We start from the raw sequence: 72,089 nt of genomic DNA, 5'->3' as shown, positions 1-72,089 counted from the left end.
TATTTGTCCCTTGTATGTGATATTATTGGTCATTTTAAAAATTGAAAAATAAATAAAAATATACCTAAATTGTATTGCATATTTTAACAAATATTTAGTAGGTTACAGTAGAGTAGGGCCCAGCCAAGAGTGTCTACAGTGTTATGGTGGCTTAAAAAAATCTTTTGGCCAAAACAAAAGCTGCTGGCTATATGTGTGATCTGGTGATGGGAACTGTTAATGTGTGATTGGGGAGAAGTGGAGTTTTTCCAAGAGAGAGCGGTGGGACTGTGGACAGTTCGAGGAGTAGAGCCTGGAGGCGGGGCTGGGGTGGAGCCTGGGCCGAGTCTCAAGGGGGCCCCCGAAAAATTTGCCAGTATGGGGCCCCGAAATTTCTTGTGGCAGCCCTGTCTATAATACTGCACTGTTACACTGTAACAATACTGCACCAAAATACAGGGCAGTCACACACGTGGTGCTGTGTGGCACCAGGAGGTTTCGGGGGTGTAGCTGCAGTGCCCCAGGGTCCTGGTCATTGCAGTAATGTCATTCTTCCACCAGGGGGAGTGATGTTACATCTGAAGGCAATAAAGGAGATCACTTTACCAGGTATCAGAAACCACACTTCACACTCCAGTCCACCAGGGGGGGCTATGCTCCTATTTAGTAGGGCACTCTTCACAATTAGGTAAAACTGGTGGTGTGGAGAGGAAGTTAGGCAGAAGCGAGCTGGGCTTCACCCAGTGAGCTGCTATCTGGGCTCCGCTCAGGTAGTGGGTCCCTGACAGGGGTGGGATCCTGTCAGAGGCCTAGACAGAAGGCAACGGAGCTGCGTCGGCCCGACGTGTGGCAGCATCCTAAGAAAGAGACATTGACGGAGAATTGTGTTGCAGAGAGTGAGAAACAAAGTCATAGCAAAAGGAGAGGAAATCAGAAGGAGTTCTGCCCTGTAAAAGGCTGCCTCCTTTCTGAGGCGCAGGATCCGGTAGCCAGAACACCGAGGGAGTCATCGTTTCCATGCCTTGCTCCAGAGACCGACAAGACAGCTAATTCCATATTAGTCGCCTGACCTTTACCCAGGAGGCACGGTGGCAACTTGTGGGGGCCAGGGCGTGCTAGAGTCTCTGTAAAAAGCCTCAGGCCACCAGTCATACAGGTTGTTCCTACCCATCTGGGGGACAGAGAGAAAGACATAACATCTAGAAGACCAACAACAGTTGTGAGGACCTTATGAGAGGCTCAGCAGGGAGGTACTACAACACCCAGGTGCTAGAGGAAAGCTACTGATTTCCACCTGGATAAGGGGACTCTGCATTTGTCTTCGGACCGGCCGGACTCTGCCTACCCTGTGATCTGGTGCTCTGGACTGTGGATGCTGAAGCCTTCTGTAAAGGTAAAGAGACTGCAACCTTGTGTCCTCGTTCTTCACTGCGCCTCTCGCCATCTACCATCTACATACTGGGAAGCCCTGGGGACATACTTCACCTGTGGGAAGGTATACCATCCAGCTGCCATAACATCACCCCAGCGGACCTCTAAGCAGCATCTGTCAGCCTGACCAAATACCGCAGGTGGCGTCACGAACATTTCTCCTTTAAAGACTGTAACGGGGTCTAACAAGCTGGGGTACCTCTTTCAGTACCACCCCGTGTTTCAGGAGGTCCACTCTGCTTTTGCTGGATTCTGAATGAAGGACGCTGGTTGGAATTTCTTGGTTACGTGAGAGCATATAAAAGCTGCCTGCTACCCCACGTATTTCCAGTCTAAAAGAACTCACTTTATTTACAGCACACAGAATATATAACACAGATACACAGGGCAGGCCAATAGAAAAAGCAGGCCAGACATACATTACAATAGCCGCAGTTGGCCGGAGCCTGCTGATATTTATTGGGGGAATTACAAAGGTGGGGGAGGACAGAAGGGGGATATCTTGTCCTCTCTGTCCAGGGGCGCAGCCTGTGGACTAATGCATTTCACATGGAAACTATTATACATAATATATACTGCATAAGGCTACGTTCACATTAGCGTTGCGCCGCCCTGCGTCGGCGACGCAACGCGCGACGCATGTTAAAACGCGCGCAAACGCGCGCAAAAACGCGCGCGTTTTGCGACGCGTGCGTCGTTTTTTACAAAAATCGGACGCACAGAAAATGCAACTTGTTGCATTTTCTTGCGTCCGACGCTAGCGTCGGAAACGACGCACGTGGCGAAAAACGCCACCCAAAAAACGCACGCGTCCCCTATGTTAAACATAGGGGCGCGTCGCCGCTGCGTCGCCGCTGCGTCGCCGACGCAACAGCGGCGCAACGCTAATGTGAACGTAGCCTAACATATTCTTGGTGCTGGGGGTTCTGTGACAAAGACCTTTCCCCCCCATTTACAACGGACGTCCCTAGGGCCACGGACCGGGTCAGTCACCGTGACATCCCACTGAGAACCGAAGGACTCGGCTCCGAGTACCCCACTGCCCTTAGGGGGCGCTCCATACTGATGGTGGGACAGTAGGGGGCAGTCACAAACATAGTGATGTGTGGCCGCAGGCACTAAAAGTTGAACAGTAGAGGGCAGTCTTGCACATAGTGCTGTTTGACCGGTGGCACCAGGAGTTCAAAGAAAAAAAACAGCACCACAATGGATGGGGAAAAAATAAAAACTTACATTTATTCTGCCTTCTGTCAACAGACCTTTATCAAGCACAGTATACAGCATTCTAACCACCATTATGTATACATAACCCCTCCCAACAATTAACAAAGCACCAATAGGGTGTCAATACAAAAGTGAAAAAACATTATAACCTAAACACACATACAAAAATACTAAAAACAGTCCCATATAGTTATTACCACAATGCCCGTACATATAATAGACAGTAAAGAGCTATGATTGCCCTTATGACCCGGTCACATCAGATTAGCTCCCTTCACTAAATTATAAACAAAGAAGTAACACCAATCAATGCACAGCATTACAATCCCCATGGCGAGAACCACCCCCACAGACACGCCCTTAAAGTTCCCCAGCCTATCACAGCAGCCGTTACACCTCAGCAGCCAGACCGCTGTGTCAGTCCTCCAGTGATTGCACCGTTAGCCAAACGGCGCATGTCCAAGTTACCTCCGGCCTGCGCTCCTCAGGTAAAACAATGCGGATATCCTCCAAAGTCCTCTCCGGTCGGCGGTGTCTAAGTCCTTACAGACAGTCATTGCGCATGTCCCAATCCGAAGGCTCCTCTGGCCAAGCCGACCGCACACGTCTTCAGGAGTCACAATAGCGGATCTACTCTCCACATACTCAGTACATCACTTATTCCAGCGGTGCAGCTACCGAACCAAAAGTATAAAAATCCAAAATATTATACAAATAGAAAAAAAACAACCTACACATCTCTATACACAATAAAGAAAGACTAAATATAATTCATATAATCAATCAGTACAACACAATAAATACATGTACAAAAACGAACATATCTAAATACAGGTAAAGAACTGAACATAATCCATATAATCAATAAATGCATGTACATGTAAGAACAAACATATGTAACATCAGACACGACCGGGATAAATACCAAATGAACAGTTATTGGGAAAGGTGTCAAGGAGACATAATCCGACCGTATTTATCCCAGTCCTCCATACTAACGTCTGCCCAGCCTCAAGCTGCTGAACATTCACAAACTGACGAGGGAATAAACCTTCTACAAGTTAGCTAACAACAATTCCAGATTCTCACTGCCCTAACAGTAAAGAATCCTCTTCTATGTTGGTGGAAAAACCTTCTCTCCTCCAGACACAAAGAATGCCCCCTTGTGCCCGTCACCTTCCTTGGTGACGGGCACAAGGGGGCATTCTTTGCGTCTGGAGGAGAGAAGGTTTTTCCACCAACATAGAAGAGGATTCATTACTGTTAGGGCAGTGAGAATCTGGAATTGCTTGCCTGAGGAGGTGGTGATGGCGAACTCAGTCGAGGGGTTCAAGAGAGGCCTGGATGTCTTCCTGGAGCAGAACAATATTGTATCATACAATTATTAGGTTCTGTAGAAGGACGTAGATCTGGGGATTTATTATGATGGAATATAGGCTGAACTGGATGGACAAATGTCTTTTTTCGGCCTTACTAACTATGTTACTATGTTACTATGTTACCCGCTGTGTTTGATGCTATACCCGTTGTGTTTGATGCTATACCCGTTGTGTTTGATGCTATACCCGCTGTGTTTGATGCTATACCCGCTGTGTTTGATGCTATACCCGCTGTGTTTGATGCTACACCTGTTGTGTTTGATGCTATACCCGCTGTGTTTGATGCTATACCCCCTGTGTTTGATGCTATACCCGCTGTGTTTGATGCTATACCTGTTGTGTTTGATGCTATATGTTGTGAATTCTGTGGCAGAGCTCCCTCCTGTGGTCACAAGTGGTACTTCGGCTGATTCTATCTATGAGCTTCCGTTGGTGGAGGAAAGTGGTACTGCGGCTTCTGAGTTTCCTTCCTCAGGTGATGTGGTGAAGTCGTTAGGTGCTGCTCTATTTAACTCCACCTAGTGCTTTGATCCTGGCCTCCAGTCAATGTTCTAGTATTGAACTTGCTTCCTCCTGGATCGTTCCTGTGGCCTGCTGCTCTGCATAGCTAAGTTGCTCTTGTGTTATTTTTGTTTGCTGTTTTTTTCTGTCCAGCTTGTTTATTTGGCTTTTCTTGCTTGCTGGAAGCTCTGGGACGCAGAGGGTGTACCTCCGTGCCGTTAGTCGGTATGGAGGGTCTTTTTGCCCCCTTTGCGTGGTTGTTTGTAGGGTTTTGTGTTGACCGCAAAGTCACCTTTCCTATCCTCGCTCTGTTCAGAAAGTCAGGCCTCACTTTGATAAATCTATTTCATCTCTACGTTTGTCTTTTCATCTTAACTCACAGTCATTATATGTGGGGGGCTGTGTTGTGAATTCTGTGGCAGAGCTCCCTCCTGTGGTCACAAGTGGTACTTCTGCTGATTCTCTCTGTGAGCTTCCGTTGGTGGAGGGAAGTGGTACTGCGGCTTCTGAGTTTCCTCCCTCAGGTGATGTGGTGAGGTCGTTAGGTGCTGCTCTACTTAACTCCACCTAGTGCTTTGATCCTGGCTTCCTGTCAATGTTCCAGTATTGGACTTGTTTTCCTCCTGGATCGTTCCTGTGGCCTGCTGCTCTGCATAGCTAAGTTTTCCTTGCTATTTTGTTTGCTTTTTTTTCTGTCCAGCTTATCTATTTGTTTGCTGGAAGCTCTGGGACGCAGAGGGTGTACCTCCATGCCGTTAGTTCGGTACGGAGGGTCTTTTTGCCCCCTTTGCGTGGTTTTTAGGGTTTTGTGTTGACCGCAAAGATACCTTTCCTATCCTCGCTCTGTTCAGAAAGTCGGGCCTCACTTTGCTAAATCTATTTCATCTCTACATTTGTCTTTTCATCTTAACTCACAGTCATTATATGTGGGGGGCTGCCTTTTCCTTTGGGGTATTTCTCTGAGGCAAGGTAGGCTTATTTTCTATCTTCAGGCTAGCTAGTTTCTCAGGCTGTGCCGAGTTGCATAGGGAGCGTTAGGCGCAATCCACGGCTGCCTCTAGTGTTTGTTGGAGAGGATCAGGGATTGCGGTCAGCAGAGTTCCCACGTCTCAGAGCTCGTTCTATGTTTTTGGGTTATTGTCAGATCACTGTATGTGCTCTGACCTCTATGTCCACTGTGGTACTGAATTGCCTAATCATAACAGGGCTGCCTTTTCCTTTGGGGTATTTCTCTGAGGCAAGGTAGGCTTATTTTCTATCTTCAGGCTAGCTAGTTTCTCAGGCTGTGCCGAGTTGCATAGGGAGCGTTAGGCGCAATCCACGGCTGCCTCTAGTGTGGTTCGAGAGGATTAGGGATTGCGGTCAGCAGAGTTCCCACGTCTCAGAGCTCGTTCTATATTTTTGGGTTATTGTCAGGTCACTGTATGTGCTCTGACTTCTTTGTCCATTGTGGTACTGCATTGCCTGATCATAACAGTACTGGAGGCCTAAGTACTAATGATTCTCAATAAAGGGAAAAAAGAAGTTCTGAGACCATTTTTTTTTCTCTGCACTGTGTTTTGCCTTTTTTTCCCCCTAGACATTTGGGTGGTTCAGGACACAGGTGTAGCGATGGACATTAAAGGTCTGTCTTCATGTGTGGATCAGCTCACGGCAAGAGTACAAAATATTCAAGACTTTGTGGTTCAGAATTCTATGTTAGAACCAAGAATTCCTATTCCTGATTTGTTTTTTGGAGATAGAACTAAATTTCTGAGTTTCAAAAATAATTGTAAACTATTTCTGGCTTTGAAACCTCGCTCCTCTGGTGACCCAGTTCAACAAGTCAGGATCATTATTTCTTTTTTACGTGGCGACCCTCAGGACTGGGCATTTTCTCTTGCGCCAGGAGATCCTGCATTATGAAATATTGATGCGTTTTTCCTGGCGCTTGGATTGCTGTACGATGAACCTAATTCAGTGGATCAGGCAGAGAAAAATTTACTGACTCTGTGTCAGGGTCAGGATGAGATAGAGGTATATTGTCAGAAATTTAGGAAGTGGTCTGTGCTCACTCAATGGAATGAAGGTGCGCTCGCAGCTATTTTCAGAAAGGGTCTCTCTGAAGCCCTTAAGGATGTCATGGTGGGATTTCCTATGCCTGCTGGTCTGAATGAGTCTATGTCTTTGGCCATTCAGATCGGTCGACGATTGCGTGAGCGTAAATCTGTGCACCATTTGGCGGTATTATCTGAGCATAAACCTGAGCCTATGCAGTACGATAGGACTTTGACCAGAGTTGAACGGAAAGAACACAGACGTCAGAATGCGTTGTGTTTCTACTGTGGTGATTCCACTCATGCTATCTCTGATTGTCCTAAGCGCACTAAGCGGTTCGCTAGGTCTGCCACCATTGGTACGGTACAGTCAAAATTTCTTTTGTCCGTTACCTTGATCTGCTCTTTGTCATCTTATTCTGTCATGGCATTTGTGGATTCAGGCGCTGCCCTGAATTTGATGGACTTGGAGTATGCCAGGCGCTGTGGGTTTGTCTTGGAGCCCTTGCAGTGTCCTATTCCATTGAGAGGAATTGATGCTACGCCTTTGGCCAAGAATAACCCTCTGTACTGGACCCAGCTGACCATGTGCATGGCTCCTGCACATCAGGAGGTTATTCGCTTTCTGGTGTTGCATAATCTGCATGATGTGGTCGTGTTGGGGTTGCCATGGCTACAAGTCCATAATCCAGTATTAGATTGGAAATCCATGTCGGTGTCCAGCTGGGGTTGTCAGGGGGTACATGGTGATGTTCCATTTCTGTCAATTTCGTCATCCACCCCTTCTGAGGTTCCAGAGTTCTTGTCTGATTACCGGGATGTATTTGATGAGCCCAAGTCCGATGCCCTACCTCCGCATAGGGATTGTGATTGTGCTATCAATTTGATTCCTGGTAGTAAGTTCCCAAAAGGTCGATTGTTTAATTTATCCGTGCCTGAGCACACCGCTATGCGCAGTTATGTGAAGGAGTCTTTGGAGAAGGGGCATATTCGCCCGTCATCGTCGCCATTAGGAGCAGGGTTCTTTTTTGTAGCCAAGAAGGATGGTTCGCTGAGACCTTGTATAGATTACCGCCTTCTAAATAAGATCACGGTTAAATTTCAGTACCCCTTGCCATTGTTATCTGATTTATTTGCTCGGATTAAGGGGGCTAGTTGGTTCACCAAGATAGATCTTCGTGGTGCATATAATCTTGTGCGTATTAAGCGAGGCGATGAATGGAAAACAGCATTTAATACGCCCGAGGGCCATTTTGAGTACCTAGTAATGCCATTCGGACTTGCCAATGCTCCATCGGTGTTTCAGTCCTTTATGCATGACATCTTCCGAGAGTACCTGGATAAATTCCTGATTGTGTACTTGGATGACATTTTGATCTTCTCGGATGATTGGGAGTCTCATGTGAAGCAGGTCAGAACGGTGTTTCAGGTCCTGTGTGCTAATTCTTTGTTTGTGAAGGGATCAAAGTGTCTCTTTGGTGTTCAGAAGGTTTCATTTTTGGGGTTCATTTTTTCCCCTTCTACTATCGAGATGGACCCTGTTAAGGTCCAGGCCATCCATGATTGGACTCAGCCGACATCTCTGAAAAGTCTGCAAAAGTTCCTGGGCTTTGCTAATTTTTATCGTCGCTTCATCTGCAATTTTTCTAGTATTGCTAAACCATTGACCGATTTGACCATGAAGGGTGCTGATGTGGTCAATTGGTCTTCTGCTGCTGTGGAAGCTTTTCAAGAGTTGAAGCGTCGTTTTTCTTCTGCCCCTGTGTTGTGTCAGCCAGATGTTTCGCTTCCGTTCCAGGTCGAGGTTGATGCTTCTGAGATTGGAGCGGAGGCTGTTTTGTCGCAGAGAAGTTCTGATTGCTCGGTGATGAAACCATGCGCCTTCTTTTCCAGGAAGTTTTCGCCTGCTGAGCGAAATTATGATGTTGGCAATCGAGAGTTGCTGGCCATGAAATGGGCATTCGAGGAGTGGCGTCATTGGCTTGAGGGAGCTAAGCATCGCGTGGTGGTCTTCACTGATCATAAGAACTTGACTTATCTCGAGTCTGCCAAGCGGTTGAATTCTAGACAGGCTCGTTGGTCACTGTTTTTCGCCCGTTTTGACTTTGTGATTTCGTACCTTCCGGGCTCTAAAAATGTGAAGGCGGATGCCCTGTCTAGGAGTTTTGTGCCCGACTCTCCGGGTTTGTCTGAGCCGGCGGGTATTCTCAAAGAGGGAGTAATTGTGTCTGCCATCTCCCCTGATTTGCTGCTGGTGCTGCAAAAATTTCAGGGTAATAAATCTGATCGTTGCCCAGCAGAGAAACTGTTTGTCCCTGATAGGTGGACGAATAAAGTTATCTCTGAGGTTCATTGTTCGGTGTTGGCTGGTCATCCTGGAATCTTTGGTACCAGAGAGTTAGTGGCTAGATCCTTTTGGTGGCCATCTCTGTCGCGGGATGTGCGTTCTTTTGTGCAGTCCTGTGGGATTTGTGCTCGGGCTAAGCCCTGCTGTTCTCGTGCCAGTGGGTTGCTTTTGCCCTTGCCGGTCCCGAAGAGGCCTTGGACACATATCTCTATGGATTTTATTTCAGATCTTCCTGTCTCTCAAAAAATGTCAGTCATTTGGGTAGTTTGTGATCGCTTTTCTAAGATGGTCCATTTGGTACCCTTGTCTAAATTACCTTCCTCCTCTGATTTGGTGCCATTGTTCTTCCAGCATGTGGTTCGTTTACATGGCATTCCAGAGAATATCGTTTCTGACAGAGGTTCCCAGTTTGTTTCGAGGTTTTGGCGAGCCTTTTGTGCAAGGATGGGCATTGACTTGTCTTTTTCCTCGGCTTTCCATCCTCAGACTAATGGCCAGACCGAACGAACCAATCAGACCTTGGAAACATATCTGAGATGCTTTGTTTCTGCTGATCAGGATGACTGGGTGTCCTTTTTGCCTTTGGCTGAGTTCGCCCTTAATAATCGGGCCAGCTCGGCTACCTTGGTTTCGCCGTTTTTCTGCAACTCTGGGTTCCATCCTCGTTTCTCTTCAGGGCAGGTTGAGTCTTCGGACTGTCCTGGTGTGGATACTGTGGTGGACAGGTTGCAGCAGATTTGGACTCATGTAGTGGACAATTTGACCTTGTCCCAGGAGAAGGCTCAACGTTTTGCTAATCGCAGACGCTGTGTGGGTCCCCGACTTCGTGTTGGGGATTTGGTTTGGTTGTCTTCTCGTCATATTCCTATGAAGGTTTCCTCTCCTAAGTTTAAACCTCGTTTCATTGGTCCGTATAGGATTTCTGAGGTTCTTAATCCTGTGTCTTTTCGTTTGACCCTTCCAGATTCTTTTTCCATCCATAACGTATTCCATAGGTCATTGTTGCGGATATACGTGGCACCTATGGTTCCATCTGTTGATCCTCCTGCCCCGGTTTTGGTGGAGGGGGAGTTGGAGTATATTGTGGAGAAGATTTTGGATTCTCGTGTTCCAAGACGGAAACTCCAGTATCTGGTTAAGTGGAAGGGTTATGCTCAGGAAGATAATTCCTGGGTCTTTGCCTCTGATGTCCATGCTCCCGATCTTGTTCGTGCCTTTCATGTGGCTCGTCCTGGTCGTCCTGGGGGCTCTGGTGAGGGTTCGGTGACCCCTCCTCAAGGGGGAGGTACTGTTGTGAATTCTGTGGCAGAGCTCCCTCCTGTGGTCACAAGTGGTACTTCGGCTTATTCTCTCTATGAGCTTCCGTTGGTGGAGGAAAGTGGTACTGCAGCTTCTGAGTTTCCTTCCTCAGGTGATGTGGTGAAGTCGTTAGGTGCTGCTCTATTTAACTCCACCTAGTATTGAACTTGCTTCCTCCTGGATCGTTCCTGTGGCCTGCTGCTCTGCATAGCTAAGTTGCTCTTGTGTTATTTTTGTTTGCTGTTTTTTCTGTCCAGCTTGTTTATTTGGTTTTTCTTGCTTGCTGGAAGCTCTGGGACGCAGAGGGTGTACCTCCGTGCCGTTAGTCGGTACGGAGGGTCTTTTTGCCCCCTTTGCGTGGTTGTTTGTAGGGTTTTGTGTTGACCGCAAAGTCACCTTTCCTATCCTCGCTCTGTTCAGAAAGTCGGGCCTCACTTTGCTAAATCTATTTCATCTCTACGTTTGTCTTTTCATCTTAACTCACAGTCATTATATGTGGGGGGCTGCCTTTTCCTTTGGGGTATTTCTCTGAGGCAAGGTAGGCTTATTTTCTATCTTCAGGCTAGCTAGTTTCTCAGGCTGTGCCGTGTTGCATAGGAAGCGTTAGGCGCAATCCACGGCTGCCTCTAGTGTGGTTGGAGAGGATTAGGGATTGCGGTCAGCAGAGTTCCCACGTCTCAGAGCTCGTTCTATATTTTTGGGTTATTGTCAGGTCACTGTATGTGCTCTGACTTCTATGTCCATTGTGGTACTGAATTGCCTGATCATAACAGCTATACCCGCTGTGTTTGATGCTATACCCGCTGTGTTTGATGCTATACCCGCTGTGTTTGATGCTATACCCGCTGTGTTTGATGCTATACCCGCTGTGTTTGATGCAACAACCCATAACCATAGAAAACAATCAGTCACAAAGTAAATATAAAGACAGATTCATAAGTATATAGAGAAACTAACAACTCAGGGGCACTTCCCACTTATACTACAAAGGGCAATAAAAAATATGGGACGAGGTAAGTATACGATAGAAAGTTACAAACAATACACTGATGAGCTATAATAGAACCACGGATTACTAGAGAAAACAATTCTGCTGATATTCGATATTCAGTCCCTTTGGGTAAAGGGTTTCAAGTTGAAATATCCATCTCAATTCCTTCTTCTTCAAAAGTGAAATACGATCACCCTCCCGTCTCAAGGTCGGCACGTCATCTGAATCTCAACTGATTTGTTGAATGACCCAAAAAATTCACTTTTGTGCTCCCAGTATTTTGGTCCACTGTGTCCCCCTTCCGGGTCAATCAGGGAGGATGGAGGCAGGAAGACGTCGCCTCTATTATAAGAGACAGAGGATTGAGACACTTCCTGACTGAGAAAGGAGAAGTAATGAGAAGACGATGGAGACCGCCGTAATCACACTGCTCCTGATACTGGGGCCTTCTCTGACACAAGGTAACATACACAGAGCCGGATAGCCCGGGCTCACTGAACCAGGGACAGGGGGCAACTGAACCGAGGATGGGGGGGGACCACTGAGCCAAGAACAAGGAAGCAACTGAGCTGAGAAACAGGAGGGACCAATGAGCCCAGGACAAGAAGGCCACTGAGCTGTGGATAATGGGGGCCCAATGAGCCCAGGATAAGGGGCCCACAGAGTCCAGCACTGGGGAGGAGGCACTGAACTCAGGAAAGGGGGCAATTGATCTCCGTACCAGGGAAATCCCACTGAACCCAGGGCCATGGGGGTCCACTGAGTCCAGGACCATGGGGGTCCACTGAGTCCAGGACCATGGGGGTCCACTGAGTCCAGCACCATGGGGGTCGACTGAGTCCAGGACCATGGGGGTCCACTGAGTCCAGGACCATGGGGGTCCACTGAGTCCAGGACCATGGGGGTCCACTGGGCTCAGAACCAAGGGGACCTAAAACCAAATGGGGCCCACTGAGCCAATGACAATCAAGCCACTGAGCTAAGGACAATGGGGGCCCACTGAGCCCTGGATAAAGGGCCCACAGAGTCCAGGACTGGGGGGAGGCACTGAACACAGGACAAGGGGGCAATTGAGCCCAGTACCAGGGAAATCCCACTGAACCCAGGGCCATGGGGGTCCATTTATCCCAGGACCATGGGGTTCCACTGAATCCAGGACCAGGGGAGTCCACTCGGCTCAGAACCAAAGGGACCCAAAACCAAAGAGGGCCCAATGAGCGCAAGACCAAGGAATCTAGTGAGGCCAGGTCCAGGGGGTCAACTGACCCCAGGATCAGACCCCAGGATCAGGGGCATACACTAAGCCCAGGTCCAATGGAGTCCCATTGAGCCCAGGACTAAGGGGTTCACTGAGTCCAGGACCAAGAGAGGCAACTAAGCCTAGGACCAGGGAGAGGTCATGCAACCCATAACTAACGACTAACTACAGTAAGGCCAGATTCCATCTATAGCAGACCAGGGGTCAACTAAGAATAAAGCAAGGGTTAGAAAGATTCAGCTGGGAATGACAGTTCAAACCAAGTACAGGCTCTCAACACTCCCTTGGTGTGACCAAACACTTCAGTGCACCTTACTAGATTGGAAGGAACACTTAGATGATTGGCCGCCACGATGCCTCGAACTCTACTTGGGTCGAACAGTCATTCTGTGCTGACAGTCGTCAAAACCTTAATAAAGGGTCAGTCAAAAGTAAAGAGCACATCCAAAGACAGACCAGGAACCAACAGAGGCAAAAGCACATGCCAGGGAATAAAAGTATGTCATGTTTGGTAGAATCAAAAGCTAGAGACCAAACAGACTCTTGACTGTGTGTACACAGGTCATGGTGTAGCAATGTCTGGACAGTGTGTGTATACAGGTCACGGTGTAGTAGTGTCAGGAAGGTGTGTACACAGGTCACGGTGTAGTAGTGTCTGGAAGTTGTGTATACAGGTCGTGGTGTAGTAATGTCTGGACTGTGTGTGTGGAACGCCACCATGGGGCCGTGGGGTACTCGGTACCGGGTCCTTCGGTTCACAGGGGGATGTCACGGTGGCTGACCCCGTCCGTGGCCCTGGGACGTCCGTGTAAAAGGGAAAGGTCTTTAAAGGGGAAATGTTCGTGACGCCATCTGTGGTATTCGGTCAGGGTGACGGACGCTGCTTTAAGGGGTCCGCTGGGGTGATGTTATGGCAGCTAGATCGTATACCTTCCCACAGGTGAAGTATGTCCCCAGGGCTTCCCGGTGTGTAGATGGTGGATGGTGAGAGGTGCAGTGAAGAACGAAGACACAAGGTTGCAGTCTCTTTACCTTTACTGAAGGCTTCAGCATCCACAGTCCAGAGCACCAGATCACAGGGCAGACAGAGTCCGGCCAGTTTGGAGGCGAATCCAGAGTCCCCTTATCCAGGTGAAAATCAGTAGCCTTCCTCTAGCGCCTGGGTGTTGCAGTAATTTACTACTAAGCTTCTCATAAGGTCCTCACAGATGTTCTAGATGTTGTCTCTCTCTCTCTGTCCCCCAGATGGATAGGGCAAACCCGTATGACCGGTGTCTTGAGGCGTTTTACAGGGGCTCTATCATGCCCCAGCCTCTAAGGGGTGCCACCTTGCCTCCTGGGTGTAGGGGCGAACAGGTAACGTGAAATTAGCTGTCCTGCCGGTCTCTGGAGCAAGGCATAAAGGATCGTTGCTCCCTCGGCGTTCCAGCTACCGGGATCCTGCACCTCAAAAGGAGGCAGCCTGTGTAGGGCAGAACCCTTCCTGGTATCCACTCCTTTGCTATGACTTCTTCACCCTCTCTACAATACAATTCTCTTTCAGTGTCCGTTCTTAGAAACTGCCGCACTTAGGGCAGGCACAGGTCCGTGTCCTTCTGTCTCGTTCTCTGACAGGCTCCCACCCCTGTCAGGGACCAACTAGCTGAACAAAGCTCAGCCAGCAACTGCCTAACTTCCTCCCCAGGCAACCAGTTTTACCTAAGTGTGAAGAGTGCCCTAATAAATAGGAGCATAGCTCCCCCTGGTGGCCTGGAGTGCGAAATGTGTTGCATGTTTGTGATACCTGGATTCAGTTGTCCTTCTTTTGCCTCCAAATATAACATCACTCCCCCCTAGAGGAAAATGGCATTACTGCAACGACCAGGACCCTGGGGCGCTGCATATGCAAGTCATGATGTAGTAATGTCTGACTGTGTGTGTGTGTGTGTATACAGGTCATGGTGTAGTAATGTTTGGACAGTGTACATACAGGTCACAGTCTAGCGGTGTCAGGACTGTGTGTATATAGGTCATGGTGTAGCAGTGTCTGGACTGTGTGTATACAAGTCATGATGTAGCGATGTCTGGACTGTGTGTATACAAGTCACGGTGATAGTATATTTCATGTTTGTGTTCTTGACGGTCTCTTTCAGCCTGTACATTGCTGTCTGTTACCCAGAAACCTCCATATTTGGCTTCGAAGGCTGGCGACCTGGTTATCATTAAGTGTGATATTACAATCATGGCTGACACCACACAAAAGTTAACTTCCTTTCTGTATCGGGCCGAACACCCCAAGGAACCTCAGAACACACTGTCACTAGAACCGGTGAATCACACAGTGACCTATAATCACAGCGTCACAGGAAGCCCGGGTGTATACTACTGTAGGGTGAGCTGTGGAGACTGCAGCAAGGACGGAGAAGGGACCTATGTATATACAAGAGGTGAGGAGGGGCGGGGTCACAGCTCCCATCTATCTATATCACCCTGCAAGAGGCGTGGTCACAGCTCCCATTGTCACGGATCCCCACTCCGTGGTGTCACTAATTCGTCACATATCCGCTCTCAGCACGTGACTTGGTTGTTCCTGCAAGGGTTATTCTATCTCCCCACTCTCAGTCCAGCATTCAACCTCTGTCCTATGCTATAATGGGAGTATAAATCACACACCGACCCAGGCCACACACCCGCTCATACACGCTGCCACCACTCACTGAACACACGGGCGATGAGTCCCGGAAATATTAATAATAATAATATTGTCTACCACACCTATGGCTCACACACCTTAGGCTATGGATTTGTTAGAACATTCAAGGTTCAACTTGTTAAAGATTATACTTTAATACAAAAAGGTTCAGTGCTTACAGTACGAAAAAGGTATAAAAATATGATAATAAAAAGACATACAACTTATGCAAAACATTATAACATAAACAGGAGAAAACTTACAGAAATCATCTAACTTGGTAGTCTGATTGGACCACGGCTGCGCTACCAATGAATATATTATTTTCTCTTGAGATCCTTTGTGTAAACGTTCTCACAGAGATACTATCAGGCCGTAATTGATATCTCTCTTCCAAGAGCTAGGAGGTGTCAAGTGTTACCCTTTCTTCTTGGTCCTAGCTAGACCCCCTGGTGAGATTTGGAGACAGAAGTCTGCTTGTCTCAGGAAAATACATATTAACACTTGGGTGAAACATGCAGCCTTTAGGACAGGTGTTACTAGTCACACAATACCTATACATAGGTCACTGCACACATATATATATATATATGTATATACACATATTTCACCACACCCATCTATCTGTATCACCCTGCAAGAGGCGGAGTCACAGCTCCCTCCTTTCTGTATCACCCTGCAGGGGGTGGGGCCACAGCCGTCTCCTATCTGTATCACCCTGCAGGTTTGGGGGGTCACAGCTCCCATCTATCTGTATCACTCTGCAAGGGGCGGGGTCACAGCTCCCTCCCCTCTGTATCACCCTTCAGGGGGCGGAGTCACAGCTCCCTCCTCTCTGTATCACCCTGCAGGCATACTTCTTTTCTGATATTTTAACTTTATGTTTGCAGATTATTTCTATGTGGCTCCCTCCAGTGCTGCTGATAAGCTTTGTTCTGCCCTGGTAGCGCTGTTCATCCTCCTCCTACTCCTGGCTGGATCTGGAAGTTGCTTAACACTGCCAGTTTTCTGGAAGAAAGAGGTAAACACTGCACAGTACCCCTCATCCTGTATACATACACTGCACAGTACCACTCCTCCTGTCCTGTATATATACTCTGCACAGTACCCCTCATCCTGTATACATACACTGCACAGTACCACTCCTCCTGTCCTGTATATATACTCTGCACAGTACCACTCCTCCTGTCCTGTATATATACTCTGCACAGTACCACTCCTCCTGTCCTGTATATATACACTGCACAGTACCGCTCCTCCTGTATATACACTGCACAGTACCACTCCTCCTGTCCTGTATACATACACTGCACAGTACCACTCCTCCTGTCCTGTATATATACACTGCACAGTACCCCTCATCCTGTCCTGTATATATACTCTGCACAGTACCACTCCTCCTGTCCTGTATATATACACTGCACAGTACCGCTCCTCCTGTATATATACACTGCACAGTACCACTCCTCCTGTATATATACACTGCACAGTACCACTCCTCCTGTCCTGTATATATACACTGCACAGTACCACTCCTCCTGTATATATATACCCTGCACAGTACCCCTCATCCTGTATACATACACTGCACAGTACCACTCCTCCTGTCCTGTATATATACACTGCACAGTACCCCTCATCCTGTCCTGTATATATACTCTGCACAGTACCACTCCTCCTGTCCTGTATATATACACTGCACAGTACCGCTCCTCCTGTATATACACTGCACAGTACCACTCCTCCTGTCCTGTATATATACTCTGCACAGTACCACTCCTCCTGTCCTGTATATATACACTGCACAGTACCGCTCCTCCTGTATATACACTGCACAGTACCACTCCTCCTGTCCTGTATATATACACTGCACAGTACCACTCCTCCTGTCCTGTATATATACCCTGCACAGTACCACTCCTCCTGTTCTGTATATATACACTGCACAGTACCGCTCCTCCTGTCCCATATTTATATATACACTGCACAGTACCACTCCTCCTGTCCTGTATATATACCCTGCACAGTACCACTCCTCCTGTCCTGTATATATACACTGCACAGTACCGCTCCTCCTGTCCTGTATATATACACTGCACAGTACCACTCCTCCTGTCCTGTATATATACCCTGCACAGTACCACTCCTCCTGTTCTGTATATATACACTGCACAGTACCGCTCCTCCTGTCCCATATTTATATATACACTGCACAGTACCGCTCCTCCTGTCCTGTATATATACACTGCACAGTACCACTCCTCCTGTCCTGTATATATACCCTGCACAGTACCACTCCTCCTGTCCTGTATATATACACTGCACAGTACCGCTCCTCCTGTCCTGTATATATACACTGCACAGTACCACTCCTCCTGTCCTGTATATATACCCTGCACAGTACCACTCCTCCTGTCCTGTATATATACACTGCACAGTACCACTCCTCCTGTCCTGTATATATACACTGCACAGTACCACTCCTCCTGTCCTGTATATATACACTGCACAGTACCACTCCTCCTGTTCTGTATATATACACTGCACAGTACCACTCCTCCTGTATATACACACTGCACAGCACCACTCCTCCTGTATATATACACTGCACAGTACCACTCCTCCTGTATATATACACTGCACAGTACCACTCCTCATAGTAACATAGTAACATAGTAACATAGTTAGTAAGGCCGAAAAAAGACATTTGTCCATCCAGTTCAGCCTATATTCCATCATAATAAATACCCAGATCTACGTCCTTCTACAGAACCTAATAATTGTATGATACAATATTGTTCTGCTCCAGGAAGACATCCAGGCCTCTCTTGAACCCCTCGACTGAGTTCGCCATCACCACCTCCTCAGGCAAGCAATTCCAGATTCTCACTGCCCTAACAGTAAAGAATCCTCTTCTATGTTGGTGGAAAAACCTTCTCTCCTCCAGACGCAAAGAATGCCCCCTTGTGCCCGTCACCTTCCTTGGTATAAACAGATCCTCAGCGAGATATTTGTATTGTCCCCTTATATACTTATACATGGTTATTAGATCGCCCCTCAGTCGTCTTTTTTCTAGACTAAATAATCCTAATTTCGCTAATCTATCTGGGTATTGTAGTTCTCCCATCCCCTTTATTAATTTTGTTGCCCTCCTTTGTACTCTCTCTAGTTCCATTATATCCTTCCTGAGCACCGGTGCCCAAAACTGGACACAGTACTCCATGTGCGGTCTAACTAGGGATTTGTACAGAGGCAGTATAATGCTCTCATCATGTGTATCCAGACCTCTTTTAATGCACCCCATTATCCTGTTTGCCTTGGCAGCTGCTGCCTGGCACTGGCTGCTCCAGGTAAGTTTATCATTAACTAGGATCCCCAAGTCCTTCTCCCTGTCAGATTTACCCAGAGGTTTCCCGTTCAGTGTGTAATGGTGATATTGATTCCCTCTTCCCATGTGTATAACCTTACATTTATCATTGTTAAACCTCATCTGCCACCTTTCAGCCCAAGTTTCCAACTTATCCAGATCCATCTGTAGCAGAATACTATCTTCTCTTGTATTAACTGCTTTACATAGTTTTGTATCATCTGCAAATATCGATATTTTACTGTGTAAACCTTCTACCAGATCATTAATGAATATGTTGAAGAGAACAGGTCCCAATACTGACCCCTGCGGTACCCCACTGGTCACAGCGACCCAGTTAGAGACTATACCATTTATAACCACCCTCTGCTTTCTATCACTAAGCCAGTTACTAACCCATTTACACACATTTTCCCCCAGACCAAGCATTCTCATTTTGTGTACCAACCTCTTGTGCGGCACGGTATCAAACGCTTTGGAAAAATCGAGATATACCACGTCCAATGACTCACCGTGGTCCAGTCTATAGCTTACCTCTTCATAAAAACTGATTAGATTGGTTTGACAGGAGCGATTTCTCATAAACCCATGCTGATATGGAGTTAAACAGTTATTCTCATTGAGATAATCCAGAATAACATCCCTCAGAAACCCTTCAAATATTTTACCAACAATAGAGGTTAGACTTACTGGCCTATAATTTCCAGGTTCACTTTTAGAGCCCTTTTTGAATATTGGCACCACATTTGCTATGCGCCAATCCTGCGGAACAGACCCCGTCGCTATAGAGTCACTAAAAATAAGAAATAATGGTTTATCTATTACATTACTTAATGTCCCATATTTATATATACACTGCACAGTACCGCTCCTCCTGTCCCATATTTATATATACACTGCACAGTACCACTCCTCCTGTATATATACACTGCACAGTACCTGTCATCAATTACAGGGGGGATATTTTTTTCATGCCCACCGCACCGCTGACACCAATATGTCATAAAACGGGGTTGTTTGGCTGCCCCCAGTTCTTTTCTGAAGAGGATTTATCTATATCCCACTTCCCAGTTCTGATTTGAAACGTGCAGCTCTCTGGCGCCCCCTTTACCCTCAGGTCAGTCAGGGAACTGCACCTAGGATAACTAGTCACCAGAATGGCTGCCTGCTATGTACTGGCTATTGGGCACACACTGCAGTGCGGGTGATGTAATTATTCCCAGCCATAGCCGAGCAATCTACTATATAAAGCTGAATGTGTGTGTGTGTGTGTATATATATGTCCGGGATTGGCATCTGCACCGTCGCAGCTACAGCCACAAAATTTTGCACAGTCACACGTCTGGACCCTGAGAGCATCATAGGCTACGTTGTGAGGTGAAATTTTAACCCCGCGCTTTCCAATTCACCAAACAATTTTGCCCCTATCTAAAAAATGGGGAAAAAGTGAAAGGAAAAGTGTTGGAGGCAAATTGACAGCTGCCAGATGTGAACAAGGGGGACTTAAAGAATGAGAGCGATGGCGCCAAAGAGTATATACCGTACAGTTGCTAAGGTGGGGCCCCGACATGGGATACTCACCACACACGGGGATATGAACACACACAAAATGCGCCACACACTACCACGTGCTTGAACACATATGCCACCCTCAGCACACATTTCACCACACATACACCAACGTCGCCACATAAAAGTCGAAACACAAAAGTCGCCGCTCAAAACTCGCCACGTGCAAAACTCGCCACATGCAAAAACTAGGCTCACGCAAAACTCGCCACAAGTGCAAAACTCACCTCATGGAAAACTCGCCACATGCAAAACTTGCACACGCGGAAAAATTGCCACATGTACAAAAGTTGCAGCACATGCAAAAGTTGCCTCACACACAACTTGCACATACTCAAAAGGCACCACACATAAAACTCGCCATGCGCAAAACTCGCCATGCGCAAAACTTGCTGCACACAACTTGCTACACTAACCTGTCACATGCAACTCGACACACAAAAAGTTGCTACATGCATGTTGCCACACAAAACTCATCTCACAAAAGTCGCTACATGCATGTCGCCACACGCAACTCAACACACACAACTTGACAAACGAAACTCGCCCTAAAACACACACAAGTCTGGTATTATCCTTCAAAAATAAAAATTAGATTAATAAGCAGACAAACTACAAGAGCAACAAATGTACCATATAGGAAATACGGCAGCTGTCAGTCACATGACCTGTCTATTATGTGTATGTGTGAGCTAACATATACTGCCAGGGGGAGGGCTTCCTGTTGGCTGGGGATATATCAGGCTGCCAATTTAGCTTACAAATACTGAGGTAAAAATACTGAGCAAATAATATGTGAACGAGGTCTAATACAGGAGGAGATGACACACAGGTATATACTATATACAGGGGAGATGACACAAAGATATATACTATATACAGGAGAGATGACACACAGGTATATACTATATAGAGGAGATGACATACAGGTACATACTATATACAGGAGGAGATGACACACAGGTATATACTATATACAGGAGCAGATGACCTACACGTATATACTATATACAGGAGGAGATGACATACAGGTATATGCTATATATAGAAGATGACATACAGGTATATACTATATACAGGAGGAGATGACACACAGATATATACTATATACAGGGGAGATGACACACAGGTATATACTATATACAGGAGGAGATGACATACAGGTATATATTATATATAGAAGGAGATGACATACAGGTATATGCTATATATAGGAGGAGATGACATACAGGTATATACTATATACAGGGGAGATGACACACAGCAGGTATATTATATATACAGGGGAGATGACATACAGGTATATACTATATACAGGAGATGACATACAGGTGTATACTATATATAAGGGAGATGACAAACATGTATATACTGAGGTGAAAATGAAAAGGTGTGAGTGCAAAATGAGAGGAGTGAGGGAAAATAGTGGAGTGATCGGAAAATGACAGATGTGGGGTCGAAAGAGGAGTGAGGGAAAATAGTGGAGTGATCGGAAAATGACAGATGTGAGGTCGAAATGACAAGTGTTAGGGGGGAATGAGAGGAGTGAGGGAGAAAATGAGAGATATGAGGGGGAAAATGAAAGATGTGATTGGGAAAATGAGAGGCGTGATGGGAAAATAAGAGAAGTGAGGTGCTATAACTAACCACAGATATTTACTATGCCCAGGCAACGCCGGGCTCTTCAGCTAGTACACTTATAAACCCCGTACTGTCACTGCCAGCTTTACCCAACAAGCTCAGTACGGTCCGCTGCCACCAGCTCCTATTCCTAAATCAATAACAGGTCAGGAGCCAACCCAATTAGTAGCATAATTTACTTCAGAGGACGTGACAGTACGTTATAGAGCAAGGAGAAACGAAGCTACTAATTTTATATATTTTACTCTAAAAGGTAGGCAGTGTTTACAAAAGTGGAGCAAGATATTATAAAATGAGACAATTATATATGTACAGAATGATTACAAATAAAAAGGGATGAAAGTTGAAAAAAAACACAGTTCTTTCATATCATTTCAGATCATTGCAAACCATGTGGTGGGGGAGAGGCGACATCAAAATGCATCAGAGCAGCTTGCAGAGCAGCTGTTAGCTCTTTTCCTGGGCTAAAGACTCACTCATATCTCAGCAGGTTTAAGATATACCCTCTGGTCGTGATATCACTTAGTGGGCTGAGTTATAAAATGCACTCGTCTTTTCTCAGAGGGTCTGAAGCATACTGAAAACTCCTAACCGTCGTAGCTCGGGGATGGCACCCCGTATAGTGACCATGGAACTACCATTCTTCCAGGTATGAGCTGGGCATTAATTTGAGCCCAAACATGAAGTATCTGTATGACCCGGTTAAGCAGAAATCTGTTTCTCCTAGGCGCTGCACTTGGAAAACGCACTGGTGTGTATCCCTATTGTCGTACATCCCAAATATATAACTTTCATATCTTTGTCACCACCTGAGGTCGAATTATTCATCATGAATAATTCTCACACAACTCAGAGGATGCATGGCTGCAAACAAAAGCATTCCTGAGGGAGGGGGGAAGGAGTGTAGGATTACACAGCTGACAGGCAGTGTGAGGAGGGGGGTCAAAAAGCCCACAGCATGTGTCTTGGGCCGCATGTCACTTACACACGCAGTCAGATGCAGCAGAGCACAGTGTGCATTTGAACAATACAACATTACTTGATATTTCCTGACAGATAACCTACTTAGAAACCTGCCTACTGACACTATATACAGAGCTCCTGTGTCACTGGCAAAATGTCACTGGCGATCACTGCATTACCTGTAGACTGACACTATATACAGGGCACCTGTGTATAATTTAACTAGTGATCACTGTATTACCTCTACACTGTACACTATTTACAGAGCTCCTGTGTATAATGTCACTTGTGATAACTGTATTACCTATACACTGATACTATATACAGAGTTCCTGTGTATAATGTCACTGGTGTTTGCTATATTACCTGTACACTATGCACTATATACACAGCTCCTGTGTATAATGGCACCAGTGATCACTGTATTGCCTGTACACTATATACAGAGTTCCAAAGCATAATATCACTGGTGATCACTGTATTACCTGTACACTGTACACTATATACAGAACTCCTGTGTGTAATGTCACTGGTGATCACTGTTGACAGGAAAAATGGTGTAATGCCTTATTGTTCGAATGCACACTGAGCTCTGCTGCATCTGCCTGCATGTGTAAGTGACATGTGGCCCCAGACACACGCTGTGGGCTTTTTGATCCCCCTCCTCCAACTGCCTGTCAGCTCTGTGTAGACCGACGCAAGCTAGTTTGGCCTCGGTGCTGTACTCAGCCTGGTCGACTCGGGGAACCAAGAGCATCCCGTGTTGTACCTGAGCTGGAAGCTTCTGCCAAGGGAAGTGGCCTATTTCACCATCGAGAAGGAGTGCCTGGCCATGGCCTGGGCCCTGCAACGTTTGCATCAATACCTGTATGGTCGCATCTTCACTGTGGTGACCAACCATAACCCTCTGCACTGGCTACTATCCATGTCTGGAACCAACGGAAGGTTGCTGTGCTGGAGCCTTGCCCTCCAGCAGTACAACTTTACAGTCAAACAGAAAACGGACAGCGACCATGGCAATGCAGACAGGTTGTCCCGTCGGGGCGAACCTGCTGAGGTGTGCATGGAGGAGTACCGAGAGGTCTTGCCTCCGTGGCGCAGTCCAAAAGGGGAGGTGTCAGGAAATATGACAACACAGGAGCTCTGTATATAGTGTCAGTAGGCAGGTGTCTAAGTAGGTTATCTATCAGGAAATATCTAGTAATGTCTTATTGTTCGATCGCACACTGAGCTCTACTACACACACTGTGGGCTTTTTGACCCCCCTCCTCACACTGCCTGTCAGCTGTGTAATCCTACACTCCTTCCCCCCTCCCTCAGGAATGCTTTTGTTTGCAGCCATGCGTCCTCTGAGTTGTGTGAGAATTATTCATGATGAATAATTCAACCTCAGGTGGTGACAGAGATCTGAAAGTTATATATTTGGGATGTGCGACAATGGGACTACACACACACAGGGCACTTTCTAAGTGCAGCGCAAAGGAGAAACAGGTTTCTCCTCAACCGGGTCATACAGATACTTCATGTTTGGGCCCAAAATAACGATCAGCTCATGCCCGGAAGAATGGTAGTTCCATGGTCACTATACAGGGTGCCATCCTGAGCTACGATGGTTAGGAGTTTTCAGTATGCTTCAGACCCTCTGAGATAAGAGGAGTGCATTTCATAACTCAGCCCACTCAGTGATGTCACAACCAGAGGGAATATCTTAAACCTGCTGAGTTATGAGTGACATTATACACAGTAGCTCTGTGTATAGTGTCAACATGCAGGTAATACAGTGATCAGCAGTGATATATACTGGAGCTCTGTATATAGTGTCAGTGTACAGATAATACAGTGATCACCAGTGACATTATACACAGAAGCTCTGTATATACAGTAGTATATAGTGTACAGGTAATGCAGGGATCACCAGTGACATTATACACAGGAGCTCTGTATATACTTTCAGTGTACAGATAATACAGTGATCACCAGTGACCTTATACACAGGAGCTCTGTATATAGTATATAGTGTACAGGTAATACAGTGATCACCAGTGACATTATACACAGGAGCTCTGTATATAGTATGTAGTGTACAGGTAATACAGTGATCACCAGTGACCTTATACACAGGAGCTCTGTATATACAGTAGTATATACTGTACAGGTAATACAGTGATCACCAGTGATATTATACACAGGAGCTCTGTATACATTATATAGTGTATATAGTGTCAGTGTACAGGTAACACCCTGACCTACCAGTGACGTCTCTAGTCGAAGTCCTTAATCTTCACTTTTCTTCTCCATCCAGCACACACTGCCATCACTTCTTCCAGCCATGACTTGTCTCTACATTAAGTAAGTTATCTAGAGCACCGTTTCCAGAACAAAATCCCCATTTTTTCCCCAACTTCTACACTACACCAGATGAAGAAAAAAAAAGGGACATAGTGTCGCTCGGAACAGTAACAGGACCTCCCCCTCACTGAAAATAGTATCCTCAAAAATAGAATACAACACAGCAGTAATAATATTTCTAAATTAGCCCCCACAGAAATAATGTCCCACGTCCTGCTCCCATGTTTACTCCATTCTGGATACCACATGTCTCAATCCTTGCACCATGTGACTTCATCCTGCCCCATGTGTCTAAATTCTGCCCCATTTATCTAACTTCTATCCCATTTGTCTAAATTCTGCCCCACTTGTCTCTGTTCTGCCCCAATTTGTCTTCATTCTGCCCCATGTGTCTCCATTCTGTCACATTAGTCTCCATTCTGCCCCGATGTGTCTCCATTCTGCCCCCATGTCTCTATTCTGCCCCCATTTGTCTTCAATCTGACCTATGTGTCACCATTCTGCCCCCTTGTCTCTATTCCGCCCCATATGTCTCCATTCTGCCCCCATGTCTCCATTCTGCCCCGATGTCTCCATTCTGCCCCCATTAGTCTCCATTCTATCCCCATTAGTCTCCATTCTGCACCCATTTGTGTATATTATGCACCCATTTGTGTATATTATGCCCCCATTTGTGAAAATTCTGCCCTCATGTGTCTCCATTCTGCACCCATGTGTATTCATTCTGCCTCCATTTGTCTCTATTTTGCCTCATTTGTCTCCATTTTGCTCCATGTCTCCATTCTGCCCCCATTTGTCTCTATTCTGCCCCCATTTTTCTCTATTCTGCCCCCATTTTTCTCTATTCTGCCCCCATGTTTCTATTCTGCCACATGTCTCTATTCTGCCCCATTTGTCTCTATTCTGCCCTAGTTTTCTGTATTCTGCCCCGTGTCTCTATTCTGCACTAGGGTTGAGCGAAACGGGTCGTTCATTTTCAAAAGTTGCCGACTTTTGGCAAAGTCGGGTTTCATGAAACCCGATCCGACCCCTGTGCGGGGTCGGCCATGCGGTACGCGACTTTCGCGCCAAAGTCGCGTTTCAATGACGTGAAAAGTGCCATTTCTCAGCCAATGAAGGTAAACGCAGAGTGTGGGCAGCGTGATGACATAGGTCCTGGTCCCCACCATCTTAGAGAAGGGCATTGCAGTGATTGGCTTGCTGTCCGCGGCGTCACAGGGGCTATAAAGGGGCGTTCCCGCCGACCGCCATGTTACTGCTGCTGATCTGAGCTTAGGGAGAGGTTGCTGCCGCTTCGTCAGAAGCAGGGATAGCGTTAGGCAGGGTCCATTAACCACCAAACCGCTTGTGCTGTAGCGATTTCCACTGCCCAACACCACCTTCGGTGTGCAGGGACAGTGGAAGCTACATTTTTTTTTTCCTCAGCGCTGTAGCTCATTGGGCTGCCCTAGAAGGCTCCCTGATAGCTGCATTGCTGTGTGTACGCCGCTGTGCAAACCAACTGCTTTTTTCAAAGCACAAATCCTCTTGTTCCTTCCTTTCTGCACAGCTATCTTGTTTGTTTGTCCACACTTTTTATTTAATTTGTGCATCAGTCCACTCCTTATTGCTGCCTGCCATACCTGGCTGAGATTACTGCAGGGAGATAGTAATTGAAGGACAGTTCCTTTTTTTTTTTTTTTTTGTGGGAGATTAAGATTGGCATTTCTGCTAGAGTGCCATCCCTGTGTGTGCCATCTCTCACTCAGTGGGCCATAGAAAGCCTATTTATTTTTTTGCTTGATTTGGGTTCTAAAATCTACCTGGAAAAATCACTACATCAATCAGTGGGAGAAAAATATTGGCCTCAGGGCTTGTGTGCCACTCCTGACTCCTGTGTGCATCATCACTCACTCAGTGGGCCATAGAAAGCCTATTTTTTTTTTTGCTTTATTTGGGTTCTAAATTCTACCTGAAAAAATCAATAAATCAATCAGTGGGAGATTAATATTGGCCTTTGGGCTTGTGTGCCAGTCCTAAGCGTGCCATCTCTCTCTCTCAGATAGTGGGCCATAGAAAGCCTATTTATTATTTATTTTATTGGGTTTATAAATTTTCCCTGAAAAAAAAAAAAAGTGGGAGATTAATATTGGCCTCTGGGCTTGTGTGCCAGTCCTGAGCGTGCCATCTCTCTCACAAATAGTGGGCCATAGAAAGCCTATTTATTTTTATTTTTTTGGTTTTATAAATTCTCCCTGAAAAAAAAAGGGAGATTAATATTGGCCTTTGGGCTTGTGTGCCAGTCCTAAGCGTGCCATCTCTCTCTCTCAGATAGTGGGCCATAGAAAGCCTATTTATTACTTTTTTTATTGGGTTTATAAATTTTCCCTGAAAAAAAAAAAAAAAAAGTGGGAGATTAATATTGGCCTCTGGGCTTGTGTGCCAGTCCTGAGCGTGCCATCTCTCTCACAAATAGTGGGCCATATAAAGCCTATTTATTTTTTTTTTTTTGGGTTTATAATTTCTCCCTGAAAAAAAAAGGGAGATTAATATTGGCCTTTGGGCTTGTGTGCCAGTCCTAAGCGTGCCATCTCTCTCTCTCAGATAGTGGGCCATAGAAAGCCTATTTATTATTTATTTTATTGGGTTTATAAATTTTCCCTGAAAAAAATAAAAAAGTGGGAGATTAATATTGGCCTCTGGGCTTGTGTGCCAGTCCTGAGCGTGCACAAATAGTGGGCCATAGAAAGCCTATTTATTTTTTTGGTTGATTTGGGTTCTAAATTCTACCTGAAAAAATCAATAAATCAATCAGTGGGACATAAATATTGGCCTCTGGGCTTGTGTGCCACTCCTGACTCCTGTGTGCGTCATCTCTCACTCAGTGGGCCATAGAAAGCCTATTTTTTGTTTTATTTGTTTTCTAAATTCTCCCTGAAAAAATAATTTTATTTTATTTGGTTTCTAAATTCTTCCTGAAAAAATCATTTTTTTTTATTATTTTTTTTTTCTAAAGTCTCCCTGAAAAAAAATAAAATCAATAAAATCAGTGGGAGATTAATATTGCCCTTTCTGCTTGTGTGCCAGTCTTGACTCCTGGGTGTGCCATCTCTCTCTCTCTCTCCAATTGTGGGCCATAGAAAGCCTATTATTTTTTTTGCTTGATTTGGGTTCCAAAATCTACCTGAAAAAATCACTAAATCAATCAGTGGGAGATAAATATTGGCCTCTGGGCTTGTGTGCCACTCCTGACTCCTGTGTGCGTCATCTCTCACTCAGTGGGCCATAGAAAGCCTATTTTTTGTTTTATTTGTTTTCTAAATTCTCCCTGAAAAAATCGTTTTATTTTATTTGGTTTCTAAATTCATCCTGAAAAAATCATTTTTTTTTATTATTTTTTTTTTCTAAAGTCTCCCTGAAAAAAAAAAAAAAAAATCAAATCAGTGGGAGATTAATATTGCCCTTTCTGATTGTGTGCCAGTCTTGACTCCTGAGTGTGCCATCTCTCTCTCTCTCTCCAATTGTGGGCCATAGAAAGCCTATTATTTTTTTAGCTTGATTTGGGTTCCAACATCTACCTGAAAAAATCACTACATCAATCATTGGGAGATAAATATTGGCCTCTGGGCTTGTGTGCCACTCCTGACTCCTGTGTGCGTCATCTCTCACTCAGTGGGCCATAGAAAGCCTATTTTTTGTTTTATTTGTTTTCTAAATTCTCCCTGAAGAAATCATTTTATTTTATTTGGTTTCTAAATTCTTCCTTAAAAAATCATTTTATTCTATTATTTTTTTTTCTAAAGTCTCCCTGAAAAAAAACAAAAACAACAAATCAGTGGGAGATTAATATTTACATTTGTGCTTCAGTGACAGTCCTGCGTGTGTGGCATCTCTCTCATTTGTTGCCACCAAAAACAGAGTGTGTAACATTGTGCCTGATTTTCCTTGCGGTCTCACCCACCTGTAAAGGGGTAGCTAAATCATACTGAAGTTATAGCTCACCATGTAATTTGTGTGACAGCAACAAATACCGTTAGTTTGGTTACGTTTTTAAAACAATGAGGAAGTCTGGTGGAAGAGGTCGTGGCCGGGGGCGTTCGTTGTCAGCTGGTAATGAGGGTAGTGGTAGTGGTGGAGCATCAGCTGGTCGTGGGAAAAAAAATATTGCACCTAAGTCTGGAGCTGTGGAGCCAGGTTCGTCGTCTGGCTACACAAGGCCTCGAACGCTCCCTTTTGTGGGAGTAGGAAAACCGCTTTTAAAGCCGGAGCAGCAAGAGCAAGTTTTGGCTTATCTTGCTGACTCAGCCTCTAGCTCTTTTGCCTCCTCTCGTGAAACTGGTAAAAGTAAAAGCAGCGTGTCGTTAGTGGATGTTCACGGTCAGGGACAAGTCGCTTCCTTGTCCTCTTCAGCAAAAACAACAACAGAGAAGAATGCAGCAGGCGACACAACGGGTTACTCCATGGAGCTCTTTACACATACCGTCCCTGGCTTAGAAAGTGAAGCAGTTAACAGTCCATGCCCATTACAAGTTGAATCTGACATGGAGTGCACTGATGCACAGCCACAGCCAGACTACTATGCTGGTCCTTTGACTCAGACCACAACATTGCCCTCGCAGGGTACTGATCCAGAATCAGACCCTGATGAGACTATGTTGCCCCATCACGAACGCTATACCACCGACTTACACGGTGACACAGACGAAGTTGCACACGAGCTACAAGAAGAGGTAATAGATGACCCAGTTCTTGACCCCGATTGGCAGCCATTGGGGGAACAGGGTGCAGGCGGCAGCAGTTCTGAAGCGGAGGAGGAGGGGCCGCAGCAGGCATCAACATCGCAACAGGTTCCATCTGCCGGGCCCGTATCTTGCCCAAAACGCGTGGCAAAGCCAAAACCTGTTGGAGGACAGCGTGGCCATCCGGTTAAAGCTCAGTCTGCAATGCCTGAAAAGGTATCCGATGCTAGAAAGAGTGCAGTCTGGCATTTTTTTAAACAACATCCAATTGATCAGCGCAAAGTCATCTGTCAAAAATGTTCAACTACCTTAAGCAGAGGACAGAATCTGAAAAGTCTCAATACAAGTTGCATGCATAGACATTTAACCACCATGCATTTGCAAGCCTGGACTAACTACCAAACGTCCCTTAAGGTTGTAGCACCCTCGGCCAATGAAGCTAGTCATCAACGCAACATCCCTTCCGGCAGTGTAGGGCCACCATTTTCCGCAACACCTGCAGTATCTGTGCAGGTTTCTTTGCCAGGCCAAAGCAGTCAGGGTCAGGGAATCACCAGTTTCGTAGTAGGAAACACTGCATCTAGGGCACCGGCGGCAACAATACCATCTCCCACCGTCTCTCAGTCTGCCATGTCCACCGGCACCCCCGCTAGTTCCACGATCTCCAGCTCTCCAGTCCAGCTCACCCTACATGAGACTATGGTTAGAAAAAGGAAGTACTTAGCCTCGCATCCGCGTACACAGGGTTTGAACGCCCACATAGCTAGACTAATCTCGTTAGAGATGATGCCCTACCGGTTAGTTGAAAGCAAAGCTTTCAAAGCCCTGATGGACTACGCTGTACCACGCTACGAGCTACCCAGTCGACACTTTTTTCCAGAAAAGCCATCCCAGCCCTCCACCAGCATGTTAAAGAGCGCATCGTCCATGCACTCAGGCAATCTGTGAGCACAAAGGTGCACCTGACAACAGATGCATGGACCAGTAGGCATGGCCAGGGACGTTACGTGTCCATCACGGCACACTGGGTGAATGTTGTGGATGCAGGGTCCACAGGGGACAGCAATTTTGGGACAGTTCTGCCTAGCCCACGGTCTAGGAAACAGTTGGCTGTAGCCGTTCGCACCCCCTCCTCCTCCTCCTCGTCCTCCTGCAGAAGCGAGAGCTCGTCCACAGACCGCAGTCGCACAACCACTCCATCCGCAGCTGCCACTGTTGCACACCAGGTCTCCCATTATGGGGCAGCTACTGGCAAACGTCAGCAGGCTGTATTGGCTATGAAGTGTTTGGGCGACAACAGACACACCGCGGAAGTTCTGTCCGAGTTCTTGCAGAAAGAAACGCAGTCGTGGCTGGGCACTGTAGATCTTGAGGCAGGCAAGGTAGTGAGTGATAACGGAAGGAATTTCATGGCTGCCATCTCCCTTTCCCAACTGAAACACATTCCTTGCCTGGCTCACACCTTAAACCTGGTGGTGCAGTGCTTCCTGAAAAGTTATCCAGGGTTATCCGACCTGCTCCTCAAAGTGCGTGGACTTTGCTCACATATCCGCCGTTCGCCCGTACACTCCAGCCATATGCAGACCTATCAGCGTTCTTTGAACCTTCCCCAGCATCGCCTAATCATAGACGTTGCAACAAGGTGGAACTCAACACTGCACATGCTTCAGAGACTGTGTGAACAGAGGCGGGCTGTTATGTTTTTGTGGGAGGATACACATACACGGGCAGGCAGTAAGATGGCAGACATGGAGTTGTCAGGTGTGCAGTGGTCGAAGATTCAAGACATGTGTTAAGTCCTTCAGTGTTTTGAGGAATGCACACGGCTGGTTAGTGCAGACAACGCCATAATAAGCATGAGCATCCCCCTAATGCGTCTGCTGATGCAAAGTTTGACGCACATAAAGGAGCAGGCGTCTGCAGCTGAGGAAGAGGAAAGCCTTGATGACAGTCAGCCATTGTCTGGCCAGGGCAGTGTACAGGACGAGGTAGCGGGCGAAGAGGAGGAGGAGGACGAGGAGGATGATGGGGATGATTATATTTTTAATGAGGAAGCTTTTCCGGGGCCAGTGGAAATTGGTGGCGTGGCAAGGCCGGGTTCTGGTTTTTGGAGGGACACAAGTGACGTGGATTTGCCTGAAACTGCCCCTCAACCAAGCACAACCGCAGATTTGAGAACTGGAACTTTGGCCCACATGGCGGATTATGCCTTACGTATCCTCAAAAGGGACACACGCATTACTAAAATGATGAACGATGACGATTACTGGTTGGCCTGCTTCCTTGATCCTCGCTATAAAGGCAAATTGCAAAATATAATGCCACATGAGAACTTGGAAATAATATTAGCAACCAAACAATCAACTCTTGTTGACCGTTTGCTTCTGGCATTCCCTGCACACAGCGCCCGTGATGGTTCTCACACGAGCTGCAGGGGCCAGCAGACCAGAGGTGTTAGAGGGGCAGAAATCAGAAGTGGCGTTGGCCAGAGGGGTTTTCTGACCAGGTTGTGGAGTGATTTTGCTATGACCGCAGACAGGACAGGTACTGCAGCATCAATTCAAAGTGACAGGAGACAACATTTGTCCAGTATGGTTACAAACTATTTTTCATCCCTTATCGACGTTCTCCCTCAACCGTCATTCCCATTTGATTACTGGGCATCAAAATTAGACACCTGGCCAGAATTGGCAGAATATGCATTGCAGGAGCTTGCTTGCCCGGCAGCTAGTGTCCTATCAGAAAGAGTATCCAGTGCTGCAGGTTCAATACTAACAGAAAAAAGGACTCGTCTGGCTACCCAAAATGTAGATGATCTAACCTTCATTAAAATGAACCACAACTGGATTTCGAAATCTTTTGCCCCACCTTGCCCGGCTGACACCTAGCTTTCCTATGAAAAGGTCTTGCCTGTGGACTATTATGAATGACTTTTCCAATATCGTAATTTGCTGCACCTGATTGTCCAGCATACGACATGTTTACACCTCCCTAAATGGCCAAACTCCCCACACAGGGCCGTGGTATCGCCACTTGGCGCCAGCACCCGTGAGAGTGCTGTTTTTTTTCTGAAGAGGTGGGTGTGCCCGCTTTTGGTCGACGGCACTGCCACTGGGTCCCTCATAGTACAATAAAGTGTCTCTGGCGGTGGTGGTGCGCACCCAACGTCAGACACACCGTTGTAATATGAGGGGCCCTGGGCCTGTACCGCCGGCCACAAGACAGTTCCACCCCCCCAGCTCAAACAGTGCTCTACCACTTGCAAAATTATCTCACAGCTCCACCAATGTTTAGTCTATGCGCTGACATCCTTCAATGCCTGCCACTGACAATACCATTGTATTGACATTTTTGTTATGTTAGGCCTTCGAAGCCTGTCTGCGGTCCCTCCTTCCACTAGGCCTCCACTGACCATTGTACTGCTGCCCGTGTACCCCTGGAACCAATTTTAAATTGCCAACAGCCCAATTTTGTTATGTTAGGCCTTCGAAGCCTGTCTGCAGTCCCTGCTTTCTACTACTACTACACTGACCAGACCACTGCTGCCCGTGTACCCCTGGAACCAATTTTAAATTGCCAACAGCCCTATTTTTTTATGTTAGGCCTTCGAAGCCTGTCTGCGCTCCCTCCTTCCACTAGGCCTCCACTGACCACACCACTGCTGCCCGTGTACCCACGGAACCAATTTAAAATTGCCTACAGCCATGTGTTATTATGTTAGGCGTTCGATGCCTGTCTGCGGTCCCTTCTTCCACTAGGCCTCCACTGACCATTGTACTGCTGCCCTTGTACCACTGGAACCAATTTTAAATTGCCAACAGCCCTATTTTTTTATGTTAGGCCTTCGAAGCCTGTCTGCGGTCCCTCCTTCCACTAGGCCTCCACTGACCACACCACTGCTGCCCGTGTACCCACGGAACCAATTTAAAATTGCCTACAGCCATGTGTTATTATGTTAGGCGTTCGATGCCTGTCTGCGGTCCCTCCTTCCACTAGGCCTCCACTGACCATTGTACTGCTGCCCTTGTACCACTGGAACCAATTTTAAATTGCCAACAGCCCTATTTTTTTATGTTAGGCCTTCGAAGCCTGTCTGCGCTCCCTCCTTCCACTAGGCCTCCACTGACCACACCACTGCTGCCCGTGTACCCACGGAACCAATTTAAAATTGCCTACAGCCATGTGTTATTATGTTAGGCGTTCGATGCCTGTCTGCGGTCCCTCCTTCCACTAGGCCTCCACTGACCATTGTACTGCTGCCCTTGTACCACTGGAACCAATTTTAAATTGCCAACAGCCCTATTTTTTTATGTTAGGCCTTCGAAGCCTGTCTGCGGTCCCTCCTTCCACTAGGCCTCCACTGACCACACCACTGCTGCCCGTGTACCCACGGAACCAATTTAAAATTGCCTACAGCCATGTGTTATTATGTTAGGCCTTCGATGCCTGTCTGCGGTCCCTCCTTCCACTAGGCCTCCACTGACCATTGTACTGCTGCCCTTGTACCACTGGAACCAATTTTAAATTGCCAACAGCCCTATTTTTTTATGTTAGGCCTTCGAAGCCTGTCTGCGCTCCCTCCTTCCACTAGGCCTCCACTGACCACACCACTGCTGCCCGTGTACCCACGGAACCAATTTAAAATTGCCTACAGCCATGTGTTATTATGTTAGGCCTTCGATGCCTGTCTGCGGTCCCTCCTTCCACTAGGCCTCCACTGACCATTGTACTGCTGCCCTTGTACCACTGGAACCAATTTTAAATTGCCAACAGCCCTATTTTTTTATGTTAGGCCTTCGAAGCCTGTCTGCGGTCCCTCCTTCCACTAGGCCTCCACTGACCACACCACTGCTGCCCGTGTACCCACGGAACCAATTTAAAATTGCCTACAGCCATGTGTTATTATGTTAGGCCTTCGATGCCTGTCTGCGGTCCCTCCTTCCACTAGGCCTCCACTGACCATTGTACTGCTGCCCTAGTACCACTGGAACCAATTTTAAATTGCCAACAGCCCTATTTTTTTATGTTAGGCCTTCGAAGCCTGTCTGAGGTCCCTCCTTCCACTAGGCCTCCACTGACCACACCACTGCTGCCCGTGTACCCACGGAACCAATTTAAAATTGCCTACAGCCATGTGTTATTATGTTAGGCCTTCGATGCCTGTCTGCGGTCACTCCTTCCACTAGGCCTCCACTGACCACACCACTGCTGCCCATGTACCCCTGGAACCAATTTAAAATTGCCTACAGCCAGCCCAATTTTTTTTATTTTAGGCCTTCGATGCCTGTCTGCAGTCCGTTCTTTCTACTACTACTACACTGACCAGGCCACTGCTGCCCGTGTTCCCCTGGAACCAATTTAAAATTGCCAACAGCAATGTGTTATTATGTTAGGCCTTCGATGCCTGTCTGCGGTCACTCCTTCCACTAGGCCTCCACTGACAACACCACTGCTGCCCGTGTACCCACGGAACCAATTTAAAATTGCCTACAGCCATCTGTTATTATGTTAGGCCTTCGAAGCGTGTCTGCGGTCCTTCCTTCCAATAGTTCTCCACTGACCAGACCAATGCTGGCCGTGTACCCCTGGAACCCAGCTGAAAGTGCATGTAGCCTCCTTTTTTTCTTTGTTTTATATTTAGAAAGCCCAGATGAACTACGCTGTGCAACGGTTCAAGCTACCCAGTCGATATTTCTTTTGCGAGAAAAGCCATCCCAGCCCTCCAACGGCATGAAAAAGTCTGCATTGTCATAGCACTCAGGCAATCAAACAGTAGAAAGGTGCACCTGACAAGAGACGCATGGACCAGTAGGCATGTCCACAAAAAGTTACGTGTCCATTACGGCGCACTGGGTTAATGTGTTGGATGCATGGTCCACAGGGGACAGCCTACAAAGTCTGTCTGCAGTCCCTAATTCCAATTTTCCTCCGCTGACCACACCACTGCTGCCCGTGTACCCCTGGAACCAATTTTACAGTGTCTACAGCCTAATTTTGTTATGTTAGGCCTACTACGCCTGTCTGCGGTCCCTCCTTCCAATACTCGTCCACTGACCACACCACTGCTGCCCGTGGACCCCTGGAACCTATTTTTAATTGCATAGAGCATCCTTTTTTTAATAGTAGGCGTACAAAGTCTGTCTGCGGTCCACTATTGAAATTGTCCTCCACTGCCCAGAGCACTGCTGCTTGTGTACCCCTGTAACTTTTTTAAGCTGCAGTGAGCCACATTTTTGGGTTAAGGCCTACTACCTGTGTCTGTCTGCGCCACTCAAATCAGCTGTGTTCCTTTGAAAAAAGCTGAGCGTCAATAGTCTTGTTTTCAGCCTCTAGGAATTTTAAAACTGCATTGGGGGTACAACTTTGGTAGGGCCTACTAACGGTGTCTGCCTCCCCAAGGTGTGCCCCAGGTTTCCTCGCCATTGCTTCGATCTTAATGCTCTCGTTTAGTAGTTGTTGGAAACTACACTGCATTAGGCCTACAAATTGGGTATGGGGTGTAGAGAGATGGTGTGTTCCACTCCAAGGTGTTCTCCAGGTTGCCTTTCCTGAGCTTCGATCTTCCGGCTCTCGTTTAGTAGTTCTTGGAAACTACACTGCATTAGGCCTACAAATTGGGTATGGGGTGTAGAGAGATGGTGTGTTCCACTCCAAGGTGTTCCCCAGGTTTCCTCTCCATTGCTTCGATCTTCATGCTCTCGTTTAGTAGTTGTTGGAAACTACACTGCATTAGGCCTACAAATTGGGTATGGGGTGTAGAGAGATGGTGTGTTCCACTCCAAGGTGTTCTCCAGGTTGCCTTTCCTGAGCTTCGATCTTCATGCTCTCGTTTAGTAGTTCTTGGAAACTACACTGCATTAGGCCTACAAATTGGGTATGGGGTGTAGAGAGATGGTGTGTTCCACTCCAAGGTGTTCTCCAGGTTGCCTTTCCTGAGCTTCAATCTTCCGGCTCTCGTTTAGTAGTTCTTGGAAACTACACTGCATTAGGCCTACAAATTGGGTATGGGGTGTAGAGAGATGGTGTGTTCCACTCCAAGGTGTTCCCCAGGTTTCCTCTCCATTGCTTCGATCTTCATGTTCTCGTTTAGTAGTTGTTGGAAACTACACTGCATTAGGCCTACAAATTGGGTATGGGGTGTAGAGAGATGGTGTGTTCCACTCCAAGGTGTTCTCCAGGTTGCCTTTCCTGAGCTTCGATCTTCCTGCTCTCGTTTAGTAGTTGTTGGAAACTACACTGCATTAGGCCTAAAAATTGGGTATGGGGTGTAGAGAGATGGTGTGTTCCACTCCAAGGTGTTCTCCAGGTTGCCTTTCCTGAGCTTCGATCTTCCGGCTCTCGTTTAGTAGTTCTTGGAAACTACACTGCATTAGGCCTACAAATTGGGTATGGGGTGTGGAGAGATGGTGTGTTCCACTCCAAGTGTTCCCCAGGTTTCCTCTCCATTGCTTCGATCTTCATGCTCTCGTTTAGTAGTTGTTGGAAACTACACTGCATTAGGCCTACAAATTGGGTATGGGGTGTAGAGAGATGGTGTGTTCCACTCCAAGGTGTTCTCCAGGTTGCCTTTCCTGAGCTTCGATCTTCCTGCTCTCGTTTAGTAGTTGTTAGAAACTACACTGCATTAGGCCTACAAATTGGGTATGGCGTGTAGAGAGATGGTGTGTTCCACTCCAAGGTGTTCTCCAGGTTGCCTTTCCTGAGCTTCGATCTTCCGGCTCTCGTTTAGTAGTTCTTGGAAACTACACTGCATTAGGCCTACAAATTGGGTATGGGGTGTGGAGAGATGGTGTGTTCCACTCCAAGGTGTTCCCCAGGTTTCCTCTCCATTGCTTCGATCTTCATGCTCTCGTTTAGTAGTTGTTGGAAACTACACTGCATTAGGCCTACAAATTGGGTATGGGGTGTAGAGAGATGGTGTGTTCCACTCCAAGGTGTTCTCCAGGTTGCCTTTCCTGAGCTTCGATCTTCCTGCTCTCGTTTAGTAGTTGTTGGAAACTACACTGCATTAGGCCTACAAATTGGGTATGGGGTGTAGAGAGATGGTGTGTTCCACTCCAAGGTGTTCTCCAGGTTGCCTTTCCTGAGCTTCGATCTTCCGGCTCTCGTTTAGTAGTTCTTGGAAACTACACTGCATTAGGCCTACAAATTGGGTATGGGGTGTGGAGAGATGGTGTGTTCCACTCCAAGGTGTTCCCCAGGTTTCCTCTTCATTGCTTCGATCTTCATGCTCTCGTTTAGTAGTTGTTGGAAACTACACTGCATTAGGCCTACAAATTGGGTATGGGGTGTAGAGAGATGGTGTGTTCCACTCCAAGGTGTTCTCCAGGTTGCCTTTCCTGAGCTTCGATCTTCCTGCTCTCGTTTAGTAGTTGTTGGAAACTACACTGCATTAGGCCTACAAATTGGGTATGGGGTGTAGAGAGATGGTGTGTTCCACTCCAAGGTGTTCTCCAGGTTGCCTTTCCTGAGCTTCGATCTTCCGGCTCTCGTTTAGTAGTTCTTGGAAACTACACTGCATTAGGCCTACAAATTGGGTATGGGGTGTGGAGAGATGGTGTGTTCCACTCCAAGGTGTTCCCCAGGTTTCCTCTCCATTGCTTCGATCTTCCTGCTCTCGTTTAGTAGTTGTTGGAAACTACACTGCATTAGGCCTACAAATTGGGTATGGGGTGTAGAGAGATGGTGTGTTCCACTCCAAGGTGTTCTCCAGGTTGCCTTTCCTGAGCTTCGATCTTCCGGCTCTCGTTTAGTAGTTGTTGGAAACTACACTGCATTAGGCCTACAAATTGGGTATGGGGTGCAGAGAGATGGTGTGTTCCACTCCAAGGTGTTCTCCAGGTTGCCTTTCCTGAGCTTCGATCTTCCGGCTCTCGTTTAGTAGTTCTTGGAAACTACACTGCATTAGGCCTACAAATTGGGTATGGGGTGTAGAGAGATGGTGTGTTCCACTCCAAGGTGTTCTCCAGGTTGCCTTTCCTGAGCTTCGATCTTCCTGCTCTCGTTTAGTAGTTGTTAGAAACTACACTGCATTAGGCCTACAAATTGGGTATGGGGTGTAGAGAGATGGTGTGTTCCACTCCAAGGTGTTCTCCAGGTTGCCTTTCCTGAGCTTCGATCTTCCGGCTCTCGTTTAGTTGTTCTTGGAAACTACACTGCATTAGGCCTACAAATTGGGTATGGGGTGTGGAGAGATGGTGTGTTCCACTCCAAGGTGTTCCCCAGGTTTCCTCTCCATTGCTTCGATCTTCATGCTCTCGTTTAGTAGTTGTTGGAAACTACACTGCATTAGGCCTACAAATTGGGTATGGGGTGTAGAGAGATGGTGTGTTCCACTCCAAGGTGTTCTCCAGGTTGCCTTTCCTGAGCTTCGATCTTCCTGCTCTCGTTTAGTAGTTGTTGGAAACTACACTGCATTAAGCCTACAAATTGGGTATGGGGTTTAGAGAGATGGTGTGTTCCACTCCAAGGTGTTCTCCAGGTTGCCTTTCCTGAGCTTCGATCTTCCGGCTCTCGTTTAGTAGTTGTTGGAAACTACGCTGCATTAGGCCTACAAATTGGGTATGGGGTGTAGAGAGATGGTGTGTTCCACTCCAAGGTGTTCTCCAGGTTGCCTTTCCTGAGCTTCGATCTTCCGGCTCTCGTTTAGTAGTTGTTGGAAACTACACTGCATTAGGCCTACAAATTGGGTATGGGGTGTAGAGAGATGGTGTGTTCCACTCCAAGGTGTTCTCCAGGTTGCCTTTCCTGAGCTTCGATCTTCCGGCTCTCGTTTAGTAGTTGTTGGAAACTACGCTGCATTAGGCCTACAAATTGGGTATGGGGTGTAGAGAGATGGTGTGTTCCACTCCAAGGTGTTCTCCAGGTTGCCTTTCCTGAGCTTCGATCTTCCGGCTCTCGTTTAGTAGTTGTTGGAAACTACACTGCATTAGGCCTACAAATTGGGTATGGGGTGTAGAGAGATGGTGTGTTCCACTCCAAGGTGTTCCCCAGGTTTCATAGTAACATAGTAACATAGTAACATAATTAGTAAGGCCGAAAAAAGACATTTGTCCATCCAGTTCAGCCTATATTCCATCATAATAAATCCCCAGATTTACGTCCTTCTACAGAACCTAATAATTGTATGATACAATATTGTTCTGCTCCAGGAAGACATCCAGGCCTCTCTTGAACCCCTCGACTGAGTTCGCCATCACCACCTCCTCAGGAAAGCAATTCCAGATTCTCACTGCCCTAACAGTAAAGAATCCTCTTCTATGTTGGTGGAAAAACCTTCTCTCCTCCAGACGCAAAGAATGCCCCCTTGTGCCCGTCACCTTCCTTGGTATAAACAGATCCTCAGCGAGATATTTGTATTGTCCCCTTATATACTTATACATGGTTATTTGATCGCCCCTCAGTCGTCTTTTTTCTAGACTAAATAATCCTAATTTCGCTAATCTATCTGGGTATTGTAGTTCTCCCATCCCCTTTATTAATTTTGTTGCCCTCCTTTGTACTCTCTCTAGTTCCATTATATCCTTCCTGAGCAGCGGTGCCCAATACTGGACACAGTACTCCATGTGCGGTCTAACTAGGGATTTGTACAGAGGCAGTATAATGCTCTCATCATGTGTATCCAGACCTCTTTTAATGCACCCCATGATCCTGTTTGCCTTGGCAGCTGCTGCATGGCACTGGCTGCTCCAGGTAAGTTTATCATTAACTAGGATCCCCAAGTCCTTCTCCCTGTCGTTTCCTCTCCATTGCTTCGATCTTCATGCTCTCGTTTAGTAGTTGTTGGAAACTACGCTGCATTAGGCCTACAAATTGGGTATGGGGTGTAGAGAGATGGTGTGTTCCACTCCAAGGTGTTCTCCAGGTTGCCTTTCCTGAGCTTCGATCTTCCGGCTCTCGTTTAGTAGTTGTTGGAAACTACACTGCATTAGGCCTACAAATTGGGTATGGGGTGTAGAGAGATGGTGTGTTCCACTCCAAGGTGTTCTCCAGGTTGCCTTTCCTGAGCTTCGATCTTCCGGCTCTCTTTTAGTAGTTGTTGGAAACTACGCTGCATTAGGCCTGCAAATTGGGTATGGGGTGTAGAGAGATGGTGTGTTCCACTCCAAGGTGTTCCCCAGGTTTCCTCGCCAATGCTTCGATCTTCATGCTCTCGTTTAGTAGTTGTTGGAAACTACACTGCATTAGGCCTACAAATTGGGTATGGGGTGTAGAGAGATGGTGTGTTCCACTCCAAGGTGTTCCCCAGGTTGCCTTTCCTGAGCTTCGATCTTCCGGCTCTCGTTTAGTAGTTGTTGGAAACTACGCTGCATTAGGCCTACAAATTGGGTATGGGGTGTAGAGAGATGGTGTGTTACACTCCAAGGTGTTCTCCAGGTTGCCTTTCCTGAACTTCTATCTTCAGGCTCTCATTAAATTGTGGTTAAATGGAACAACTGCATTTGGCGTACTAGTTTGTTTGGTGCCTACTATCGGTGTCTGCCACTCCTTGCTGTTCTCCTGGTTTCCTGTCCTGAAATTCCATTTTCAGGCTCTCGTTAAGTAGTTGTTAATGTTAGACTGCATTTGGCCTACTAGTTGGGTTGGGGCCTACTATCGGTGTCTGCCACTCCTTGCTGTTCTCCTCCACTGAACAAAGCTGTGCCGCCTGTTTACTACGGTTGCCAATTTTGAACTGCATTTCGACTACTTACTGATTTGGGCCTACTCTCTGTGTTAGCCTCTCATTCCAGTTGTCCTCCACTGCAATGCCCCCTGGTTATTCCTGTGTTACCAATTTTGAACTGCATTTAGCCCACTTATTCTTTGGGCCTATATCTGTGTTTCCTCCTCATCCTGCCCATTGCCCAGCCAGTGATAGATGAGTCTGCTGGTACATTGACCCATAACGCAAAATTCCCCATGCACGCTACACAGCAAGATTGTGACCCTGCTGAAAGTCAGGTTCCCCTTCCCGCATACCATACCACCTTACACGGGGACAAAGAGGAAGGTGCAGATGAAAGTGCAGGTTCCTTCATCAGGTGGGGGGAGGAATACTAGTTGGCGACGTCACTGGCACAGGGCCTCTCATAGTACGCAAAAGTGTTGCTGCCGGTGGGAGGCGCCCCCGCCGTGCAAACACACCGCTGTACTTTGAGGGGCCCTGTGCCAGTGCCAATGCCAATGAGTGGGCCCCCCCTGCTTGCTCAGGATCACAGCACTTGCAAAGTTGAAATACTTACCTCTCCCTGCTCCACTGCCGTGACGTGGTCCAGATTTACTGGGCCCACTAATTACTTGAACCAGCCCTTCCCCCCACAACTTTAGCCAAATGACCCCCAATTTAAAATGCCTTCCAATTATTATAAGCTAAATTACGATTGACAAGCTTCTGTAACAAGAATGGATGTTTTTGCCATTAAAATGGGCAGTGTAGCTGTTTTCCTGGCCTCCACTCACTGCCGACTATGCTCCCCCATTGACTTGCATTGGGTTTCGTGTTTCGGGCGATACCCGACTTTTCGCCATAATCGGCCGATTCCACTCGACTCGACTTCTAAGATAGTCGGGTTTCGCGAAACACGACTCGACTCTAAAAAGGTCAAGGTCGCTCAACCCTATTCTGCACCATTTGTCTCCATTCTGCCCCCATGTCTCCATTCTGAACCAGTTTTCTCTATTCTGCCCCATGTCTCTATTCTGCCCCATTTGTCTCCATTCTGCCCCCATGTCTCTATTCTGCACCATTTGTCTCCATTTTGCCCCCGTATCTCTATTCTTCCCCAGTTGTCTCTATTCTGTCCCCATTTGTCTCCACTTTGCCCCATGTCGCCTCCATCCTACCTCCATATTGCAGCTTTACAAAAAAGTAAAAATAAAACAAAAAAAAGTCTCTCCAAGCTGACCGAGGCATCTTCGCCCTAATCCATCTGAGGCACGGACGCGCCGGCGATGTGCACGTCAATGTCAGCTGTGAGCCTGCGATTGACTGGTGGTTGTTAACTATTCGTTAACATTGGCTTTCATCTGAACGTGCGTCATGCTGCTGTGGCCCGGTGAGCGGAAGCATAAAGATGGATTCCCAGTCCAGGCCCCCTCTGCTCATCCGGCCCCATGTGCCAGTAAGCGTACTGCCCTGATGGCGGCCCTGTATGTGACTTCTGGGGGTGATCGGTCACTCAGGATCTTATTTAGGGCCATCAGACAATATAAGGGGCCGAACACTAATGCACCTCACAATTATCATATCTATAGTTTTAAAATAATTAGAAAACTCTATATCATTTCCTTTTATTTTCTACTTTGTGTTGTATCACAGAAAATCCCAATAAATATATTTAAGCTTGTGGGTGTAATGTGAAAAAACGTGGAAAAGTTCACGGGGTATGAAGACTTTTTCAAGGCACTGTATGCGCTGCCCAGTAGCACTTCTCCTCTACTATATAATCCTATGTAATCCTCAGTACCTCTTCTCTTGCAGGACAGGTCTCCAGCTCAGATGAGAGGACAGATCTCTGTGGTGCCTGAGTCTCTGAGCTCTCGGCAAGTGGTGGAAGATGCGGGCAGCTCCCTGTACACGGTGAGGAATCTACTGTAGTGACTCTTCCTTCTGTAATCTTATCGGGGGTCTCTATGTTAATAATGGGGGTGGGATATAAATGTATGGATTTCACCTCTTGATTTATATACCGCGGCCTGAACAGGATAAGGGTGCTGGAATCCTAGTTACACGTGAGAGCATGGTGGTGCTGATGCTCCCCTTTAAGGCAGTCTGTCATAGATCCACAAAGCGATCTGTTCAGAGGGGACGAGTCACCCTCATATTGAGCATTGAAGCATGGCTTAATTAAAACTTGGAAAAGGAAGAAGAGCTAGCACTTCATCTGCTTTATGACCTCCTGGGGTGAACAGGTAATTGAAGTGGGTTATCTGCTGAAGAGCAGACACAGTCTGGGCTCAATGTATACTCGAGGCAGGGAGGTGAAATACGTTTCCTCTCTTCAAAGCCACATTTGGTCAAGAATATCAGACATTAGGCACCGAAGTACAGTTATGAATATTGGGATTTTTTTGTGAAGAATGTCGGTCCTCTACTTATGGAAGACATGTTTTTGGAATCGTAGTGAACGTAACAAATTTAGTTACATTACTGGGCGGTCACCGCGTCAACTCCAAACTAATATCCGGCAGATGGATGACAATATATATGCCATGCTTCCTATCTTTGAAAAGTTAAAATCACGATAGCAAATATGGCATTAATATCTCCCACCTGGGACCTCCAGGGGCAAAGACATCCTGAATATCAAGGATCCCATAATTTTTTTTGACCTACCTGCATCCCCATTGACCAGCCCCAATCTAATGTCACCCAGGGTAGGTATGTGGGCATGACTTTAACTAATAAATACAGATTCTGAATGATAATCATTGTCAGTCCTGGAAAACACAGTTTGCTGTGGTTCTGTAGCATTTCCCTAAAAGGGGCACCTCCCTCCGCTACGCTCTGAGCCATATCCGTGACATTAGGTTTAGTACATTTCTTTTGTTATTCCATGGAATTTTATATATCGTGTTCTTTTGTACCCTTTTGTAACATATTTTTATAAACGCTGCCTACTTTTCAGATTAAATATATAAAATGTATTAGCTCTGTTCCTCTTGCTCTGTAAACCGCACCCTTGAAGCCATATACTACCTGTAATGGGTGTGCATTTGGCCTCTATAAATGACTGGTGGTGGCAGATAGTTCCTGTTGTCATTGTGGAGTGTGGCAAAGAACCGCACCGGCTGTTCTCCTGACACAGTCATAGGACAATTTGTAGAAAAGGTTGTGCCTCTGGTCGGGGTCTTCCTGTCGTGCCCCCTCTTCACTGTTTCTTACATGTTCTTACAGAGCTTGGAGCCGAGGAGTGAAGAAGTCTACGACGTTCTGGAGGATGATACCAAAACCAAGGAACTGGGAGGTCCAAAGGTAAGAGCCTGCGAGGGGGGTGCTCAAGATGACAAATGATGTTGTGCAGCAGCTTAGAGGTGAGGTAATGTAGTATTGTCACTAAATCTACAGAAACACCAAGTGGAAATCCATAAAGTGGCCTCCGGGAGCCCAGTGAGGAGGGCGAGAGTGCAGGTAGGAGGGTGTGACCATGCTGACTGTCGTGGACATGGACTATCTCTGTGGTGATTCTGATCTTTATATTTCAGGAGAAGGCGTCCTCCTTCCAGGAAAAACCGACAATCAAACCGGTGAGTAACCCAACATATACTGGTGTATATGGGTCCACAGCACTGGGATCTGGATTTAGAACTAATGACCAGAATACATTACAAGATATGACATTGGTGACCGGAGTACAGTACAGGAGGTGGTACCGGTGACCGGAGTACAGTACAGGAGGTAGTACCGGTGACCGGAGTACAGTACAGGAGGTGGTACCGGTGACCGGAGTACAGTACAGGAGGTGGTACTGGTGACCGAGATACAGTACAGGAGGTGGTATTGGTGACCAGAGTACAGTACAGGAGGTGGTACCGGTGACCGAGATACAGTACAGGAGGTGGTACCGGTGACCGGAGCACAGTACAGGAGGTGGTACCGGTGACCGAGATACAGTACAGGAGGTGGTACCGGTGACCGGAGTACAGTACAGGAGGTAGTACCGGTGACCGGAGTACAGTACAGGAGGTGGTACCGGTGACCGGAGTACAGTACAGGAGGTGGTACTGGTGACCGAGATACAGTACAGGAGGTGGTACCGGTGACCGGAGTACAGTACAGGAGGTGGTACTGGTGACCGGAGTACAGTACAGGAGGTGGTACCGGTGACCGAGATACAGTACAGGAGGTGGTACCGGTGACCGGAGTACAGTACAGGAGGTGGTACCGGTGACCGAGATACAGTACAGGAGGTGGTACCGGTAACCAGTATACAGCACAGGAGGTGGTACTGGTGTATACAGTGCAGAGCGGCGTTACCGGTGTATACAGTGCGGAGCGGCGTTACCGGTGTATACAGTGCAGAGCGGCGTTACCGGTGTATACAGTGCAGAGCGGCGTTACTGGTGTATACAGTGCAGAGCGGCGTTACCGGTGTATACAGTGCAGAGCGGCGTTACCGGTGTATACAGTGCGGAGCGGCGTTACCGGTGTATACAGTGCAGAGCGGAGTTACCGGTGTATACAGTGCGGAATGGCGTTACCGGTGTATACAGCGCGGAGCGGCGTTACCGGTGTATACAGTGCGGAGCGGCGTTACCGGTGTATACAGTGCTGTCACGATTCACACCGTGACCGTCACCCCTACGTCACGGATCGGGGTGACTTTAGGCCAACAGACGGCTATCACATGTGCAGGGGGGCTTATCTTAGTTATCCCTCCACTTGACAATGTGATGAAAAAACACACACAAGGTGTAACGGGGTCTACCAAGCTGGGGTACCTCTTTCAGTACCACCCCGTGTTTCAGGAGGTCCAATTTGCTTTTGCTGGATTCTGAATGAAGGACGCTGGCTGGACTTCCTTGATTACGTGAGAGCATATAAAAGCTGACTGCTACCCCACGTATTTCCAGTCTAAGAACAACCTTTATTTACAGCACACAGAATATATAACACAGATACACAGGGCAGGCCAATAGGAAAACAGCTGGCCAGACATACATTACAATAGCCGCAGGGGGCCGGAGCCTGCCGCTATTTACTGTGGGAATTACAAAGGTGGGGGAAGGTCAGAAAGAGAATATCTTGTCCAGGGGCGCAGCCTGTGGACTGATGCATTTCACATGGAACCTATTATACATAATATATACTGCCTAACATATTCTTGGTGCTGGGGGTTCTGTAACATGGCTCCCCTTTTCAGCGACGCGATCGGCATGCACAGTCTGATCCTTAACGGATCGGTTTGGGGATGACCGAAGTTTATGGGGTTGGTACGAGTTCCGTTTGTCGACTTAGTCCATCGGCGTTACCGTTTTAGACAGGAACTCAGTCGGGGGTTCAAGAGAGGCCTGGATGTCTTCCTGGAGCAGAACAATATTGTATCATACAATTAGGTTCTGTAGAAGGACGTAGATCTGGGGATTTATTATGATGGAATATAGGCTGAACTGGATGGACAAATGTCTTTTTTCGGCCTTACTAACTATGTTACTATGTTACTATGTTTTGTTTGCCGGGTCTGTAGTGGATGGTGAAGTCCAGAGGTTGTAGGGCTAAACTCCACCGCAGCAATCTGACATTGTCTCCGGAGACCCGATTAAGCCAGACTAGGGGATTATGGTCCGTTAGGAGGGAAAACTGTCATCCATACAAATATGGCTGTAACTTTTTCAGTGCCCATACTATTGCCAGGCACTCCTTCTCGATGGCCGCATAGCTCACTTCATGGGGCAGTAGTTTCCGACTCAGGTAAGCTACCGGGTGTTCTTGGCCGTCCGGCCTGACTTGGCTCAGTACTGCCCCCAATGCAAACATAGAAGCGTCTGTGTGAACAAGGAAACGTTTAGTTGGATCGGGTGCGGCCAATACAGAGGTATTGGTGAGGGCGTCCTTTAGCTGGCGGAAGGCTTCCTCACACTCTGGGGTCCAGGTTACCTGGCGGGGTTGGTTCTTACGGGTCAGATCAGTGAGGGGCTTGGCCACGCTGCTGTAATTGGGAACGAATTTCCTGTAATACCCCGCTGTCCCTAGAAACACCATGACCTGGGTTTTAGTGCGTGGGGTGGGCCATTTGGCTATGGCCTCAATCTTGGCTGGTTCTGGTCTCTGTTTCCCACTTCCCACCCAATGTCCTAAATACTGAACCTCTACTTCGCCCACGTGACACTTGTTTGGGTTCAGGGTGATTCCGGCCTTGTGGATCCTGTCTAATACTGTCTCTAGGTGATTTAGATGCTCTTCCCATGTCGCGCTGTAGATGGCGATGTCGTCCAGGGAGGCACACACATAGTCTTGGAGACCATCCAGAAGCCGGTCAGCCAGCCTCTGGAAGGTCGCCGGGGCAGTCTTCATCCCGAATGGCATAACTCGAAACTGGAATAAGCCGAACGGGGTGACAAATGCCGACTTGGTAATAGCGTCAGGACTAAGGGGAATCTGCCAGTAGCCTTTGCATAGATTGATGGTGGTCAAATACTTTGCCCCTGCCAGCCGGTCTAACAAGTCATCCACACGCGGCATGGGATAAGCATCCGTCACTGTTTTTTCATTGAGCTTACGACAGTCTACACAAAACCGTGTAGTCCCATCCTTCTGGGGCACTAACACTACGGGGGATGTCCAGGGACTATCTGACTCTTCAATGACCCCTAAACACAACATCTCTTGTATCTCTTGTCGCATCGCTTCTCGTACAGACTCAGGGACGCGGAAGGGGGGTTGTCGCAGGGGGGTCTGATCCTGGGTCTCAACCTTGTGTTGTGCCAGGTGAGTGTACCCGGGTCTGAGATAATCTCCCGGGGAAATCCAACCCGTGAGAAAACCTGGAGCAAGGCAGCCGCCACCGTCTCTGCCAGTATGTTAGGTAACGCAACCGCCTCTTTTCCCTGACGGACTGGGTTTGGCTAACGGCCCTATCAGATCGAGCGCTACTCGGCTAAATGGTTCCTCCACAATGGGGAGGGGGCGTAATTTGGCCTTGCATCGATCTCCCCTCTTGCCAATGCGCTGGCAACTGTCACAGGTCTGGCAGTATTGACGAACACCATAGGTTACATCCGGCCAAAAGAAGTTTTGTGTCAGACGATGCCTGGTGCGACTGACGCTGAAGTGCCCGGCCAAGGGTATGTCATGAGAGATTCGCAGTAACTCCTGCCTATACTTCTTGGGAACTACCAGCTGTCGTTTTATAGTGGGGCTCGTCCCTGTGTGGTGCTGCTCTGTGATCCGGTAGAGGAGTCCCTGCTTCCATATAAACTGTTCCCCTTCCAGTACCCCTCTCCCCTCCTGTGCCTTCCCATGATATCCCTCCAATGAAGGATCCTCAAGTAACTCCCTCTTAAATTCATCTGGGGTGGCCCAAGAAATGTGTCTGGCTATGGGAATACGTGTAGGGCTGGGATGTCTTACCTGGGTCTCCTCTGAGTGTGATTCCGCCTCCGCAGCTCGAGCTTGTCTCCGGGTGGTCACAGGATATGTCTCAGCCAGAGGGGCAACCGAGAAGGCAGACAACATGGGCCCCAAGTCATTTCCCAGCAAAACGTCTGCAGGCAAATCCTCCATCAAGCCGACCTCAACAAGGCCATCCCCAACTCCCCAGTTCAGGTGAATCCTGGCAGTCGATGTATGGCTCCCCCTGCTACACGGACTGCCACTGTCCGGTCCATCTTCTCTTGGTCCCGGGCGAGATGAGGCTTCACAAGGGTCAAAGTTGCTCCGGAATCTCTTAGTCCCTGCATGCGTTTCCCATTAACCCACACGACCTGTCGATGCTGTTGTCGATTATCTGCCCCGGCTGCCTGCACGGGGTCTACTTCATGCAGCACTTCCTCCATGTCTTCCACCCCTTGGTTAGTTGTAGCCCCCAATGCCGGGTCAGCTTTGCCTTGGTAGCAGTGTTCAGCGGCCCGGCGGAAGGTAGCTGTTCCCGACTTTGGCCACTAGGTATGCTGAGTCCGGTTGGGACATTGTCTTTGCAGGTGGCCCAGCTGACGGCAGGTGTGGCATCGCGCCCCAGGGGAACTGTGGTAGGCCGGGTTTCTAGCTGGTCCCCCTACAATCTTCGGTGGTTTGGGGCCCTCCAGGTCCATGGGCGGACCCCTAGTGACCATCTTTGATCCGGACAACTGAGGCCTCCTGGCGTCATGATGTTCATCGGCCAGACGAGCGGCTTCCTCAAGAGGCATTGGCCGCCTGTCCCGAAGCCATTCCTGTGTCTCGGGGTTTAGTCCATTAAAGAATCGTTCTAACAAGAAGAGCTGGAGGACTGTTGTGAATTCTGTGGTCAAGCTCCCTCCTGTGGTCATGAGTGGTACTTCGGCTGGTTCTGTCTATGAGCTTCCGCTGGTGGATGTGAGTGGGGCTGCGGCTTCTGAGTTTCCTTCCTCAGGTGACGAGGTTAAGTCGTTAGGTGCTGCTCTATTTAACTCCACCTAGTTCTTTGTTCCTGGCCTCCAGTCAATGTTCCAGTATTGGTCTGCCTCTCTCCTGGATCGTTCTTGTGGCCTGTCTGCCCTGCATAAGCTAAGTTCTGCTTGTGTTACTTTTGTTTGCTATATTTTCTGTCCAGCTTGCTATATTGGGTTTTCTTGCTTGCTGGAAGCTCTGAGACGCAGAGGGAGCACCTCCGTACTGTTAGTCGGTGCGGAGGGTCTTTTTGCCCCCTCTGCGTGGTTGTTTGTAGGTTTTTGTGCTGACCGCAAAGCTATCTTTCCTATCCTCGGTCTATTCAGTAAGTCGGGCCTCACTTTGCTAAAATCTATTTCATCTCTGTGTTTGTATTTTCATCTTAACTCACAGTCATTATATGTGGGGGGCTGCCTTTTCCTTTGGGGAATTTCTCTGAGGCAAGGTAGGCTTATTTTTCTTTCTTCATGGCTAGTTAGTTTCTCAGGCTGTGCCGAGTTGCATAGGGAGCGTTAGGCGCAATCCACGGCTACCTCTAGTGTGGTATGATAGGATTAGGGATTGCGGTCAGCAGAGTTCCCACGTCTCAGAGCTCGTCCTATGTTAGTAACTATCAGGTCACTTTGTGTGCTCTTAACCACTAGGTCCATTGTGGTTCTGAATCACCTGTTCATAACAGTACTGGAGGCCCAAAGTACTAATGCTTCTCAATAGAGGGAAAAGAGAAGTTCTGAGACCATTTTTTTTTCTTTGCACTGTGTTTTGTCTTTCTTTTCCCCTTTACATCAGGGTGGTTCAGGACACAGGTGTAGACATGGACATTCAAGGTCTGTCCTCTTTGATGGATAATCTCGCTATAAGTGTTCAGAACATTCAAGATTTAGTGGTTCAGAATCCTATGTTAGAACCTAAAATTCCTATTCCTGAGTTATTTTCTGGAGATAGAGCTAAGTTTCTGAATTTCAAAAATAATTGTAAACTATTTCTGGCCTTGAAACCCCGCTCCTCTGGTGACCCAGTTCAACAAGTAAAGATCATTATTTCTTTATTACGTGGCGACCCTCAAGACTGGGCATTTTCCCTTGCGCCATGAGATCCTGCATTATGTGATATTGATGCGTTTTTTCTGGCGCTCGGGTTGCTTTATGATGAACCTAATTCAGTGGATCAGGCAGAGAAAATCTTGCTGGCTCTGTGTCAGGGTCAGGATGAGGTAGAGATATATTGTCAGAAATTTAGGAAGTGGTCTGTGCTCACTCAATGGAATGAATGTGCTCTGGCAGCAATTTTCAGAAGGGGTCTCTCTGAAGCCCTTAAGGATGTCATGGTGGGATTTCCTATGCCTGCTGGTCTGAATGAGTCTATGTCTTTGGCCATTCAGATCGATCGACGCTTATGTGAGCGTAAAACTGTGCACCATTTGGCGGTATTATCTGAGCATAAACCTGAGCCTATGCAATGCAATAGGACTTTGACCAGAGCTGAACGGCAAGAACACAGACGACGGAATGGGCTGTGTTTTTACTGTGGTGATTCCACTCTTGCTATCTCCGATTGTCCTAAGCGCACTAAGCGGTTCGCTAGGTCTGCCACCATTGGTACGGTACAGTCGAAATTTCTTTTGTCCGTTACTTTGATCTGCTCTTTGTCATCCTATTCTGTCATGGCATTTGTGGATTCAGGCGCTGCCCTGAATTTGATGGACTTGGAGTATGCTAGGCGCTGTGGGTTTTTCTTGGAGCCCTTGCAGTATCCTATTCCATTGAGAGGAATTGATGCTACGCCTTTGGCCAAGAGTAAGCCTCAGTACTGGACCCAGCTGACCATGTGCATGGCTCCTGCGCATCAGGAGGAGATTCGCTTTTTGGTGTTGCATAATCTGCATGATGTGGTCATGTTGGGGTTGCCATGGCTACAAGTCCATAACCCAGTATTGGATTGGAAATCAATGTCTGTGTCCAGCTGGGGTTGTCGGGGGGTACATGGTGATGTTCCATTTCTGTCTATTTCATCATCCACCCCTTCTGAGGTCCCAGAGTTCTTGTCGGATTACCGGGATGTATTTGATGAGCCCAAGTCCAGTGCCCTACCTCCGCATAGGGATTGTGATTGTGCTATCGATTTGATTCCTGGTAGTAAGTTTCCTAAAGGTCGACTGTTTAATTTGTCTGTGCCTGAGCACGCCGCTATGCGGAGTTACGTAAAGGAATCCTTGGAGAAGGGTCATATTCGCCCGTCGTCGTCGCCATTGGGAGCAGGGTTCTTTTTTGTGGCCAAGAAGGATGGTTCGCTGAGACCTTGTATTGATTACCGCCTTCTAAATAAAATCACGGTCAAATTTCAGTACCCCTTGCCGCTGCTGTCTGATTTGTTTGCTCGGATTAAGGGGGCTAGTTGGTTCACCAAGATAGATCTTCGTGGTGCGTATAATCTTGTGCGCATTAAACAGGGCGATGAATGGAAAATAGCATTTAATACGCCCGAGGGCCATTTTTGAGTACCTGGTTATGCCATTCGGGCTTTCTAATGCTCCATCTGTGTTTCAGTCCTTTATGCATGACATCTTCCGAGAGTACCTGGATAAATTCCTGATTGTATACTTGGATGATATTTTGGTCTTCTCGGATGATTGGGAGTCTCACGTGAAGCAGGTCAGAATGGTGTTCCAGGTCCTGCGTGCGAATTCTTTGTTTGTGAAGGGGTCAAAGTGTCTCTTTGGTGTTCAGAAGGTTTCATTTTTGGGTTTCATTTTTTCCCCTTCTACTATCGAGATGGACCCTGTTAAAGTTCAGGCCATTTATGATTGGACTCAGCCGACATCTCTGAAGAGTCTGCAAAAGTTCCTGGGCTTTGCTAATTTTTATCGTCGCTTCATCAATAATTTTTCTAGTATTGTTAAACCGTTGACTGATTTAACCAAGAAGGGTGCTGATGTGGTCAATTGGTCTTCTGATGCTGTGGAAGCTTTTCAAGAGTTGAAGCGTCGTTTTTCTTCTGCCCCTGTGTTGTGTCAACCAGATGTTTCGCTCCCGTTCCAGGTCGAGGTTGATGCTTCTGAGATTGGAGCAGGGGCTGTTTTGTCGCAAAGAAGTTCTAATGGCTCGGTGATGAAACCGTGCGCCTTCTTTTCTAGAAAGTTTTCGCCTGCTGAGTGTAATTATGATGTTGGCAATCGAGAGTTGCTGGCCATGAAGTGGGCATTCGAGGAGTGGCGTCATTGGCTTGAAGGAGCTAAGCATCGCGTGGTGGTCTTGACTGATCACAAGAACTTGACTTATCTCGAGTCTGCCAAACGGTTGAATCCTAGACAGGCTCGTTGGTCGCTGTTTTTCTCCCGTTTTGACTTTGTGGTTTCGTACCTTCCGGGCTCTAAAAATGTGAAGGCGGATGCTCTGTCTAGGAGTTTTGTGCCCGACTCTCCGGGTTTGTCTGAGCCGGCGGGTATTCTCAAAGAGGGGGTAATTTTGTCTGCCATCTCCCCTGATTTGCGGCGGGTGCTGCAAAAATTTCAGGCTAATAGACCTGACTGTTGCCCAGCGGAGAAACTGTTTGTCCCTGATAAATGGACGAGTAGAGTTATCTCTGAGGTTCATTGTTCGGTCTTGGCTGGTCATCCTGGAATCTTTGGTACCAGAGATTTGGTGGCTAGATCCTTTTGGTGGCCGTCTCTGTCGCGGGATGTGCGTTCGTTTGTGCAGTCCTGTGGGATTTGTGCTCGGGCTAAGCCCTGCTGTTCTCGTGCCAGTGGGTTGCTTTTGCCCTTGCCAGTCCCGAAGAGGCCCTGGACACATATCTCTATGGATTTTATTTCGGATCTCCCCGTCTCTCAAAAAATGTCGGTCATTTGGGTTGTTTGTGATCGCTTCTCGAAGATGGTCCATTTGGTACCCTTGTCTAAATTGCCTTCCTCCTCTGATTTGGTGCCATTGTTCTTCCAGCATGTGGTTCATTTACATGGCATTCCGGAGAACATCGTTTCTGACAGAGGTTCCCAGTTTGTTTCGAGGTTTTGGCGAGCCTTTTGTGCTAGGATGGGCATTGATTTGTCTTTTTCCTCGGCTTTCCATCCTCAGACAAATGGCCAGACTGAACGAACCAATCAGACCTTGGAAACATATCTGAGATGTTTTGTTTCTGCCGATCAGGATGATTGGGTGTCCTTTTTGCCTTTGGCTGAGTTCGCCCTTAATAATCGGGCCAGCTCGGTTACTTTGGTTTCACCGTTTTTCTGCAATTCTGGTTTCCATCCTCGTTTCTCTTCAGGGCAGGTTGAGTCTTCGGACTGTCCTGGTGTGGATACTGTGGTGGATAGGTTGCAGCAGATTTGGACTCATGTGGTGGACAATTTGACATTGTCTCAGGAGAAGGCTCAACGTTTCGCTAACCGCAGGCGCTGTGTGGGTCCCCGACTTCGTGTTGGGGATTTGGTTTGGTTGTCATCTCGTTATATTCCTATGAAGGTTTCCTCTCCTAAGTTTAAGCCTCGTTTCATTGGTCCGTATAGGATTTCTGAGGTTCTTAATCCTGTGTCTTTTCGTTTGACCCTTCCAGCTTCATTTTCCATCCATAACGTATTCCATAGGTCTTTGTTGCGGAGATACGTGGCACCTGTGGTTTCATCCGTTGATCCTCCTGCCCCGGTTTTGGTTGAGGGGGAGTTGGAGTATATAGTGGAGAAGATTTTGGATTCTCGTATTTCGAGACGGAAACTTCAGTACCTGGTTAAGTGGAAGGCTTATGGTCAGGAAGATAATTCCTGGGTCTTTGCCTCTGATGTTCATGCTGCCGATCTGGTTCGTGCCTTTCATTTGGCTCATCCTGGTCGGCCTGGGGGCTATTGTGAGGGTTCGGTGACCCCTCCTCAAGGGGGGGGTACTGTTGTGAATTCTGTGGTCAAGCTCCCTCCTGTGGTCATGAGTGGTACTTTGGCTGGTTCTGTCTATGAGCTTCCGCTGGTGGATGTGAGTGGGGCTGCAGCTTCTGAGTTTCCTTCCTCAGGTGACGAGGTTAAGACGTTAGGTGCTGCTCTATTTAACTCCACCTAGTTCTTTGTTCCTGGCCTCCAGTCAATGTTCCAGTATTGGTCTGGCTCTCACCTGGATCGTTCTTGTGGCCTGTCTGCCCTGCATAAGCTATAGGCTTATTTTTCTTTCTTCATGGCTAGTTAGTTTCTCAGGCTGTGCCGAGTTGCATAGGGAGCGTTAGGCGCAATCCACGGCTACCTCTAGTGTGGTATGATAGGATTAGGGATTGCGGTCAGCAGAGTTTCCACGTCTCAGAGCTCGTCCTATGTTAGTAACTATCAGGTCACTTTGTGTGCTCTTAACCACTAGGTCCATTGTGGTTCTGAATCACCTGTTCATAACAGAGGACGTCCTCCTTAGTGGTTGCTTGGCTCCCTTGTACCCACTGTAGCAGTGACCGCCGTAATTTACAGGCCCATTCAGAGTGGGTATCGGTTACTCGTTTTATAAGTCTACGAAACTTTTGGCGGTATGCCTCTGGTGTCAGCGCATACCGGGCCAAGATCACTTCTTTGATCCGCTCATAGTCCATACAGTCCTCATCAGGTACCGTGAGATAGGCGTCCGCTGCCCGGCCGGTCAGCTTGCTATCCAGAATCTGAACCCGTTCCTCTGGCTTCACTTGATGAAGGGCACACTGCCGCTCAAAGTCCTGCAGAAAGCCATCAATGTCTTCCTCTGCCTCCCCCAACTGTCGGAAGGCATTATACTGGATCTTTTTGTGGCTTACTGTTGAAGGTACCTGGGCGGAAGCCAGAGCTCCCCCTGCTCGCTGACTCTCCTCTCTCTGCTCTGCCATCTCCATCTTGGCCAGCTCTATCCTGGTCCGCTCGGCCATCTTTTCCTTCAGATCAGTACGCACATCAGCCATCACCTCTCGTATGATCTCTACTGCAGGGTTTGGGCCATAGAACGCCAGTCTGTTCTTTACCTCCCTCTGAAATTCAGTCTCCTCCACGTTCACATTGGGGGGCGCTGCACTGTCGTGTTCCATGATGGCTGCTATCAAATCCGCTTTTGTTTTGTTGCTGGCGATTAACCCTCGGGCTTCCACCAGATCTTTTAATGTAGTCCTCTTTAACTTCTGGTAGTTGTCTTCCATTCATTCCTTTCCTCCTGTAGAAGGGGTATCAGATCCCGCTCTCTGTCACCAGTGTAACGGGGTCTACCAAGCTGGGGTACCTCTTTCAGTACCACCCCGTGTTTCAGGAGGTCCAATTTGCTTTTGCTGGATTCTGAATGAAGGACGCTGGCTGGACTTCCTTGATTACGTGAGAGCATATAAAAGCTGACTGCTACCCCACGTATTTCCAGTCTAAGAACAACCTTTATTTACAGCACACAGAATATATAACACAGATACACAGGGCAGGCCAATAGGAAAACAGCTGGCCAGACATACATTACAATAGCCGCAGGGGGCCGGAGCCTGCCGCTATTTACTGTGGGAATTACAAAGGTGGGGGAGGTCAGAAAGAGAATATCTTGTCCAGGGGCGCAGCCTGTAGTCTGATGCATTTCACATGGAACCTATTATACATATTATATACTGCATAACATATTCTTGGTGCTGGGGGTTCTGTAACACAAGGCTATTGACCTCTTGGCTTACAGCAGGGGCTTATTCTAGGTATCCCACTGCTCTTCAATATACCACGAACTGCAGGGATTTATGTATATCCCGCTTACAGTTCCACTTAACACTTGCAGCTCTCTGGCGCCCCCCTTATTCTTAGGTCAGATTAGGTACTGCACCTGGGGTAATTAGTCACCAGAAAGGCTGCCTGCTATGTACTGGCTATTGGGCACGCTGCAGCAATGCGATAAACTACTCCCTCTCAGGCAGGAACAATAATTATCAACACCGCAGTCACTACAACATCACCCAAAAGCCTGCACACTATCGCTGCCACCAGCTTCGATTAAACGGGTCCGAAACTAACCCAACACAGTAGCGTAATTCCCTTAAGTAGACTTAGGGTACGTTTTTAGAGCATGGAGAAAGAACTAGTATTAAATAATATACCCCACAAAATTTAGGCAGTGCTTTATCAAAATATTTGACAAAGACGTTACAAATGAGACAATTGCAAATATGTACAAGGTAATTGTAACATAAAGGGGATCAAAGGAGAAAAGATAACTCTCACATGTTCTCAGTTCATTGCCGGCAACCAGGCTAGTGGAGCTCCCATACGTCCCAGTGCATTGGACGTGCTCTGGGCTCTCCAGGAAAAAGACAAGAAGTGACTGCTGGGAGCCTGCCAGAAACTTAAAACCTGCAGCTAGTGACATCACAGAAAGGCTGGCTTATCCAGACCCTCCTCTCTCTACATTCTTCAACCTTAAATTTGTCTACTTTCTATAACTTCGCTACAAAACATGTCATAGTCATAACAAGCCCAGCATTCATCTCGGATTAACGTGGGCATTCTAATGAGATCAAATATGTCCTGTCTGTGATACATATTTACAGAGAAATCCCTACTTCTTTACCAGATGGAGTTAAAACCCGTGTTTAGAGTGATGGATAGATCCACCGAGGGAGATTAAGAATATACGTGTTCTTAACTTAAATGGTTTGCCTAATATCTTACAAAAGCAGAACAAAGGACTTTCATGGATTCTGGAAATTTCTAATCCAGTTATAGCTGGAGAAGAGTTTGAGCCTTCCAAAGCGATCGTAAATTCCTTTGCTCTCCGAGCTAGGGGCAATAAAATTTCCCCCACACCCACTGACAAGGAGAGCTGAACTCTGAAGTTAAGGAAGGAAGGGGGGGGGGGGGAGGTTTGAGCCCGACCTGGGCTAACAGAAGACTAAACTTATATGATATTTCATACAACATCGTGACAAGTGCGGAGCGGCGTTACCGGTGTATACAGTGTGGAGCGGCGTTAACGGTGTATACAGTGCATAGCGGCGTTACCGGTGTATACAGTGCGGAGCGGCGTTACCAGTGTATACAGTGCGGAGCGGCGTTACCGGTGTATACAGTGCGGAGTAACGTTACCGGTGTATACAGTGCGGAGTGGCGTTACCGGTGTATACAGTGCGGAGTGGCGTTACCGGTGTATACAGTGCGGAGCGGTGTTACCGGTGTATACAGTGCAGAGCGGCGTTACCGGTGTATACAGCGCGGAGTGGCGTTACCGGTGTATACAGTGCGGAGCGGTGTTACCGGTGTATACAGTGCGGAGCGGCGTTACCGGTGTATACAGCGCGGAGCGGCGTTTCCGGTGTATACAGCGCGGAGCGGCGTTTCCGGTGTATACAGCGCGGAGCGGCGTTACCGGTGTATACAGCGCGGAGTGGCGTTACCGGTGTATACAGCGCGGAGCGGCGTTACCGGTGTATACAGTGCGGAGTGGCGTTTCCGGTGTATACAGCGTGGAGCGGCGTTACCGGTGTATACAGCGCGGAGCGGCATTTCCGGTGTATACAGCGCGGAGCGGCATACTCCACCATCTGTGGCAGCTGACGGCTCTGATCTGATGGTCGCCATGTTTGTATCACTCAATGATTATTTCCTTCCTCAGAAACCAAAGAAAACCATCTCGGAAAGTAACGTGTACGAGAACCTGAGACACTGACGCCTGCGGAGTTCCGGGAGCAGCCTGTTGCCGCCGTGTACAATAGTCCTGTTGCTGTCAGTGAATGGAAACCTTTCTTGTTTATTTGCTCGCTTCTTTTTAGCTTCATGTTTTCTGCATAGAATATAGATAATGGAAGCACGCCAACACCGAATACGGACGGTTATATCCCCACCGTGTACGAGACAGGAAAAATAAATCTGATGATGTGGGGTCACGTGACTCGCCTGAGCCTTCAGGATTGGTGAGACCACTGATCGTGGGCAGCACAGCGCCACACTCTGTGTAGTGGACGTTCTCAGTACTGCAGTTTTGCGCCTGCAAAAGTGACGGTGGTCTGAGCTGCAGTATCAGGAATGGCCACTTCCTTGTGCCCGCCACTGATTGGCTCCGTTCACAGATTACAGAGGGACGTGATTGGTGGGGATGATCATGTGATCAGAATGAAGACTAGAACGGGTCGTCCATCAGATTTTGTTACTGCAACAATGATCCATGCCGGTATTACAATAAAATAACACATATTGGACTCCAGATGTTCCTGTGTGCTGCTGTTCGTGTCCCCCGCAGGTCTCCGCCGTCTACCTGGGGATGACAGGTGACCACTACAGCTAATCAGCGCCACACCTGACTCTGGTCCCTCACACTGGTCCTTTCAGTTGTCATATGACCACTGCAGCCAATCAGTGCGCCCATCCCGTGACCCCACTGGTGCAGGGCTCCTCACACGGGGCAGCGGCCACAGTTCTGTCTGGCCGGGGTTTAGGGGTCTGAGCCTGGGACGCCCTCGGCCCCTGGAGTCAGGCTACTCCAGCTTGTACTCCCGCTCGGCTCTCTCCTGGTATTGCTGGATCAGCTGCAGACGTCCATCATGGTCATCGGCGAGGAGTTGTTCCAAGGCCGCCAGCAGATTGGGGTCCAATCCGCCCTGGTTACTAGTAGGGCCGGTATTCAGTGGTTGGACCATTTTCGCCTGTGCTGGCTTCTGCAACCTCTGGGCCGGGCCTGGTCTGCTTCACATTGCACCAGTCCCGTGACCATTCGGACCTTGGTTTTGCACTGGGGGTCCAGGCCGTGGTACGTGCATACTCCAATAAAAGTGTCCTTCTTCTGCTGGGTGTAGCAGCTTCTCCTTTTGTGGCCATCATTGCCAACTAAAAGATAGGATAGAAAAACGAAGGGAAAGGGAGGGGTAATCGCCAGTACACACAATTGTCTCAGGACTGGTAAACACTGAGCTCGCTCTCAAAAACTTTTTTGCGCCATGTCCTCGCAAGAACTGTGCAAGTTATTAGAGGAATGATTGCTCAAACCAGATCACAAAGGCTCTATGATCCCACTGCTGCCACCAATATGTCAGGAATCCCACCAATAATATGTCACGGTTCACGGGGAGGATACCTTTATCACCCTCACCACTCTCACCAATTTGTCATGAATCGGGGGTGTTTGGTTGCCCCTGGTTCTTTCTAAAGGGGATTTATCTATATCCCACTTCCCAGTTCCGGTTTGGGAACTTGCAGCTCTCTGGCACCCCCCTTACCCTCAGGTCAGTCAGGGTACTGCACCTAGGATAATTAGTCACCAGAAAGGCTGCCTGCTATGTACTGGCTAATGGGTACACTGCAGCTAGGGCGATATAACTACTCTCACTCAGGCGGGAACAATAATTATCAATGCCACCGGTCGCTACAAAGACTCCCAACCGCACAGGACAAATCCGCTGCCACCAGCTCCGATTTCTTACTTAGTAATGGGTCCAGAGCCAACCCAAATTAGTAGCGTAATTCACTTCAGAGGACGCGACAGTTCATTATGGAAAAGGAGTGACAAGCTAGTAGTTTTATATTTTACTCCAAAAAAGGTAGGCAGTGTTTACAAAGCATAAAAAAGATATAAAGAAGATAATTATCGTATGTACAGTACAATTACAAATAAAATGGGTTTAAAGTTGAAAAATCACTTATCTCATGGCCGACCGTGTGCTGTGGAGGAGGGGATACATCTAGATGCATAGCAGGCATCTGTACAGCAGCTGACACCAGACAAAGACACGTGAAGATCCCGGCTTCACTCAGTTGTTTCCTAGCCTAAATCCAAAGCCCTCCCCCCCTGTGGAGACCTCACTTAGAGGCTGAAACTTCACCCTTTTACTTTATGTTATGATAATCATTTTTATGCCTAGCTCACTGTATGAATCTTGTATACGAAAGTCACAATGATCCGGAGGTGCACCATGTCGGTTTGATTCTTCTAAGTGAAAATACTGCACAGTTACATGACCCACTTATAGAGAAACCCACACTTTGCACTCGCTGGGTTTAGCTTCTAGCGATTTCAGGGAGTTAGAGATCCCTTGATGGACATCCGGAATATATAATCCTTATATCTCTAGCCCTGATCGGTGCCAATATATATAACCTTGAAAGAACAATAGAAGCTCATGGTTTCTATACCAGTTTCAACCAGTACCAGGTGGGAGGGGGAGTGAGTAGGGTAGGGAGACTTGTCTGCTGCAGCTAAAAGCCGCAAAACTGCTCAGTGGGGGCTGCTACACATTGGTATCACGTTGCACAGAGTGTGTCTGCCATAGGGCTTTATTCTTGTATCAGCGAATGCAGTGGGGGAGAAAAGGGGGTTGAACTTGCAGCGTGTGTCTGTGCCATGGTACCTTCTAGAACTATACTCACAATATGGCATTTTTACATGATCATGACAGGTGTGTATATATTGCAGTGTGTACAGCAGAAAGTGTTTATAAAAGGGTGTATACAGAAGAAGATGTATAGTTAGGGCGCAGTCAGATGGCTGTGTAGCATGGACATTGACCACATCACAATGATCGGACTGACCGAAGGCTATCTTGACCTGAGCGTGACAGTTGCCAAGAAATACATACTGTCACGCTTAGGTCAGGAGAGACGCTGGCCAGTCTGATCATTGCGATGCCATTGTCCTTAGTGTTATTCGGCTGTCTGACTACTCCACCAGGAATTTCAGGGCCCATACTTGCAAAATTTTCAGGCCCCCTTGAGACTCTGCCCAGGCTCTACCCCAGCTCTGCCTCCACCCCTCAAACCTCCAGAGTCCCAACGCCCTCTCTTGGAAAAGCTCGTCTTCTGCACCACATCCTCACCAGTCACACATTTACAGTTCCCATCGAACACCAGATCACATATATAACCAGCAGCATTTGCTTTGGCCAAAAGATTTTTTAAGCCGCAACCACAAGGTAGACTCTTTTGGCCGGGCCGTACTCTTCTCTAACCTATTAAACATTTCTAAAAATACCCAATACTCTTTTTGGGTATTTTTTTCTTTAAGTGAATGTGGCACATACATTATTTAAAATGACCAATAATACCATATACAAGGGACAAATACTGTCATTCCATGGCCAGACCACATATTACCACAACATAGTAACCAAATAATACTACATACAAGGGACAAATACTATCATAACATGACAAGTCCACATATTACCACCACATAGTAACATAGTAACATAGTTAGTAAGGCCGAAAAAAGACATTTGTCCATCCAGTTCAGCCTATATTCCATCATAATAAATACCCAGATCTACGTCCTTCTACAGAACCTAATAATTGTATGATACAATATTGTTCTGCTCCAGGAAGACATCCAGGCCTCTCTTGAACCCCTCGACTGAGTTCGCCATCACCACCTCCTCAGGCAAGCAATTCCAGATTCTCACTGCCCTAACAGTAAAGAATCCTCTTCTATGTTGGTGGAAAAACCTTCTCTCCTCCAGACGCAAAGAATGCCCCCTTGTGCCCGTCACCTTCCTTGGTATAAACAGATCCTCAGCGAGATATTTGTATTGTCCCCTTATATACTTATACATGGTTATTAGATCGCCCCTCAGTCGTCTTTTTTCTAGACTAAATAATCCTAATTTCGCTAATCTATCTGGGTATTGTAGTTCTCCCATCCCCTTTATTAATTTTGTTGCCCTCCTTTGTACTCTCTCTAGTTCCATTATATCCTTCCTGAGCACCGGTGCCCAAAACTGGACACAGTACTCCATGTGCGGTCTAACTAGGGATTTGTACAGAGGCAGTATAATGCTCTCATCATGTGTATCCAGACCTCTTTTAATGCACCCCATGATCCTGTTTGCCTTGGCAGCTGCTGCCTGGCACTGGCTGCTCCAGGTAAGTTTATCATTAACTAGGATCCCCAAGTCCTTCTCCCTGTCAGATTTACCCAGTGGTTTCCCGTTCAGTGTGTAATGGTGATATTGATTCCCTCTTCCCATGTGTATAACCTTACATTTATCATTGTTAAACCTCATCTGCCACCTTTCAGCCCAAGTTTCCAACTTATCCAGATCCATCTGTAGCAGAATACTATCTTCTCTTGTATTAACTGCTTTACATAGTTTTGTATCATCTGCAAATATCGATATTTTACTGTGTAAACCTTCTACCAGATCATTAATGAATATGTTGAAGAGAACAGGTCCCAATACTGACCCCTGCGGTACCCCACTGGTCACAGCGACCCAGTTAGAGACTATACCATTTATAACCACCCTCTGCTTTCTATCACTAAGCCAGTTACTAACCCATTTACACACATTTTCCCCCAGACCAAGCATTCTCATTTTGTGTACCAACCTCTTGTGCGGCACGGTATCAAACGCTTTGGAAAAATCGAGATATACCACGTCCAATGACTCACCGTGGTCCAGTCTATAGCTTACCTCTTCATAAAAACTGATTAGATTGGTTTGACAGGAGCGATTTCTCATAAACCCATGCTGATATGGAGTTAAACAGTTATTCTCATTGAGATAATCCAGAATAACATCCCTCAGAAACCCTTCAAATATTTTACCAACAATAGAGGTTAGACTTACTGGCCTATAATTTCCAGGTTCACTTTTAGAGCCCTTTTTGAATATTGGCACCACATTTGCTATGCGCCAGTCCTGCGGAACAGACCCTGTCGCTATAGAGTCACTAAAAATAAGAAATAATGGTTTATCTATTACATTACTTAGTTCTCTTAGTACTCGTGGGTGTATGCCATCCGGACCCGGAGATTTATCTATTTTAATCTTATTTAGCCGGTTTCGCACCTCTTCTTGGGTTAGATTGGTGACCCTTAATATAGGGTTTTCATTGTTTCTTGGGATTTCACCTAGCATTTCATTTTCCACCGTGAATACCGTGGAGAAGAAGGTGTTTAATATGTTAGCTTTTTCCTCGTCATCTACAACCATTCTTTCCTCACTATTTTTTAAGGGGCCTACATTTTCAGTTTTTATTCTTTTACTATTGATATAGTTGAAGAACAGTTTGGGATTAGTTTTACTCTCCTTAGCAATGTGCTTCTCTGTTTCCTTTTTGGCAGCTTTAATTAGTTTTTTAGATAAAGTATTTTTCTCCCTATAGTTTTTTAGAGCTTCAATGGTGCCATCCTGCTTTAGTAGTGCAAATGCTTTCTTTTTACTGTTAATTGCCTGTCTTACTTCTTTGTTTAGCCACATTGGGTTTTTCCTATTTCTAGTCCTTTTATTCCCACAAGGTATAAACCGCTTACACTGCCTATTTAGGATGTTCTTAAACATTTCCCATTTATTATCTGTATTCTCATTTCTGAGGATATTGTCCCAGTCTACCAGATTAAGGGCATCTCTAAGCTGTTCAAACTTTGCCTTCCTAAAGTTCAATGTTTTTGTGACTCCCTGACAAGTCCCCCTAGTGAAAGACAGGTGAAACTGCACAATATTGTGGTCGCTATTTCCTAAATGCCCAACCACCTGCAGATTTGTTATTCTGTCAGGTCTATTAGATAGTATTAGGTCTAAAAGTGCTGCTCCTCTGGTTGGATTCTGCACCAATTGTGAAAGATAATTTTTCTTAGTTATTAGCAGAAACCTGTTGCCTTTATGGGTTTCACAGGTTTCTGTTTCCCAGTTAATATCCGGGTAGTTAAAGTCCCCCATAACCAGGACCTCATTATGGGTTGCAGCTTCATCTATCTGCTTTAGAAGTAGACTTTCCATGCTTTCTGTTATATTTGGGGGTTTGTAACAGACCCCAATGAGAATTTTGTTACCATTTTTCCCTCCATGAATTTCAACCCATATGGACTCGACATCCTCATTCCCTTCGCTAATATCCTCCCTTAAAGTGGACTTTAGACAAGACTTTACATAGAGACAAACCCCTCCTCCTCTCCGATTTTTACGATCCTTTCTAAACAGACTGTAACCCTGTAAGTTAACTGCCCAGTCATAGCTTTCATCTAACCATGTCTCGGTTATTCCCACTATGTCAAAGTTACCTGTAGATATTTCTGCTTCTAGTTCTTCCATCTTGTTTGTCAGGCTTCTGGCGTTTGCGAGCATGCAGTTTAGAGGATTTTGTTTTGTTCCAATCTCCTCACTGTGGATTGTTTTAGAAATGTTCTTACCTCCCTTCTGAGTATGTTTTCCTGGGTCGTCTTTGTTCGAGTTTAATGCTTTTCTTCCCGTCCCCTCTTCTTCTAGTTTAACGCCCTCCTGATGAGTGTAGCGAGTCTTCTGGCGAATGTGTGTTTCCCAGGTTTGTTGAGGTGTAGTCCGTCTCTGGCGAGGAGTCCATCATACCAGTAATTCACACCGTGGTCCAGGAATAGTTACCAATAACACCACAAACAAGGGACAAATAGCATCACAGCATGACAAGACTACATATTACCACCACATAGTGACCGAATCATACCACATACAAGGGACAAATACCGTCATTGCATGACCAGACCACATATTACCACCACATTGTGACCAAATAATACCCCATACAAGGAACAAATACTGCCACACCATGACCAGGCCACATGTTACCACCATATAGTGACCGAATAATACCAAATACAAGGAACAAATACCGCCATACCATGGCCAGACCACATATTACCACCATATAGTGATCGAATTATACCATGTACAAGAGACAAATACCACCACACCATGGCCGAACCACAAGTTACTTACACATAAAGTATGAATAATACCACATACAAAGGACAAATACCACCGCACCATGCCCAGACCACATATTACCATCATATAGTGACTGAATAATACCACATACAAGGTTCGAAGACAGTCACCATGGCCGAGCTACATATTACCACCACATACTGACCGAATACTACCACATACCAGGTACAAATACTGTCACACCATGGCAAGACAACATAGTGACCGAATAATACCACATAAAAGGAACAAATACAGCCACTCCATGATCAGACCACATATTACTGCCACATAGTGACTGAATAATATCACATACAAGGGACAAATACCATCCCTCTATGACCAGATCACATATTACCACCACATAGTGACCGAATAATACCACATACAAGGGACAAATACCAACACACCATGCCCAGACCACATATTAGCACCACATTGTGAATGAAAAATACCACATACAAGGGACAAATACCGCCACATCATGGCCGAACCATATATTACAACCACATAGTGACAGAATACTACAATAGTAATCATTAATAAAAATAACCACAGTACTATCAACATGTCACGGTTCACGGGGAAGATACCTTTATCATCCTTCCGCTGCTCACACTAATTTGTCATGAACCGGGGTTGTTTGGTTGCCCCTTGTTCCTTTCTGAAGGGGATTTATCTCTATCCCACTTCCCTGTTCTGGTTTGGAACTTGCAGCTCTCTGGTGCTCTCAGGTCAGACAGGGAACTGCACCTACGATGATTAGTTGCCAGAAAGGCTGCCTTGCTTTGTACTGGCTAATGGGCACACTGCAGCGAGGGCGATATAACTACTCCCATCCAGGCGGGAACAATAATTATCAACGGCGCCATCGCTACAGCGACTCCCAAATACCCAGAACACGGTATGCTGCCACCAGCTTCGTTTAAACGGGTCCAAAGCTAACCCAAAACACTAGCGTAATTCTCTTCAGAAGACTTAGGGTACGTTTTAGAACAGGAGAACGAATCTAGTATTTTAAATATTTTACTCCATTACAGATTAAGGCAGTGTCTATAAAAAGGTATAAAAGATGTTACAATATGAGACAATTGAAAATATGTACAAGGTAATTATAAAAATAACAGGGGTTAAATGAGAAATTTACACTTACATGTGTTCAGGTCATTTCAGGCAACCAGGCTAGTGGGCGAAGCTACAAATATCCCAGTTCATCAGGGCTAGCAGTACGAGCTGTGTATGGGGGATATACTGTGTGTATAGGGGGATATACTGTGTGTATAGGGGTATATACTGTGTGTGTAGGGGATATACTGTGTATAGGGGGCATACACTGTGTGTATGGGGGATATACTGTGTGTATAGGGGATATGCTGTGTATGAAGGATATACTGTGTGTATAGGGGATATGCTGTGCATGGGGATATACTGTGTGTATAGGGGGATAAGCTGTGTATGGGAGATATACTGTGTGTATAGGGGGATATACTGTGTGTATAGGGGGTATATACCGTGTGTATAGGGGATATACTGTGTATAGGGGGTATATACTGTGTGTATAGGGGAAATACGGTGTGTATAGGGGTATATACTGTGTGTATAGGGGAATATACTGTGTGTATAGTGGGTATACTGTGCATATAGGGGGTATATACTGTGTGTATAGGGGGTATACACTGTGTGTATAGAGGGATATACTGGGTGTATAGGGGGTATACACTGTGTGTATAAGGAATATGCTGTGTATAGGGGTATACACTGTGTATATAGGGGGATATGCTGTGTATTGGGGATATACTGTGTGTATAGGGGAGATATACAGGGTGTATATAGGGGGTATATACTGTGTGTATAGGGGGATATGCTGTGTATAAGGGGATATACTGTGTTTATAGCGTGTATATACTGTGTGTATAGAGGGGTATACACTGTGTGAATAGGGGGCTATATACTGTGTGTATAGGGGGTATATACTGTGTATGGGGGATATACTGTGTATAGAGGGGATATACTGTGTGTATAGGGGGTATATACTGTGTGTATAGGAGTATATACTGTGTGCATAGGGGGTATATACTGTGTGTATAGGGGGTATACTCTGTATAGGGGGTATACACTGTGTGTATAGGGGTATATACTGTTTTTATAGGGGGTATATACTGTGTGTATAGGGGGATATACTGTGTGTATAGGGGGTATACACTGTGTGTATAGGGGGTATACACTGTGTGCATGGGAGTATATACTGTGTGTATAGGGGGTATAAACTGTGTGTATAGGGGTATACACTGTGTGTATAGTGGGTATATACTGTGTGTATAGGAGGATATACTGTGTGCAAAGGGGTATACATTGTGTATAGGGGGGTATACACCGTGTGTATAGGGGGTTTATACTGTGTGTATAGGGGCATATACTGTGTGTATAGGGGTATACACTGTGTGTATAGGGGTATACACTGTGTGTATAGGGGGTATATAATGTGTGTATAGGGGTATACACTGTGTGTATGGGGGGTATATACTGTGTGTATAGGGGGATATGCTGTGTATAGGGGTATATACTGTGTGTATAGGGGGTATACACTGTGTATTGGGGTATATACTGTGTATATAGGGGGATATGCTGTGTATAGGGGGTATATACTGTGTGTATAGGGGTATACACTGTGTGTATAGGGGGGTTGTCACGGATCCCTTCTCTGTGGTGTCACTTATTCGTCACGTGCCTGCGTTCACACGTGACTTGGGGTTGTGCCTGCAAGGGTTAATCTATCTCCCCACTCTCAGTCCAGCATTCAACCTCTGTGCTATGCTGTAATGGGAGCATAAATCACACACCGACCCAGGCCACACACCTGCTCATACACGCTGCCACCACTCATCGAATACACGGGCGATGAGTCCCAGAGCTAATAATACTAATAATGTCTATCACTCATAAGGCTCACTCACCTTAGGCTATGGATTCTTTTAGAATATTCAAGGTTCAACTTGTTAAAGTTTTATACTTTAATAACAAAAGGGGCAGTGCTTACAATAAGATAAAGGTATAAAAATATGATAATAAAAAGACATACAGCCTATGCGAAACAGTATAAAATAAAACGAGGAGAACGTACAGAAATTATCTAACTGGTAGTTGCTTTCTGCTCCCTGAGGGTAGGACGAATGTAGATTGGATCACACCAGCTTCTCAGGCTGCCCCCATCATGTGAACACAATTCTCTGTCTGCAGCCTAAATTTATAACTTTGGTCTGAGGTCAGATTTCTAGACCGGCCTCCCAGGTTAATATCATAATTGCGGTCTGTTTGTTTGGGCAAGGCCGCTCTACTAATGAATATATATTATTTTCCTCTGGAGACACTTGTGAGATGGTTCCCAGGAATAGCTAACCCTCAGGCCGCAATTAGCACTCCCCTCCAAGACCTAGGAGGTGCCAAATGTTAGCTTTCTTCTTGGCCCTAGCTAGACCTCCTGGTGAGATATGGAGACACAATTTCTACTAGTCCCAAGGAAGTACCTATTAACATCTAGGTGCGACTTGCCTTCAGGACAGATGTTACATTATTATCACAAGTCACACATATAACCCTAGACATATGTCACTACACACATATAGATATATATATAGACATATTTCACCACAGGGGTATACACTGTGTATAGGGGTGTATATACTGTGTGCATAGGGGATAAACTGTGTGTATAGGGTGGTATATACTGTGTGTATAGAGGGGAATATACTGTGTGTATAGGGGGATATGCTGTGTATAGGGGGATATACTGTGTGCATAGGGGGTATAGTGGGTGTATATAGGGGGTATATACTGTGTATAGGGGATATGCTGTGTATAAGGGGATATACTGTGTTTATAGCGTGTATATACTGTGTGTATAGAGGGGTATACACTGTGTGAATAGGGGGCTATATACTGTGTGTATAGGGGGTATATACTGTGTATGGGGGATATACTGTGTGTATAGAGGGGATATACTGTGTGTATAGGGGGTATATACTGTGTGTATAGGAGTATATACTGTGTGCATAGGGGGTATATACTGTGTGTATAGGGGGTATACACTGATTGTATAGGGGGGCACATATTGTGTGTACAGGGGGTATACACTGTGTGTATAAGGGTATATACTGTGTGTGTATAGGGGGTATACTCTGTGTATAGGGGGTATACACTGTGTGTATAGGGGTATATACTGTTTGTATAGGGGGTATATACTGTGTGTATAGGGGATATACTGTGTGTATAGGGGGTATACACTGTGTGTATAGGGGTATAAACTGTGTGCATGGGAGTATATACTGTGCGTATAGGGGGTATAAACTGTGTGTATAGGGGGTATACACTGTGTGTATAGTGGGTATATACTGTGTGTATAGGGGGATATACTGTGTGCAAAGGGGTATACATTGTGTATAGGGGTTTATACTGTGTGTATAGGGGCATATACTGTGTGTATAGGGGTATACACTGTGTGTATAGGGGTATACACTGTGTGTATAGGGGGTATATAATGTGTGTGTAGGGGGTATACACTGTGTGTATGGGGGGTATATACTGTGTGTATAGGGGGATATGCTGTGTATAGGGGTATATACTGTGTGTATAGAGGGGATATACTGTGTGTATAGGGGGTATATACTGTGTGTATAGGAGTATATACTGTGTGCATAGGGGGTATATACTGTGTGTATAGGGGGTATACACTGAGTGTATAGGGGGGCATATATTGTGTGTACAGGGGGTATACACTGTGTGTATAAGGGTATATACTGTGTGTATAGGGGGTATACTCTGTATAGGGGGTATACACTGTGTGTATAGGGGTATATACTGTTTTTATAGGGGGTATATACTGTGTGTATAGGGGGATATACTGTGTGTATAGGGGGTATACACTGTGTGTATAGGGGGTATACACTGTGTGCATGGGAGTATATACTGTGTGTATAGGGGGTATAAACTGTGTGTATAGGGGTATACACTGTGTGTATAGTGGGTATATACTGTGTGTATAGGGGGATATACTGTGTGCAAAGGGGTATACATTGTGTATAGGGGGTATACACCGTGTGTATAGGGGGTTTATACTGTGTGTATAGGGGCATATACTGTGTGTATAGGGGTATACACTGTGTGTATAGGGGTATACACTGTGTGTATAGGGGGTATATAATGTGTGTATAAGGGGTATACACTGTGTGTATGGAGGGTATATACTGTGTATATAGGGGGATATGCTGTGTATAGGGGGTATATACTGTGTGTATAGGGGTATACACTGTGTGTATAGGGGGGTTGTCACGGATCCCTTCTCTGTGGTGTCACTTATTCGTCACGTGCCTGCTTTCACACGTGACTTGGGGTTGTGCCTGCAAGGGTTAATCTATCTCCCCACTCCCAGTCCAGCATTCAACCTCTGTGCTATGCTGTAATGGGAGCATAGATCACACACCGACCCAGGCCACACACCTGCTCATACACGCTGCCACCACTCATCGAATACACGGGCGATGAGTCCCAGAGCTAATAATACTAATAATGTCTATCACTCATAAGGCTCACACACCTTAGGCTATGGATTCTTTTAGAATATTCAAGGTTCAACTTGTTAAAGTTTTATACTTTAATAACAAAAGGGGCAGTGCTTACAATAAGATAAAGGTATAAAAATATGATAATAAAAAGACATACAGCCTATGCGAAACAGTATAAAATAAAACGAGGAGAACTTACAGAAATTATCTAACTGGTAGGTGCTTTCTGCTCCCTGAGGGTAGGACGAATGTAGATTGGATCACACCAGCTTCTCAGGCTGCCCCCATCATGTGAACACAATTCTCTGTCTGCAGCCTAAATTTATAACTTTGGTCTGAGGTCAGGTTTCTAGACCGGCCTCCCAGGTTAATATCATAATTGCGGTCTGTTTGTTTGGGCACGGCCGCTCTACTAATGAATATATATTATTTTCCTCTGGAGACACTTGTGAGATGGTTCCCAGGAATAGCTAACCCTCAGGCCGCAATTAGCACTCCCCTCCAAGACCTAGGAGGTGCCAAATGTTAGCTTTCTTCTTGGCCCTAGCTAGACCTCCTGGTGAGATATGGAGACACAATTTCTACTAGTCCCAAGGAAGTACCTATTAACACCTAGGTGCGACTTGCCTTCAGGACAGATGTTACATTATTATCACTAGTCACACATATAACCCTAGACATATGTCACTACACACATATAGATATATATATATATACACATATTTCACCACAGGGGTATACACTGTGTATAGGGGTGTATATACTGTGTGCATAGGGGATAAACTGTGTGTATAGGGTGGTATATACTGTGTGTATAGAGGGGAATATACTGTGTGTATAGGGGGATATGCTGTGTATAGGGGGTATATGCTGTGTATAGGGGGTATATACTATGTATATAGGGGTATATACTGTGTGCATAGGAGGTATACACTGTGTGTATAGGGGGGTATACACTGTGTGTATAGGGGGTGTATACTGTGTATAGGGGTATTTACTTTGTGTATAGGGGTTTACACTGTGTGTATAGGGGGTATATACTGTGTGTATAGGGGGTATACACTGTGTATAGGGGGTATATACTGTGTGTATAGGGGGTATATACTGTGTGTATAGGGGGTATATACTGTGTGTATAGAGTGGTATACA

The 72,089-nt window shown here is 46.6% G+C and overlaps 1 protein-coding gene across 1 annotated transcript; it reads left to right on the top strand.

Annotated features, from left to right (window-relative positions):
* Window positions 1-11,550: 11,550 nt before the first annotated feature.
* On the top strand, window positions 11,551-58,919 carry NFAM1 (NFAT activating protein with ITAM motif 1). The gene is made up of 8 exons (XM_069767505.1): window positions 11,551-11,648; window positions 14,578-14,871; window positions 16,007-16,137; window positions 43,186-43,284; window positions 44,602-44,679; window positions 44,773-44,835; window positions 44,910-44,951; window positions 58,332-58,919. The coding sequence occupies exons 1-8, from the start codon at window positions 11,594-11,596 to the stop codon at window positions 58,383-58,385; spliced, it is 816 nt and encodes a 271-aa protein (XP_069623606.1). The 5' UTR covers window positions 11,551-11,593; the 3' UTR covers window positions 58,386-58,919.
* The last annotated feature ends 13,170 nt before the right edge of the window (window positions 58,920-72,089 follow it).

This window comes from Ranitomeya imitator, chromosome 4 (assembly GCF_032444005.1).
Source record: "Ranitomeya imitator isolate aRanImi1 chromosome 4, aRanImi1.pri, whole genome shotgun sequence".
In the NCBI taxonomy this organism is placed as follows: Eukaryota; Metazoa; Chordata; class Amphibia; order Anura; family Dendrobatidae; genus Ranitomeya; species Ranitomeya imitator.
The sequence above is the reverse complement of the archived record's forward strand: the minus strand, read 5'-3'. Positions and strand labels throughout refer to the sequence as shown.

Coding starts and splice junctions, on each gene's coding strand:
- NFAM1 (XM_069767505.1), top strand. CDS start 11,594: ATGGAGACCGCCGTAATCACACTGCTCCTGATACTGGGGCCTTCTCTG. Junction 11,649..14,577: donor GGGGCCTTCTCTGACACAAG/GTAACATACACA, acceptor GGTCTCTTTCAG/CCTGTACATTGCTGTCTGTT. Junction 16,138..43,185: donor CAGTTTTCTGGAAGAAAGAG/GTAAACACTGCA, acceptor CTTCTCTTGCAG/GACAGGTCTCCAGCTCAGAT.